A 51,679-nucleotide genomic window follows, 5' to 3' on the forward strand; every position below is an offset into this window, starting at 1 on the left:
ATTTTCTTGAATATTATTAGATATACGAAGGACTGGATATGTACACTTTTCACATGTAAGTAGCTGGAATAGTCATCTGGAGCTACATCTGGCTTTAATCACTATTTTTGTTTAATTTGGCTGTTTACAGTCCTCTGTTATAATCCCACATATTTCTCCAACATAAGGCCAATATCTTAAATGTTTCCACATGCAGTCTGTCTGGTTTAGGGGCATTGTAGTAGAAAGTTTTGTTCAAACAGTCTCATACTTGACTATAAAAACAATCGTCATTGGAAGTTTGAACACCATTAGAGATCATCCTCTTCCAGAGACGGTTGTGTTCCCTCCAGCAGCAGCATCATCTGGTGGGACTTTTTTTGCTCCAACAACGAAACTCCCCCCCAAGTGTTTATCGATTTCCACTGAGTACATTCCTCCCCGTCAAACAGCTCGCTCCTTTTAGAGCTCGTGTCTGACAGCTGAGGCCGGCTCGTAGCCCGTGGCGATCGTCTGTGGAGTGGACATACACATGGAGCAGACAAAGACTCGCCTCAAAGCAGCGGCAGATGTCCAAGTGATCGCTGCAGATGCTGCCTTTCATTAGACAGATGACAGCGCCGCTAACTGCGGCTTTCACTGATTGGAGGAAAAATATCTAAAAGGAATAAAGACGAAGAGGGCTGCTCTTTTTGGAGTTGCAGTTAGAACAATGTGGGCTGTTGTAGATGAGAAAATGTTGGTACCAATTGGTTGGAAAGGAAGCATGAGAAGGCCTGTGTGTGGCCATCAGGGACCCTGAGACTGAACTGATGAATCGATTTGAACTTTCCTAACGAGGAGATATTTGTAGTACTCCAGTTTTAGATTTCCAGCATTCCGATTATGAAATAAAGCTTCCCCCTGTTAGGTCAAACCTCTGCCAGTCTGAACAGAAGGTCTCTGTGAGTATTATTGAAATTTATGGGAACTGTATGACTTAGAATACAAATGTGTGGCCTGAGTGCATGATCTGAGAAATAATAAGCCTTATTGTCTCATTTATTAGTAATAGTTTGAGTTCCTTTTTGTTGTTGTAAACAATGAAAGACTTGTCATAACTTTCAAAAACCTTGGAATAAAAAAGCTCAAGGTTTTTAGAATGTCTTTTGTAATCTTCTTTTCTCCTAATCTTATCTCCCTCTTTCCATTTACATTTTTTTGAAACACCTTTCTCATTTTCTTTTTCTCTTTTTCTTTTCATTTACATCTCCAGTAAATCTGTTATGCTTCTCTTTGGCCTTCAGATATTTCTGAATGCTACACTGTCAGACAGGATGTGCTAAAAGTCAACTGTTATTTGAGAAACGTTACCTAATAATCAACAGTAACTTCAATTCCCACCAGAACGATTGAGCCCACAGAGGTCAGAAAATGTAAAAGTGCATTTAGTCAGTTTATTATATTTAATATATTTCTGCCTGCTTTCTTAGTTTTTGAATCCTTTGAGAGAATCTTTCCAACATCCGTTCTTGTGTTTTCAAATCTCTGAGCATGAATGCACCAAACCAATAGAGCAGCTTTTTGCATAGTGTTTCTTAACCCCTCCAGTTATGTTGGTTTGTAGGGTACAGCAAAAATGTTTGTGGGTCAATTTGACCCGTGGAGTGTCTAATCATGCAATAGTGCCAGAAACTAAAAAAAATCCTTCAAAGCATTTCTGCATCTGATTATTAACTCCAATACTAACCATTTCAATCAATATTTGTGCAATGATGTTTTTTTTATTTCTCAGAAATTAAGGATCAATGATGACAACCTACTCATTTGGACATAAAAAATGGAACTGAAAAAAAATTGGACACGAAAAACAATAATTTCCTTAAAATTGATCTTTGGTGAATTTTTTTTTATTGCACTTTATTTGATTTTTTTTTTCAATGGTTGATCTTTATAATTGAACTTGTGACACACATACTGTTCAGGGTCAAACTGACCCGCTGATTAAAATCAAGATAAATGAGTCATGCAGAGAGTATTACTGTTTTCCTCCACTTCTACTGAGTGTCACTCAGTGTGGGTGGAGTTTATCCACAGGAACAGAAAATGTTCCCATCAAAAGTTGTATGAACATCTGCTTTCTCGCAGTTTCCTTGGGAAGTAAAGAAAACAGTGAGAAATTGGGCTTGTATGTGTCCACATGTGCATGTGTGTGTGTGGTTGTGGGCGTGTGTTTGTGTGTGTGTGGTGAAATATGGTTCATAGCTGCAAGAAAACATATAGAATTGGACATTTTTAAATCTTTTATTGCATTTAACTTTCAAATTGACCCTAACAGTATCTATGTAAAAAGTAGACCCAGGGGGTGGTGCAAAACTGTAAAATGAATAAACTTTGTAGAGTGCACTTATTAAGACAAAGTTTCATGCAAAAAAAATACTTCCAACTATTTAAAAAAAACATTTAAACTTTGTCAATTTGAATTAAGACAAAGTTTCATGCAAAAAAAATACTTCCAACTATTTAAAAAAAACATTTAAACTTTAAAACCAGTCAATTTGACCCGGAACATAACAGGAGGGTTAAAGAAAATATATGTATGAAACAAATCTGAATCTGTTCCTTTTTCACTTTTAAATACTCTTCTACTTTAACAATGCTTAGCTGAGTATGAGTGCAGTTTTGCAATCAAAGAAACGTTACCTATCACATTACTGAAGCAAATTTAAGGCTGGACATTCACAGAAAGTTTATTTATCTCTTCAGGTTTTTGTCTGTTGTTACATACATGTCCACTGTCTCCTGCCATAGAGTCTTGAACCAAAACCTGACGTCCATGCTCCAGGCTTCCTACCGATAGCTACAAACCTTCATGGATTAGCAACTTTGAGGACTCGAGGCAGGTGCTGCTCAGATTTTAGTGAAGGTCCAAGTTGAGGGCGTCCATCTCTCACCCAAGAAACAGAAAAAGTGTCCGAGATGATCCCGACGCAGTGACAGATTTGCTAGGGTTCTTGGTGATGTGCTGCTTCAGCTTCTTCTTCTACAGCTCGTTATTATTCACCTCTGACAGAAATGCGGAGGCCCACACTCATCTGTCTGGTGCTTAAAGAAGGTCACAGCATGTCACATATTTTGCTGACAACAACATAAAAAAGTTAAGTGAAGGAAATCACTCTTTGTCTACCCAGACTTTCCCTACAATAATAGCAGGAAAATTCAGGCCTGCAGGTCTTATCAAATGTTGCGGGACTGCTCACCTGAAGTCTGATTTGCTATACCAGAGACCCACCACTTTTTTCTTTGTATTCTTCAAATTGTCTCAAAAATAATTAAAAGTTGAGTAAATAGTATTTAATATTGTAATCATTCTCCCAAAAGCATTTTAGCTACCATCCAATTTTAATCCATTGTAAACATAGAAGTTACCATGTAGGTTGCATACACCCAGGATACGTTGTTAGTCCATAACAATATCAAAAGGCAAATGACTCCAATTTACCTTCACAAAACAAGGGAGAACTGGGGAGAAGATCCAAACCTCTTTCATACGGATCATATACATATTCTCACTTATGACTTCAGCATTTTTAGACTTACTGTTAACCATATCTGATGATTTGGTTTACTGATTTCACTCACTCCCAGAGTTAATCCGATCTTCAGACAAGGGGAAGCATCAAGCACACAGCAAATAAAGAAAACAGAGAATCAGATCTAGAACAGAAAAAAAATAACAAGAAAAAGAAATAGATTTTGAAAACAAAATGTGTGAATGTCCATTCTCCCATCTGCATTATTTATCTCTTGAATGTCAGTATTCTTTGCTCTTAGTTCATTTGTGCATGGTTATCATATTATGCATGTTTAGTCTGAGGGATTGTGTGAAGTTGAGAAAAAAAATCAAAAATGTACTGCACTGTTTTATAACTATGGTTGTATTAGGATGTATGTTAATAATTTGAATCTATCTATGACTGGATTGTTCTGTTCCTCTCTGAATATGAATGGCTCCTTTGTCATTTAGGCATCCGTATGGATTTGACGTCTTGGAAGATCAGATAATTTTTGAAACCACTCTCCATTTCAGCACTCCGCTTTCTTCATGTGGCCATACGAGTTGTGTCTTTTTTTTAAACAGTGATGTCAAATGTCCATCTCTCTCTGTCTATCCTGCATGTGCTTCAGTCTCACAAACACCAAACGTGGCACCATTCTGTGATTTTTGCGTTGTTCTCTGGAGGAGTTAAAGCACTGCATCCAGCTTCCCTTTTACAGCGTTTTCTGTGGTGCTGCATCCCGCCATGTGGAATCACATTTTGTCTTATTCATTCACAAAAATATGCTGTGCTTATCTCTGTATATACAGGGCCAAGGACATTACTGCTCCCTAGATCAGTACTAACATGGTTGGCATACCTGTATACTTTAGTTGTGTAATTATATGTGAGTTTTGACCTGGAGAGCTTGCAGCCTTGAGGAAACTATGATAAGAATTGAAGCCACAGTGACTTGATATATTTATTCCTGTTAAATTGGGTTGTTTTTTTTTGTGTTTTTGAAAAGTTACTCAATTTTGGCATGCCAGAATCTCCCTGCTTTTTTTTTTTTTTTTATGTAATTAAAATGTTGTAAATATTATCACAGTCTACTACACAATTCAGCTCTAAGGAGGCTGAGCAATTTAGTAACTCAATGTGAATTTTTGGTATAGATTTAGTCACTGAATCTGATTTTATTGGACTATGTGTTGATATATTTGTTAACAGAAATTTATTTGACTTGGGCAAGAAGAATTTAACAGTAGGCTAAATTGTTTTCAATCAGTTAAAAAATAAATTGCTTTTCTGCAATAATTTTGCTGGTTTCTTAAGACTATGTAAAACAAAATCCCATTTATAGAAGAAACTAATAGAAAAAAATCCATATTTTTCTGGAATACCTGGTAGCTTTAAAGAGCTATAAATTCTGCTTTGAGTCAGCAGAACCACAACTCACCAGAGACTTCGTTTACCTTGCACTTTTCATTGATGTTAAATGTTTCCTTTTAATTCATTACACAATAATGAATTGTCTGTCTTCAGATTTTGTTGTATTTATTTATTTTATTTTTTTTGCTGGCTTCTGTGCTCACAAATTGTAAATTACTGCTAACTAAAACAGCAGAGTTACAAAAATGTTAGCTTGTAAACTGATGAAAAGCGTTTGGAGCAAGATAAAAATCGAACGACTTCACTTTAATATGAGACAGCAGAAGAGTTGTTACAGCAGCGACGGCTCATAAAAACACGTCTGCTCACACAAACACACTCAGCATCTTCGGATTAAACCGAAGTGATTGCAGACCCGCCGAGGTTATTTGAGCCTTTATTACTTTTCCCCATGTGAGTCTCTTGTCAGAACTGGTTAGTTTCCACTCCCACCAACATTTGGAGGATTTGAATAATTCATGCCATCTCTGTTATTTATGTATTTGCTTATTTGTGGAGGCGCAAACGTGTATATGCGCCGGGATCGCTGCTTGGGAGGGTAAATGAAGACATCCGCTCAGAGTTCAGAGCAGGCGAGGAGAAGCTTTTAAATTCCTTTTTATCGTAATAGCGTCATGGAATTTGCTTCTGCCCGGATCGTTATGGACCTTGTGTGTTGTGTGGCGAACGAGCGGACAGAGAAAGACTTGTTCTGCCTTTTGTCTTTGTCCCTGGCCGTCTGGATGTCAGCCTCACTTCGTCACTTCAGCCGAACAACAGAAAAAAGGGGACTGGAACACCCGAAGAGCCTCGGGCCAGGGCTTCCCTCAACCACCATCACTAATCTCATTTACTGCCTTGTCCTCTGACAGCAGCCACAAACAGATTAATGTGGAAAAAAAATGAGGGGATGTAGGAGAAAGGGACGAGGAGAGTCAGAAGATAAGAGGACGATCGGAAAGCTCTGCCTGATATCAACAGATATAGGCTTTGGATAGGATCTCAAGCTCCATAGTTTACACTGATTTGGAGATGAGGATGTCGTTTTATCTTTTCTTTTTACAAGACACAATAAAATTTTACTTCTGCTTCACTCATATAACAGCTACTTTTGGGGATTTTATTTTATTAGCTCTTCTTTGCAATGTTTCAAGTCAACTATTTTGCAGGTCTTAAAACTAATTTCGAAGACAGCAAGATTCATTCCTGTAGGTGACTCATTAAGAAGGTTTCAGCTAAGCAGCTTTGAAATGCAAAGATTCTACAAATCCACAAAACAATGACTTCATCAGAGGGAAAAAACAGTCTGGTATGATTCAGCCAGAACTAAATTGAACACAATTCAAGTCAGTAACTCAAGATGTGGGTCACTGACAGACTCGTACGAAACAGGAATGAATGCTGAAATAAAATCAAAAGTATCTGTATGTAGTTTAAGGAAGAGTACACACTTATACAGTAAGGTTTAAGTATTTATTTTCTTTTGTTTTTTGGAACATTTTAACCTCTAACATATTCATTTGTATTTCAGTTCAGTTGTATAAGATAAACAGAAGTGCCTTCCTGTGTAGTTCTGCTCAGAGAAAAAACTGTAACTGTAACTGGCAGCACAGTCTGGGCTTTCTCCACTTCACATAGATTGTGTCCAGTAGTTTTTTGTTTTTTTTTACAGGACCAATCAGTGAACAGAAGAAGAAGTTGTGAGCAATGATGTTGATTTTCTGGCAGCAAAGGAAGTGAACCAAGTTGTTCTGGCCGCATTGGTCACACTTCCAAATGTTGAATTAACTTATTCAGAGCGGCACTTCCCTCAGTGGAGGATGGTTGTTTACAGTGCAGGCGATTTACTGCAAGAGTCAAACTGGTGCATTATTTCCATCTTGCCCAAATATTAGTAATCAGGTAACATTTAAAATCTCGACAGAATTGCCACACTTCCAGGAAGCAAATCTTTGTCAATAGCTGAGAGTGCAGACCCTCTGCATGAAGCAAGGCGCCTAGTACAAGGTGCTGGTTTTTACCAAGCTATGGTTGTATGGACTTTTTTAGAGCCACTCCGTTAAAAATGAGAACTCTGCCATCGGGGATAAAATATTCCAACTCTCAGTTTGTGGTCTGAAGGTTCAGCGAGCACAGCGGAGCATCGGGACTCGTTCCCCTGAAGCTGTAATCTGATTCGTTGCTGTCGTAATATTTTCTTGCCTCATCCAAAGAGGGAAAAGCTGCGGGGAAATCCAGCGGTGTGACTGATGGAATTAACAACAGGGAATGTCTTAGGGAAACATTTGTCTAAATGATGTCTCAGTCATCAGTGATGGAGGACAATTACACCGAGGATAGAAGAGAGACTGACGGTGGAGAGAGGAGATGCTCGGCTGAGCCCGTGGCAGAAATTTTAAAGATGAGAGTCTCCACCTGAAGCAAGGACCAGTTGGCAATATTATATAAATATGTTTTACTTTTCTGTACTAGCATGTGGTGCATGGTCATATTTCTTTAAACAGCCCAAAAATACATTTGCTGACTGGGGGTGGACCCTAAAATGAACTGGTGACCAAGCTGGACTACTGTGAGGACGTTTCTTGTTCACTTCTCTCTTGAGAGGTTCTCTTAGGTTTAGTTCTGAACTCTGCATACATCAGTTTTTCAGCATTCTTGAAAAGTGTGGAAGTAGATTTTGTTCTAATTGATAAATGAAAATTAAGTGTGTAAAAAAAAATCTGACATTTTCTTATTCCTTTATTTAATATCTTAAAATTTAAAAAGTCTATTTCCCTTTTTCATTGACACATTAAAACTATGTTTTTGTAAAACTTGATTATCATCCATTGTTTTCTTTTAGTTATTAGATCAAATAATATATATACATATATATTCTTTGATGGGTTTTTGCTTAAATACCAAACAAAGCACTGGTATTTCTATGCCTTGGTATTTTATTAAATGAACTCATCACAAATAGAAGGTCAGTCAAGATTTTGGAAGTATCATAACCATAACATAACCATAATGCAGATCAAAACTAAAGCCAAAGTTGTCATTGGATTGCAAGTGACAAAAAAAACAACAGTGAAATAGTTTTGTACTACACAGCAGAAATGGAGCAAACCTGTGTGTTTTAACATAATGAAGGAAAACAAAGCGGTGAATATTTGGTGCACTAATCTCCATGAAAATGTAATTTTTAAGTTTAGAAACAAATGTGGGATCCTGACAGAGATCTATCACTTCAACAGCAGCCTTCATTCCATCTGAAAAAGAAGAAGCCTCTGATTCTGATGCCACCACAATATTTCTCTATTTTTGTGATGTTCTTTCAGTGCTCTGCAGTATTTACCTTTGGGCATTGTGACCATTCACATTTGGTTTTGTGAAACTATTATGTATCATTTCATCAGAGAAAAACATATTAACAGAGGCGTGTAAACTAATGAATGTCTAATACGTCTAAATCAAAACCTTTTTGGAGCAGGATCCAGTTACTAATGAAGGCATAAAAGTCAAATTAATATTGATATTAACGTTGACCTTGAAGGTATTATTGGGAGCAAAGTTCACTCAGCACATTGACCCAAGTGGAGCCTGCTGAGAAGAGCAAAAGTTTTTCCCGGCAGGCATTTTTTGTAACATCATAAAGAGAACTATTTAATACCTCAAGTACAGTATATTATAAGTAATGAAGAATCCCCAGCACAGTAAATAGGATTTGTATACTTTTGGTACATGAAGGTTTTGTTCTTAAGTCATATTTCATGCAGTTTTCCTCAATTAATTCTGCCAGGGCTCTTAATTCTGATTCCGCTGGCTCTTTTCTGCAAATGTTTGATGCAGTTTATGCCTAAGGACAGAATGTGTCACAATAAATCACTTGGATTTTTATTTTTATTTTTTATTTAAACCTCTCTCTGTCATTTTGTTTTCTAAATTAATTGGGATTTGGTGGTTAGATGTTAAGTCAGGAATTTTAATTCTTTCAGTTTTGTGTTTTTACTCCAATTAATGTCTGTTCGCTTTTTCATTATTTTGAAATATTCTGTCTTTGTTCATAAATATTCTGACATATTTTGCCTCGAGCTTGTGCTCAATTAGCTAATTATCCCACATTCGTGTTTTATAACAATCTCTCATAGGTTTGGCAGATTGTTTAAATCTTTTTGTTTTCCACTTTTGTGTGGCAGTCCATTTACTGATCTGTGATGTGTTTTGATCTAAGTTTGTTTTTTTAAGTTTTTCTCCCAGACTGATTTCTTAATTACTTAACTTGGACTCCTAATTTAGGACTGACCATGTTGTACATTGGTTATTAATGTTGCAAATCCAACACTAACTCTGGCTGTTGACACATAGCATGACTGGTCTCAATTGCGATCTCACCATCTGGATATTGCAGCTGAGATTAAGACTCACTGGATAATGCAACATTTTTCTCAATCTGTTATTGTTCAATTTTGGTTACCCTGCATGAATTATCATCTTAGCTTACATCATTCATCCACCATCCATCACCTTTAACAAGTCTGGACACTTTCCTCTGACGTTTGACAGCAACAAATTATTTTTATCCACACAACTTCTGCCTAATGGATATTTTCTCTTTTGTTGACCATATATATATATATATATATATTTTTTTTTTTTATTCTGATGCTGAGTTTGAACATCAGGTTATCTTAACATCTAAATGCCTAAATGCATTGAGTTCCTACCATGTGATTGGGTGATTCACTATCTGATGTGTGTTAAGAAACAACTTTACCAGTGCACACAATAAAGTGGCTCGTCTGTGTGTATTTATAAATTACAGATCTCTATCTTCATCCCTGGAGTTTACAGATGACCCTTAAGATTGAGAGACTTTTTTTCTTTTAGAAAAGAGATTAAATGAAACCCACCTTCCTTCAGTTCAAACACTTAACAAGGCCATGTCCTTGATGAATGAAAATGAACACCAACAGATACGCTGGTATCTGTCTTCTCAGGTCATGCACTACCAGTCAACTCAATAAACCACTGCTGAAGCTCTTGACGATCATCGCCGACAATAATATACATACATTGCCAACAGAGTCAGAGTCATAGAGCCCAGGTGAAGATAAATCCATTTCACCTTTGTGGAGAACAAACAGACTGATGTTTTGTCAGGAACTAACAAAGTAATAGAAGAGAGGGCCTTTAGAAATAGGACAGTTTATTAGACCAGGGTAGTCAGTGACCACTTCAAGAATTCAAATACTTCAACATCATTTTGTTAGAAGACCAATTGGTGTCGTTTGTGCCTGGTAGTAATACAATAATGCAACCAGAGGATGACAATATTGTGCCAAGTTGTTAGCCAACTGCAATAAAGATTCTATTACTTGTGAAGCAATGAACAAAGCAAATAAATGATAATACACAAATGTGTTGTTGTTTTTTTAATTATAATAATAACTGAAGGACAAAAATTGTGTTTTAATTTGCATAGCAGAAATAAAATCATGAAGTGATTTACTGCAATATAGACTGTAAAATAAAAATAGCTTAAAAAGTGACATAATACACACTGCAAGTCTAAATGACAAGGATTTTGTCATTTAGACTTGCAGGTGAACACCAGTAATGCCAGAACCAACTTTGTGCAAATTTAAGCATAGCTGTCTTAATCTGGGATGTAAAGTTGTCCACAAAATTATGCTTTAGGTAAACTTTATCAATCAGTTTTCAAAATAAACCCTTTAAATTATCTGAGGGGCTGCACAGTGGCGCAGTTGGTAGAGCTGTTGCCTTGCAGCAAGTAGGTCCTGGGTTCGATTCCCGGCCCGGGGTCTTTCTGCATGGAGTTTGCATGTTCTCCCTGTGCATGGTGGGTTCTCTCCGGGTTCTCCGGCTTCCTCCCACAGTCCAAAAACATGACTGTCAGGTTAATTGGTCTCTCTAAATTCTCCCTAGGTGTGAGTGTGTGTGTGAATGGTTGTGTGTCCTGTGTGTCTCTGTGTTGCCCTGCGACAGACTGGCGACCTGTCCAGGGTGAACCTCGCCTCTCGCCCGGAACGTAGCTGGAGATAGGCACCAGCAACCCTCCCGAACCCTCAAGGGACACTCTTAGGTGTCCCTTGTTCACCTAAGGGACAAAGGTGAACAGAAAATGGATGGATGGATTTATCTGAGTTAAATTGATATTTAAGATAAACATTATGAGTTGGATAGTTCTGTATTTGTGCAGCTGGGATCGATGCATGAGTTTGTTCCTTACAGAAATATATACATATATATATATATATATATATATATATATATATATATATATATATGGAGAAGCTTTTAAACTTTCACAACACAGAAATAGTCTGTCTAGTTTACTTTAAGCATTTAAGACTTTTACTTTAAGTCTTAAATGCCAACAATTGATTACTATAAAACATTTAAAAGACAACAGAAACAAATCTGAGGTAAAATGAAGACCTCATGATTTGCAATAAATTAATGATTTTTAATACCTGCTATTTGGAAAGCCACTTTGGTGTACAGTGTCCAAGAAAAAGAGAATTATTAGAAGATGAGAGGCGGACGCAAGGGCTTTGTTTTGTCCCATTATTTAGAGGCATATCAGCTTCCTAACACAGCAGATAGTCCGTGCCAAGTCTTTTCAGGAGGCAGAGGCTAAGTAAGCTCATCGCTGCTGCCAGCAGTTTGTTGGCAAACGCTCACCGCCACCTGCTGCTGCTGTCGAGGTGGCGTCGCCGCGACCTGGCAGAGCATCTGGCAACCAGCGGGCTGCAAATGTCCCCCGAAGGGCCCGGCTCAGTCACCGTTCATCTTAGACTGTAGGGACACGCACAGCATCCACTGGAGGTGCGGAATGTGAAAGGCAAGACAAAAAAATAATAGCAATAATATTGAAATAAATAATTTAATCACAACTCAGTTGTCAGCAGGATTAATTATAGAGACTTTGATAATGAGATAAAAGAAAAACTGGATTTTAAAAGTGGACACAAAGACAGAAATTAATAGTTTCAAAAGCACTCACTGTCTCTGTCTGATCCTGATGAACAATTATAATCCCCATGGTTAACACTTCTGAAGGAGAGATAATTAAAATGCAGCTGAAGGAATGCTTTAAAAAATCCATATAACTTAAATTGTTTTGGAGTTTATTAGCCGCTTTTCTTTACATTTCATTTTTTTTTGACATTTCATTTCAGAACAAAAGATGAGCTTCACTTTACCTGCATTATCTCTTGCGTACAGAAATAGTGTTGCTCAGAGATTTTGAGCGCTTGAATCAGAAAAAAAACACCAGAATAGATAGACACAGGATGTCAAATTGATTTCTACTCTTTTTTTAAAAATCTTCTTACGTTCTTTTTCCTTGCTGAGTGATATTCACCTGGGTTTACCTTTCTCGCAATGGTCTTTTTTAGTTTTTGCATTTGAAGGTTAAAGATTTTTGTAATATTACAAAAATCTTTAACAAATGAAGCCAAAATATACATTTGTTTTCCAATAGTTAAGATCTTCTCACAGCGCAGACTGCAGTCTGCTGAGACTTCTCTTGTTGAACAGTCAGATGAAGCCGATCCTCTTTCACTCTGTTCCCTTTTTCCAAAATGTTGGTAAAAAAGACACGAGACCATTTTTACTCTCATCTAGATATGGCTAGAAAATCTCAAAAATGTAATAATCCATCTGAGTTAAAACCTGTGAAAACCTTCAATTCTTTTAACGGTTAAAATATGCTTATTCAAATCGTTTTCTGGATTAAAAGAGATTATTTTTTTTTGGAAAGTGTGGTAATTTTGAACATGAAATCTAGAATGGGGACATCATTCTAGAAAGTGTGAAATGTTTTTGATGAATTTGTCAAAGCAACACAGATTAAAACCAGAAAGATTTTAATTTTAGACCGAACAATATGTTTAAGCTGAAAAGATAAGACGAATGAGACAGTAAATGAACTCAAAAGTTACACTACACATCAACTGCAATTATGCACAAATGCAGATCTCATTATTTAAGATTTCAAAGCTAGACAGCTGGCTTAGAGAGTGATGTTCTCAAAATATATATTTTTTTCATCCAAATGTCTCATGGATATCAAATTTTGGCACAGTCCAGTTCAATAAAAAAATTGGCTCATTGGAATGGACATATTTCAGCTGGGAAGCGCAACAATAAAAGCAAAATTGCTGTCAATTTTCCCAATGTGTGATATGAAAAATGGAAAGAAATTACACTTTCTTCCATTCTGCCAGTCAGATATTCAGGAGAAGTTTTGAGATATTTTAGTTAAATTATATTCTTTAATGAACAGAGGGCCAGAACTGAGTGGGCCAGCTCTGCAGGCAAACAACTTAATTCTAATCCAGCTTTTTCACACTCCCACTCTATTTTTTTGCTTTACTGTGGAGTGTCCGGCCCTTAAGTGGCATTTTCAACCGAGCACCGCTTGAACGTAAGTGCGTTTTAGAGCCCCCAAATACAAATGAGGCAGCTGTTATGGGTCAGGTACTAATCTGAGTTTTGCAAGTTATTTCAGTAGAACTGTCTCGGCAGTAAATAAAATGAAAAGACTACATTACATTAAAAAAACAGTTGGGTTTTATAGTTGTATTGACAGACACGACAACTACAGTAATGTTTTATTAAATGAAAGAAGGAAATTGCTACTTCTTTATCGAAGCAAACAGTCTATTCTACCTGTTGCTATTTAGCAAATTTCTACATTATAATTATTATTAGCTTAGTAAAAAAAAAAAAAAGTCTTACCTTTATTTCTCAAACTGACTTGCTTTTTACATAGACATCTTACAAACCAGATGACTTTTCTTTAATTCTCTTTAATTTTACATTTATAAAGTCTGTAGGAGGTTCAACAGTTTTTTTCTGCCTTTGTACAATTTTAAGTATAACTGCAAGGAATGAATGGGTTTTCTCAAAGTACCTGGGCTTAGACTCAGAGTCAAACAACATATGTTAGGTTAATCAGTAAGTCTAAATATAAGGCTCAGAAAATCTGGTCTTAAAAAAAAAATCTTATTATTCTGAAAAAAAAAAGAAAATAATTGTTAATAAGTGCGAGTGCTAAAAATAAAATAAAACCACTGAAATCAGGTATCAATATTTTTATTATAAAAGTACTGCAAGGTTCTGCTCAGCGTATGCATTTTCCATTATTTATCCAATCTGAAACCACCCAGAGAAAGTATTATTTAAAATATGGGTTAAAATTTTTATCATGTTGAGTGGACTTGAGTTTTTCTGAGGTACTTTGTTTCCTTTTAGTCTATAAACATGCATATCAGGGTGGTTAAAAATTGTGTTAAATGAGTTTGAGCTGAGAAGAAATGAGAATTAAAATAAAACATTTTTGCAACAATAACTATAAATATAAATAAAGGCATCTAAATACACCCTGATTGTTTTGGCGTTGATCAATTACAGTGTGGCTTACCTTGAAATGAAGTTCTAATGATCATTTAGAGCACTGAAAAAAATATGATTAATATGAAGTTCAAAGTAGGAAAAAAATGAAAGATGAAAGCCATAAAATATTCTCCTTTCTGTTTACTTTCAAGAGAATGCTGTCATTTTTTATTTATTTATGTTTTGCCAAGAACGTGTAAAGATTTTCATTTTTACTGGATAATGAAGATGTCTAGACGAGATGTATTGAACCAAAACAGTCTGCATTTCTTCTCTTTTGTGCTCATCTTTGTAATTTCTGTCTACATAACTAGTAGTATTTACACCAAATGAGCTAATAAAAAGTAAAACAAGACTATGTAAACACGTTACTGCTACACTTTCCTGCAGTGTTTCAGGCAGTCGTAGACTTTACACTCAGAAATAAAGCATTACCTCGGAGCATCCACCCTCAGTTCTGTCAGGATAACAGCGTGAAGCGGTGGGATGTTCTGACCTTTGACACCCGCTTAGTGTTTTTACTCCTACGGCATCTCTCCGTCCGTCCTCCCACTCATCACTCTTCTATCCATCATACAGCTCACCAAAAAGCCCGTTATCATCTGGGTGCCGTTTAATTTCATGGAGCGATACGATCATTAGTCACTCTGGACTCTGTGAGAGAGGTGCTGGCTGTTTGCAGAAGCCCTCTGCCGCACACAATGCTGATAGTGCTAAGAAGTAATGCAGTGTGAAGAGGGGCATGATTATTTTATTTCTTCCCGTGTAAGAACCGGTGTCATATTTACAGAAAATAGTAAACAAAGCACAAAAAAAGACCATTTTAATGGCAGATCTTCCAGACGCTGACAGGAAACCGTTTTTTATGAGCTGAAACAACCAAATGAAAACTGCTTTTATTCAGCTTTTGCTTGATTCCCCATGAATCTTTATTATTTTTTTTTTATTCACTGGTCATTACAGTTGCAAAGGACATTGTGACCACATTGTAACCAATTTAAGATTATTCAGCAGAAAGTGTTCTGTTCAAAACTCAGTCTGTCTCACAGGTTGTAAAAGAAGTCAAATCAGCTTCATGTATCATCATTTCAATTAAAAGGCCTACAAAGGTCACCTTTCAGCTGGTTACAATCTTAACTTTCAGATTTCAGTCTTTCTTGGTACGTGTCAATCAGGACCCTGGTATTGGCAACATTTGCCCTCTACCTGTCCTGGAAAAAAAGAGATTATGAGAACGGATTTAAGGGTCATTTACCTTCTAAAAAGGTTGAAAAACGGCTTCATCAAACCATAGCACATTTTCCCATAAAGTTTTTGGGAGATTTTAGACAAAACTGGACATATTAGGCATGAAGGTTTGTTTTTCAAACATAACCTTCAGCCTATGATGGATTTTGTGACTCTGGGGCTTTGGGACAGAGGTTCTCAGAGCTGTAAACTGACTCCTTTTTGCATTTTTGCTCATTTGCTCTGTTCACTACTTCACTTGTTTCATAAACCTAAAATGACAATTTATTGTTCTATATTAAGGTGATGGTAAGTGCATATTCCTGTGCCATATTGAAAAAAAAAACATTTCCTCTCTTTAACAGACGTGTATTACCAAAATAATCAATATGTCAGAGTTAATCATGCTGATCCTTTTTCATAGCTTCCTCAAACCAAACATTCTGAAACTGAATTTACTGTTTGTGTTTGTGTTAGTCTCCTTCTCTGTCTTACTTTCACAACTAACCACATGTTCTCAGTGCGGTTAAGATTTAAAGGCCTCATGTCCAAAATTTAAGTGTAGTGATATTTTAGCCACTCTATGACATTTGCAGTGTAACAAAGCGCTCCATCATGCTGAAACAAATTATGATCAAATTGTTACCAGAGAAGGTACTATATTCATTCAAAATGTTTTTGAGCAATGTTGGGGAAAAAAAATACAAATGAATTATACCAAAATGCTTTGCTGATGGCACTACATAGAACTCAAAGTAGCTTTCAGCCTTTCTTCTAAAGATATTTCTCTTAAAAGTGGGACTCACAAGACAAGACATGTTTTTATTAATATTCTGATGTCTATCCTACTACATCCTGAAGAATGACATGTGTGCATTTTGCTGGCATTTTAGTACAAAAAATATAATCTTTACCAGCAATTAATCTTAATCCTGATGCATTTCCTGGTGATATTGCACAAGCTCTGCACTGGTGGTATCATTATTCTTTACCACATGTTTGTGTCACTCCTAAAATTTTTCCCGAACGGCTAAATACTTTGCAGTTGTGTGGTCATCCGCATTAGTGTGAACAAATCACACCAGTAAGTTCAGACTGCAGAATGACTCAGTAACCTAAATTAGAAGTGGCAAACATTACAAATTTTGTCTAATTTATATCAAATGCATGCTACTATTGCAAATACACACAAATTGTTTTTTTGTTGTTTTTTTTGCTGATATTAGACCTGCATGTGAATAGCTATAACAAATAGAGGACAAGAAACACTTGAAATCTTTCTGGTTATACATTTGGACAGAAGGTCTTTTTCGTATCCTAAAAGCTTTGAATATTTATAAATACAGGCCTGGTAACTGTGGTAAGAAATTATAAAAATGTAAAAGGAGTACATCTTCGTAGATGAACTTGCAGATTCAGCAAAGTAAATTTTTTATAATGTATATTAATAATGTATCATCAGTATGAGCCAGGAATTCATCCTGGGGACTCCTATACTTTAAGCTAACACACACTTATGCAGAGGTTTTACCTTCACACTAGGTTTCATGAAGTATTTATCACAAATGAATAATAGGCAGAGCAATAATCATAGTAATGAGTATTTTTCTGTTTGGATCACACTGCAGCTTCTTCTGATGCTGCCTTGTCAGTCAGTCACATGTTTATGTTGTGAACGCTGCTCTGACAGCCAGCGTTTTGGTGAAACATGTCAACTGTCAACTGAGACATGTCCATGGTTTTATTTCCGTCAGGCGAAGCGGTCACAGTCTTTACACAAGCGCTAACATCTCTCTTTCTGTCTGTCAGAATGACTGATTGGACAGAGGGGAGATAAATGCAACCAGCTAATGGAAGTTAACAGTCCAACCTGAGCGGTAGCATTATGATCCTCCATGAAGTAAGTACCTCAGATAGATATAATTAATCTAAAGCTGACAGCTAAATGAAGCTGATGAGAAGGTACCAGCACATAGTTATGCTAATGACAATACCTGGATTATTTGACACCAAGAGAGAGTTAATGGATCTGCTCTTTGTATGAATAAAAATGCAGTTTATGCCAAGACAGCTACCAACAGCTGTTTGTTACAAACATGACATTTATAGCAAATGAGAGGATAAAATTAAAATTATAACTTTAAAGTCATTGTGCAAAAAATATATATCTCCAACCTTGATGCTTCCATTGGATTTGGAAAGAAAGCAAGTAACCTGGACCTTGATTAATGATGATCATTATCATTGTCATGATCAGTGTGACCACCTCTAAAAAGAAAGACTTTATCTAATTTGTAATGAGCAGTGCAGAGGACTTATAAAACAATGCAGAGATGGAAAGAAACCAATAACCACCTTTGAGCAAACCATTTTTTTCTGAGAAATCAAATTAATTTCCTATAAAACACATTAATCAATATGCATTTCAGATTGTTTATTGCTGTTGTTTTGCATCATGAAATGTACAAGAATTCATTTTCCTGACTTGGAGACTTCATAGTTGGGTTTGGTCTGCAGAACAGAAGATTTCTAATCACAGCGAATGTTGGATGTTCTTCAATGGGTTTTACTTTTCTATAGTCACTGATAAACACCTGAACCACATGTTGACAAATTAAACACAAAAATCCATGGAAACAGGTTGCAAAGAAAACCAACATGTACTGAAATTAACATTTTATTTTTAGGTGGCTAGTTGTAAGACATGTTTAATAAATTTGAATAATTAGACTTGTTTGTCAAATAAAAAAAATAAAATAAAAAAAACTTTTGAAAACAACAACCAATGTCACATTATATAACAAGCATCATAACAGCTAAAAATAACCATGGAAGAATTACGCTTGTCAGTTGGAATCCTGATTGGTGCCGTTCTCTCTCATTACCATTTACCATGATCTGTCTGTTATATTTTGACGTTTTCTGTGACTTGTCCCACCACCTACTTTTCCACTTCATGGCAACCATAATTTAATTTTTTTTGTCTGACAACCATTTGCTTCCGCTGCATTGTTTTCTCTGTGTGGAGCCATTACACAACAAACTCCCACCAATAACTCCTTATGGCAGTTTTCACTCCTTCTTCATTTGGCTGCCGAGGCAAAAACTAGAAGTGATAGGGTTTCACTAAGAAGCTGGCTGGCCTATACCAACATGTAGATTAAACATATCTTGCATCTGCAAAGCTGTTTGTTGGGTTCAGTGAGTCAGGGTCAGGTTACACTTCCACATGCAGTTATAACAAACAGAATAATTAGTATTTTTTTGCTTTGAGATAATCTGGTTATGCTGAACCTAGGCTTCACAAAAGTAATACTTTTAATACTGCTGTTTAAACAGAGAACTGTTTTGTGCCCTAGCAGAAACATTTGGAGAGCTGCCACTTGTTAAAAAAATAAAACAGATTTAACCTTGTGGAGCTGTGTCAGCTGGCTTATTTACATTACTCAAAACAATCTGCTCTGCAGAAAATATAGCTAATATTGGAGCAAAATGCAGATTCATGCTTTGTCTTTCATCAAGCTAAATTTACTGTGCAATTAAAAAAAATGCAAACAATGAGAGATAAAATAGAAACTAATGAAGTTTAATCAGAGCTGGTTCGTTCACTTGGATCCCTATTTCCCATTGCTGTTCTGTCTGTCAGTACTGGCCCAGCTGGGTGGTCCATCTTCAGCTTACCAGCCTTTAAGCTGCCTTACCAGAGAACACCAAATATATATAAATAATAAAAAAGAAAGTATACTTGCAGTTCAATGATGGGTCAGACAGATATGGAAAATGAACTGTATGAGTAATAGATGTGTTGTTTGAAGTCAACTGCAGAACTGCTGAAAGACAGTTTAGGTATTCCCTTTTCTCTTCGGTAATGAACATCACAGAGGTATGAAGTCACTCATGTAAAGAGGTTTTGTGTGTTTACATCCATCCATCCATCTGTCCATCTGTGAATCCATCCATCCGTCTGAATTATATTACTTTTACTCACAGCAAATCAGACCATCAAAGCTCTATACCTCCTCCCAGAAGTCTTACTAAGTCCAGAAATTATTACGTTTCAGTTGCAAAACTGCTAAAAGTTTCTATAATACCAATTCTGCAGTTCATTCACTTTATTATTATTTTTTAATAAGACACTAGTTCAAGTGCCTAACTGTGGTCAGAGTGACATTCTCTGTCAATATCCAACATATTTCCCTTTTTCACAAGGAAAAGAGTAAGATGTCTAGAAAATAGTTGTATTAAAATTCAATGTGTACTGTTAATTTGAAACAAGTAATAATCTACATATTTTGATTTAATGCTTAATCAAGATTAAATCAAGATGATTATCTTACATTGTGAGCCCCTCAGTTTGAGGTTTATTTTCACTCTGTCCTTATAAAACAGCAGTTTTGCATTCTGTGTACAAGTTTTGTTTCAATTTCAGTATATTGCAGCACATCCACAATCAGAAGTAAGCAATAATGGTGTCTCTAACACAGTATGACAGGCCTGCAGTGCATTGTGCTGCAGTCAGCAGTGCAGAGTATTTCAGTCTTAAATAGCAAAAATGAGGCACAGAGGAAGAAAAAATGTAGGAAAATACCAATTAAATATTTCAGAGGTGTTTTGACCTCTCTGGTTTCCTTCTCCTGCAGTGCTTCATCACTCCGGCAGTTTTAATATGACCAGAGATTCCCCCCTCAACGCTAATAAAGCTGCTTGGTCTGCTAGATCTGCTGAAAGGCGTTTCTTTCACTGCAGACATTCAAACGTCCCAGTAAACGAATGTTTGCAAAGATATTTTAGAAAAGTGGCTATTCAAATATAAAAAAATAATAGGGCAGATCAGATGATAGTTTAAAATTATTTATGACATTTAACCCGATAATGGTTGTCAAAAGCAAGATTTGGATGTGCTTAAGTGCCACTATGATGTTACAAATATAAAGGCCACTAATACGTAATGAAAAAATATATTGAGGTGTTATACAGTCTGCATCAATGCTCCAGCTAAGACTGCAGTTATTTTTAATTTTTTTTTTATCTTGTTTTCGTTTTGTTTTTATTTTCAACTCTCACTGCTGGTTGTTGATGATTCTTTTACTGGTCCAGTCACGAAAAATACTTCAGATTTATGACTGACTTCAATCACGAGTGTTTTGTTGGGGTTATTGAGTCTTGACACCCTGACCCGAGCTCCCCAGTCTTATTTTTTCCCTGACTGAAGTCCATAAATAGTCCAATAGCCTGTTTCTCTTTATAACAGAAGTTGTGGAGTTTGTGGGCAGAGCAAAGATGCACCAATGGAAGCACATCTGGAAAACGTAGCTTTTGTGGCTACGTGGAGTTTACATGGTGTCTGTGTGTATTTAGTTGTCAAGTGTTTTTATTTTTCTACATAAAGTTGCAACATGAAACGCAGTTATCTTCAATGACCAAATGAAAAAAACTACCTAAAATATAGACCTGATTTGTACAGAATTTGTTATATGCTGACCAGTCTTGAGAATGTAGAAAGGGTTCTTGTATAAAAAGTGCTAACATGTCTGGAACAACCACCAGAGGTCATCTAGAATCTAGTAGGATCCAAATAGGATCCTACTGAGTCCAAGTCGGACACAGTAGGATCTTCCAAGAGGTTAATAAAAGCAAATGCACGTCATCTGAAGGGGTTCTGAAATGGATAAAACACGGTTACATTAAGAGTCTAGAATTGCCTTCGCAAAGCATACATCTTGAACATTTGTGAACTATGTATTAAAACTTGGGTAATGGTTGGAAACCATGCAAGTTAAACATAATTATATTCTTCAAATGGTCCTCAAAAAGGCTACCAGAATCATACAACATGTTGTAGATGCCTACAAAAAACTGAATTCATTAAGAAATGTTTAACTTTCAAATGTTAGTCAAGTATGTGTATACATTTAATGTTGGCCTAGTGTGAAAACTGCAAAATGTAAAGATAAGCTACAGAGGTTCCAAACTAGACTCTCTCCTCTCCACCACCACGCCTTGAGATCTGGTCCATAAGATTCAGCTTTGACTCAACTTTGAGGCATGAATATTGACACAGCTCTTAATTTCTGCAGACATGGATAACCAAAAGCCTTTAAAAGTCAACCAGTTACTGCATTCTCCCACAAAATTCTATGTGGGATGGGGTTCTCCAGATCCACAAAGTATACACCAGGAAAGAATACTTTGTTTACTTCTTCTGCAAATATGTGAGTTAAGGTCTAGACTACTGTTCCAGGACAAAAGCCACATTATTCCTATTTAATCTAAAGTCTGTCAGACAGTTAGAACCTTCACTCCAGGACCCTAAATTAGGAGACTTCAAATGGCCTTGAGATCCAGCATCCTGTGGCTTTTAGATGTGTCCCTGTTTCAACACACCTGAGTCAAATAAGCAGGTCATTATCAGACTTTGGAAAACTTGACTGCAATGAGGAGGGGATTCAGTCATGTGATTCAGGTGTGTTGGAACAGGGACAGAGCTAAAACTTGCAGGACACAGAGGCCTGAATTGGAAAACTCCTGTCCAAGAGAAAGCTAAGGCTGAGAAGAGTGATCCCTTAACAATTGGAAAACACTTTCTATTCCCCTCTCCTTAAAATGGAAACCACCACCCCAGACTGCCACTCCAGTGGTGTTGCAACAATGAAGATGCCTGTCAACCATGACAGCCTCACAGTGTCCAGAAGCGTCAGTATCTCAGGCCGACTCTCATCCACACCTTGGCACTCTGCTGCTGGGATGCCTTTGTACCTCGCTGGTGACGTCTGCTAATGGGATCGAGTTGCCTTCTCCTGAGTCCTCTGGCTTCATCTCAATCACAGGGGGCATGGAGACCCCACTGAGGACATCCTCAAAGTGTTCCTTCCACCGCAATCACTTTTTGTTTTTACCATATCATTGCTTTCCTTTAGAATCTTCTTTTAATATTCCACAGTATATGTCTACAAAAATAAAAAGTGAGTTGCATCTTAGAAGACAATGATCAAGTTTCATGCCCTGTTCATGTAAGTGCTTACAACTTGCGGCGGGTGTTTCTTTTTAGGAGTTTCATCAGTTTGCATCAGAAAGGCGGATTTGAAAGAGTTGTGTCACACAGTCGAGTCCAACTGTGATCTGAGCTGAGGATTATCTCAGGCTGCTTTTAAATCCTTTCAGTCATTAGGAAGAACGTGAAACTGATTCTGACTTTTTCCATGTCACAAAGAAATTCACACAAGGACTCGAAAAAACCTACAGGTGCAATTTTAAGGTTTCATTTGTCTGTTTTTTCTGCTTATCTGTGATCTGGGTTCTGTTGTGAAGTGTGAAGTTGCCAAAAGTAAGTTTCTGCTTGATAGGAGATTACAGACTGTTTCATATAAAACTAAAGGCTCACTCCATGCAGGACTCCGTCCCTGGCTCATTTATTGCACCACAGCACTGCACAAAGGTGACATTTCAAGGATTTGGCTCCTCATCAGACTTCATTGCGTAACATTTAGTTTTCCAACAAAGTTTAATGAATTAGGAAGACACTACATATTGTATATATCTCTTTCTCTTCCCCTCTCTTGCTCTTTCTCCTCCTCTCTCTCCTTCTCTTTCTCCCCAAATATATATAAAATATTATTCATACTGATGAATATAAATGGGAAATTTTCAAAAAATAGCAGAACCAAGTACTGTTGCATTTGTTCCCTTTATCTTAATTGCACACAGAACGTCACCTTTGATTCTGAGTGCCACTTTCAGAAAAAAGTAAACTTTTGTTTGAACTTCCAAACTTTGCTCTCAGACATCTGAGAGAATTCTTGGAACATCAGAGGACATTCTGAGGACATCTCCGGACATCTTTTGAGACGTCTCGTGACAGTTTTTGGGCCTGAGCTGATGTGGTGGTATGAAGATAAAGGAGCGCGTCCTGAGAGATCAGGCGGCTCCGGTTGGACCTCAGCTGGGGCTCATGGCAGCAGAACACAGGCCAGGGTTGGCATTAATATGGATGTCCACCAGGCGCCTTGTCCTCTGCCTCTCTTTGTGCGCTGCCACAGTCCACTGTGTGCCAGTGAATCACATTAGCAGCATGGCTGCCACCTCCAGCCATGCCAAGGTCATTAATAAACATCCTCAGATGGCTCATAATGATTCCCTACAGTCGGACGTGGCGAGTGAAAAGTGTCAAGACGAGTTGTGGCAGTGCACAGCTCTGTTTGCCTCACAGTTTACAGCGCGACTCCTACAAAACTAAGTTCTTCACTTTCATAACTCTAGAGACGTTTTAGGAACACGCACAGTTTGGCTGCTCTCGAATATAAGGAATTTTGTTTTGATGTCTGACATCTGAAAACATTTTGCCTTTTATCCCTTCAGCAAGTGAATTGGGATTTCAATTAATATGAGGGGTTTACAACTGAGGATCGAGTGGGGAGTCAAGAAGTCACAGAAAAATAATTTTACCTCATTATTATTTTAATTAGCCCTCATAGTTCCCTTGACGTTTTTATTATTGTAGTTTGGTTTAGATTTTACTGTAACTGGACACTCTCCCATTCAAAATCAGTTTCTAATACACAATATTTCTGAAATTTTTCATTTACATGATGTTTTAATTCTTTGGTCTTAAAATCCCTTCAAAATATCATGTTTTATTTATTTCCACAAAGTGAAAATATGGTTTCAATTAGTGTAAGTTCATTTTATTTTTGTTGTTGTTGTTATGTATATTAAGGTTTGTTTACTCTGATCCACTGTAGTTGCTAAAACTAACATTTAAAAAGTTCAAAATTCAGAAGTCCAGTGACAATAAAGCACTTGATTTCTCCTGTGTGCTGGTTTTGAGTCAGGTTCTTCTTGTCCTCCTCCTCTCTACTTTGTGTTCCCTCATTTCACTCTGCGTAACAGCACAGAGCAGCTAAGATTTTATACGAATTAAATTTCTGAAACTTAGCAAGGCAACTGATGAAAGTTGGTTTTAATCACACTTTAGACAATTTATTTGAATAGAGAATTATTTGTGAAAGCATCGGGCAGACCTCAGTGAAAGACAGAAGCAATTTCCCAATTAGTTTATTGATGCCAGCAGAATAATGTGTTGCTTTCTTTTCCATCTTTTGCACCAAAAATAACACCAGCTTTCTTTTGTGTCTTATTTTTCTTTTGACACAGTCTGCCTAAAAGTAAACAGTTTTGGTTTTGGAGGAACATAAATTATTTGCTGTGTATTTGATTAACATAAACATCCATAAATTTGGGCTGTTTGTCCCTTAAATGCATGCAATGCATCATTTAAATATGGGCACACTGTGACACAGCAGAGAGAGAAGCTGTTTGCCTGGAAGAGCTGTTTTTGGAGCAGATCTGCCATTTTCTGCCCGGGGAGGACGTGCAAGCTCAGTTTTGCAAACAATTAACATTGGTTAATACGTTTCTGCAGATGTCACTAAAACATGCAAACTATGAACTCATCTTAATTACACTTCTTTGCAGGGAGAAAAAAAGACCAGAATGTCACAATAAAACTAATACGATTCTTAAGATTGCTAAAAAATCAGATGTGTGTTTTTTGTTTATTTTATTATACACAATAATATCTTGATATAGCTGAAGTAGATATGATAGGACTGTGAACTATATACCTGCATTTGTTGTTCCACTTTCACCTCTTTCTACATGCCAGAAGCAATCATTCTTTTCGCATTTTCTTTTAGTTTCATGATCCTTTTGTAATTTAACTTTTAATGTGAATGTCCTTTTTGTCAAGTTTTACATGTTAGGAGTAAAACAGCTCTTGTCCTATTACCTAATCACATTTCAAACCCCTAAATTGCAACTAATTGTGTAGTAATTAGATTATTTGCCTATATTCTTGTAATTAAACATTTTGTAGAACAAGATGCTCTAAAAGCATTCTGCAGCTAATGTCTATTTAATTCCAACGCCGTGATGAACTGTTTGGCTGAAGTTTACTGTGCTCTCTGTTAAAACAATAAAATCAGATGTCGGCTGAATTTTCAGCCCCGATCTTTATCCTCATCCGGGGACTCCCTGTGTGTGTCCATCAATCATCCTCCTCCCCTCTGTGTCCATCCTCCATTCAGAGCATTATTGAGCGGTGGCCGCGATAAGACAACAAGAAACACAGATTGATCTCCACCTCCAGACTCTACGCTCAGTGTGTTTATCTCATACTAAACAATATTAACCACCTCACAATCAGATGTCATAATACTGTTCCTTAGAGGAAACGATCCATGCGATCGATCAGCGGGACGAGTGGACGCCACAGCTGTCCGTCACCCTGATTGATGGAGCTGTCCACCAGTGTCGGTAAAGGTTAGGAAGGGTGGAGCTGCTGGGAGGGTTGAGGCTCTCTGGCTCGCTGATCGATCGGCTGTCTGGCGTCATCAGCGGCTCTCTCTGTCTCCTGTCATTAGTTTACAGTTTCTGGAGATTTTTAAATATCAGCTGTCGATTAGTGGAAACAAATGGAAGCAAAGTTCAATACTCCAGGGAGCACAGGCCTGATTGTTTAACTGAAAATATATTATTTAAAAAAAATAAATAAATAAAAAAAACACTGGGCAGCTCTGAATCACAAGTGCATCTTTGCTCAGGTCGCTTTCTTCGGGTGGAAGGTAGGACCAATGCTGGAAATAATCCTCAGATTATTCAAAGAAATATTTAGGGCAATGCCCAAAAATATTCAAATAAACAATGTCAGTGCTGAAAAGGTTGAAGACTAAGAAAATATCAACATTTCTCTGGCCAGGGTGCATCTCAGCACATTATCTTTTGGCTGTTCAACAGCATGAGATTACAGTTCTGGTCACAGCTTCGCATTCAGCCAACATGAGCATGAATCTGTCTTTTTAACTTGTTCTGAGAATTGCTGTATCTCACCTTGTGATGAATTTGGTGGAATGTCTCTCTAATTATTACTTTATAACACTAAAATCCTCAACACTAAACGCCATATGGTTCTTTCATACCCTGTCCAGAAATGTTGCATTTATAGGTTTGTTTTCATCGTGCATTAAGTAGTAAGTTAGAGAATAACCTGAAATCAGCCAGCATGTCCTTTTTTTCTTCATAAATTAACTTGAAAACACAAAACTCCATCACAGAAGAAGTTACGTGTTTTGACTAGCAAAGAGCAAGTGATATTGAACCACTGCTTTGAAGTAACGCTGTTCAATACATAAAACTACCATGAAAATTATTCATATTCTTGGCAAATTTGGAATCTGGAGTCTAAGGTGAAATTACATGTAATGATTTTTACCATTCTCAGTAATAAATAGAAACAACTTTATTGGCATGACAGTAATCAAAACCTTCCTATAACTGCTGACAAGTATTTTGGATGTTTCTGCAGGACCTTTACACTGTAAGTATCTAGAGAACTATACCACCATAATGAGATCTTCTATTTCAACCTTAAATAGGGACTAAATAACTGGGAAACTCTAGGAACCTAAACATTGGTTTCATATTGGGTTGTAGCTTTTAAACATTGTTGGAATTTTTTTTTTTTGTCTGTGGTTAGTCCATGAGCTTAAAAAAATGTGAGTATTCAGAGGGAAAAAAAAAAAAAACCTTTGGTGGGTTGGAAGGTGTGAAGATTCAGCTCCTCCAGCATTAACAAGGGGAGTATAGCCAACTGGCAACACTTGTTGCACCTGCAAACTCGACATTTTTGTTTACACAAGCTCAGAGCCACCTGTTCATATGCACAGAAACCCTAAAATACCCTCAGCACTGCCTCGTAGCGAACCTCCTAACTGCCAATACCAAGATGAAAACTTGAAATCTATCAAATGTCTGCTGCTGTTGTTCCAGTAGAAACCTGATGCTGAAAGACACACACATAAAAAAAAATAAACAAATAAATAAATAAATAAAGCATGAATCTCTGTAAAAGAAAAGTTTTGATTTATTTTTATTACATGGGTTTCAGCTGGTGCAGACTAATTTAGGAAATTTTGGTGAATGTTGATGGTGTGGTAGTCGGAGTTCCAGATGGTTTCATGTGGTTTATCTCCTCTCTCTGAATGTGAGGTCTGCAATTATAGAACAAGCGGAATGTGATTCATTTACTTTCTATTTCCAGCTGCTGCTCGCACGCCGACACCTTCCACACACTGACATTTCTGCTTTTCCCCGTTTGCTTAACACTCCCCCCATCCTCTTTCCAGAGACACCTCGGATATCAGGCTCTCCAAACCACAAATTTACTTCCATAGAGAAGTCCTGGAACATGACAAATTAGACCAAAATTAGCAGGAAAATGATTGTTTCATGCAATAGCACAAAACCAGGAATTTGCCCCTCCTGTGAAGTGCAGAGAAGAATAAAAGCCCTGCAGGCTAACAATAACTGATGATTCACAGCCAAGGAGCTATGCTAATGCAGACAAGGCTAATTGTTGTCACCTGGTCACGATTCTGAGGAATTTCTTTGGCAGAAAAAAGAACTTTATTTTTAAATTACGGGCCCCTCTGTGGCGAACGTGGCTGTCCTATTATATGCTAATTAGGAGACACTTGGGATGCTTTAGCTAACGAGCTAATAATTTTAACCCTCCACATGGCTGCAAAGCAATGCACAGCCACGTGTGGTCAGAATATGAACATATGGTTGAGCTTACATAAAAAACAAACACACACACACATATCTGTTCTTGTTCATACGCAGGCTCCCTGCAGCATGCATCAGCTTAGCTGCCGCTGTGCTAATTGGCTTGATGTGGTTCTGAAAATAGTATCCGTGCAATCCCCCGCCTGCCTTCGCAAAAGATCATGCCCTTTCAATTCAGCGTCCCAGCAGGCTGTCAATAGGAAACGGCTATGGATGAAAAGGCAGGGCAGTTTTAAGGTGTATTTCCCTGCTCTTAACAGAACAGTACTTTATGATCCCTATCATGGTTATTAATACCAGATCACAGAAATATCCACATGCATCGTTTGTACCATTATTTGATGATGACTAATAAACAAGTTGAACTTGTGCAGTCAATGTAGATTTTACAATAAGCACATCATTGTATTTTCAAATTAGAAATATCTAAAGTTATTCATTCTTCATATTGGTTGATTTTCAAAGCAAATAAATATTGTCTTTAGCAAGAAGAGCCTTTAGAGACACTTCCTCCAAAAGAGGAAGGCACTGTTTAATACAGATGCCAACGTGTTGTCTAATGACCAAATTAAAAAAGTTGGAAGGAAAAAAGGAAGGAAGGAAGTAAAGAAGGAAGGAAGGAGATGAACTTATGGTTTATAAACAATAATATTACTTGTTATTAATTTGGTGTTAAGAGATGAGTGTTTCTTTCTGGTAAAGAACCTGTATAAAGTATAAATTAGATTTTTTAGTTTTGAGTTGAATGTCTGTTATATATTTTCCACCAATGAAAAAGAACGGCAGAATTCTTAGTATAAGATAAGTAGCATTTCAAAAGAGCAGAGGAAATCTTATGGTTTTTTTTTTTTAACAATAACAATATTTGTTGTTAAACTGTTGCTAAGAGATGAGCTCACAATCTGGTAACCAAGTGCCACAAAGTATAAATCTGATTTTTACTGTTATGTTGAATGTCTGTATATTTACCGCCAATAAAAAATAAAAATTAATAAATCAAACATTTTTACTTTTCTACAAGATTCACAAACTGCAGAATTCTTATATATTACACGATAAGTAGTATTTCAAAAGAGCAGAGGAAATCTTAAGTTTTTTTAAACAATAACAATATTTGTTGTTAATCTGTTGCTAAGAGATGAGCTCACATTCTGGTAACCAAGTGTCACAAAGTAAACATCAGATTTTTACTTTTGCAAAATTCACCAACTGTAAATTTGGTCTGTCTGAGCAGATAAGTATTTCAAATGAACTTATGTTTTATAAACAATAATATTACTTGTTATTAATTTAATGTTAAGAGATGAGCGTTTTTTTCTGGTAACCACTTGCCACGTAGTGTGAATCTGATTTTTACTTTTTTTCTTTGTTGTTGTTGAATGTCTAGTTTATAATATACTTACCACTGATGAAAAAAAAAAAAAAAGCTTTTTCACTTTTGTACAAGAATCTTGTACTACTTATCTTAGATAATATAAGATAAGTAGTATTTCAAAAGAGCAGAGGAAACCTTTTGAACAATAACAATAATTGTTGCTAATCTGTTGCTAAGACACGAACATGTTTTCTGGTAACTTATGCATCTGATTTTTATTTATGCAAAATTTACCAACTGTAAATTTGTTCTAAGCAGATAAGCAGTATTTCAAAGAGCTTATGTTTTATAAACAATAACATAAAATGTTAAGTTGGTTTTAAGAGATGAGTGTGTTTTTTGTTTTTTTCTGGTAGCGAACTGCCACGAAGTATAAATCAGGTTTTTATTGTTGTGTTGAATGTCTGTATATTTACCACCAATGAAAAACAAAACATTTTCACTTTTCTGCAAGATTCACAAACTGCAGAGTTCTTCAATATTATAGGATATAGGGTTAGGGTTAAGAGCAGAGGAAATCTTGCATTTTTTTAAACAATAACAATATTTGTTGTGAATCTGTTGCTAAGATATGAGCTCACATTCTGGTAACCAAGTGTCACAAAGTAAACATCAAATTTTTACTCTTGCAAAATTCACCAACTGTAAATTTGGTCTGTCTGAGCAGATAAGTATTTCAAATGAACTTATGTTGTATAAACAATAATATTACTTGTTATTAATTTAATGTTAAGAGATGAGCGTTTTTTTTCTGGTAACGACTTTGTATGTAGTATAAATCTGATTTTTACTTCTTTTTTTCGTTGAATGTCTAGTTTATAATATACTTACCACTAATGAAAAAAAAACAAACTTTTTCACTTTTCTACAAGATTCACAAACTGCAGAATTCTTATATATTACACGATAAGTAGTATTTCAAAATAGCAGAGGAAATCTTAAATTTTTTTGAACAATAATATTTGTTGTTAATCTGCTACTAAGAGATGAGCTCACATTCTGGTAACCAAGTGTCACAAAGTAAACATCAGATTTTTACTTTTGCAAAGTTTACCAACTGTAAATTTGGTCTGTCTGAGCAGATAAGTATTTCAAATGAACTTATGTTGTATAAACAATAATATTACTTGTTATTAATTTAATGTTAAGAGATGAGCGGTTTTTTTCTGGTAAGGACTTTCTATGTAGTATAAATCTGATTTTTAGTTCTTTTTTTTGTTGAATGTCTGGTTTATAATATACTTACCACTAATTTAAAAAAAAGACTTTTTCACTTTTCTGCAAGATTTACCAAGTGCAGAATTCTTAGATAGTATAAGATAAGTAGTATTTCAAAAGAGCAGAGGAAACCTTTTGAACAATAACAATAATTGTTGCTAATCTGTTGCTAAGACACGAACATGTTTTCTGGTAACCTATGCATCTGATTTTTATTTATGCAAAATTTACCAACTGTAAATTTGTTCTAAGCAGATCAGCAGTATTTCAAAGAGCTTATGTTTCATAAACAATAGCATAACTTATTAACATGATGTTAAGAGATGAGTGTTTTTTTTTTGTTTTTTTTTTGGTAACGAACTGCCACGAAGTATAAATCAGGGTTTTACTGTTATGTAGAATGTCTGTATATTTACCACCAATGAAAAAGAAAAAACATTTTCACTTTTCTGCAAGATTCACCAACTGCAGAATTCTTATATATTACACGATAAGTAGTATTTCAAAAGAGCAGAGGAAATCTTACGTTTTTTTAAACAATAACAATATTTGTTGTTAATCTGTTGCTAAGAGATGAGCTCACATTCTGGTAACCAAGTGTCACAAAGTAAACATCAGATTTTTACTTTTGCAAAATTCACCAACTGTAAATTTGGTCTGTCTGAGCAGATAAGTATTTCAAATGAACTTATGTTTTATAAACAATAATATTACTTGTTATTAATTTGATGTTAAGAGATGAGTGGTTTTTCTGGTAGCGAATTGCCACGTAGTGTATAAATCTGATTTTTACTGTTGTTGTTGAATGTCTATAATATACTTACCACTAATGAAAAAACAAAACATTTTCACTTTTCTGCAAGATTCACAAACTGAATCTTGATGAATTAGATAAGTAGTATTTCAAAAGAGCAGAGGAAACCTTTTGAACAATAACAATAATTGTTGCTAATCTGTTGCTAAGAGATGAACACGTTTTCTGGTAACTTATGCATTTGATTTTTATTTATGCAAAATTTACCAACTGTAAATTTGTTCTAAGCAGATAAGCAGTATTTCAAAGAGCTTATGTTTTATAAACAATAACATAAAATGTTATTAAGTTGGTTTTAAGAGATGAGTGTTTTGTTTTGTTTTTTCTGGTAGCGAACTGCCACGAAGTATAAATCAGGTTTTTACTGTTGTGTTGAATGTCTGTATATTTACCATCAATGAAAAAGAAAAAACATTTTCACTCTTCTGCAAGATTCACCAACTGCAGAATTCTTATATATTACACGATAAGTAGTATTTCAAAAGAGCAGAGGAAATCTTACGTTTTTTTGAACAATAACAATATTTGTTGTTAATCTGCTGCTAAGAGATGAGCTCACATTCTGGTAACCAAGGGTCACAAAGTAAACATCAGATTTTTACTTTTGCAAAATTCACCAACTGTAAATTTGGTCTGTCTGAGCAGATAAGTATTTCAAATGAACTTATGTTTTATAAACAATAATATTACTTGTTATTAATTTGATGTTAAGAGATGAGCGTTTTTTTCTGGCAACGAATTGCCACGTAGTGTAAATCTGATTTTTACTTTTTTGTTGCTGTTGAATGTCTATAATATACTTACCACTAATGAAAAAAAAGCTTTTTCACTTAATCTTGATGAAACTTGTACTACTTATCGTTGATAGTATAAGATAAGTAGTATTTCAAAAGAGCAGAGGAAACCTTTTGAACAATAACAATAATTGTTGCTAATCTGTTGCTAAGAGATGAACACGTTTTCTGGTAACTTATGCATTTGATTTTTATTTATGCAAAATTTACCAACTGTAAATTTGTTCTAAGCAGATAAGCAGTATTTCAAAGAGCTTATGTTTTATAAACAATAACATAACATGTTATTAAGTTGGTTTTAAGAGATGAGTGTTTTTTTGTTTTTTTTTCTGGTAGCGAACTGCCACGAAGTATAAATCAGGTTTTTACTGTTGTGTTGAATGTCTGTATATTTACCACCAATGAAAAACAAAACATTTTCACTTTTCTGCAAGATTCACAAACTGCAGATATTTTAGGATATGGGTTAGGGTAAGGGTAAAGAGCACAGGAAATCTTACGTTTTTTTGAACAATAACAATATTTGTTGTTAATCTGTTGCTAAGAGATGAGCACATTTTCTAGTTACCCTGTGCCACAAAGTAAACACTGATTGTTACTTGAATAAAAGTTAAAATCAGAAAATTGTGCATTAACATTAGCACTAACATTAGTAGACAGTGTCTTTTTTCTAAAATAAGTTTTTTTTTGTTATTATTTATTAACCATGTTTAGCATACTGACAGAGGAATGTCAATGTAAGACAACATGTTAGTGATGCCCCACATGCCACTTGAAGCATTCATTAATTTTAGCTTATACTCTAATTTTAACATACTGAATGGAGTAAAGCCCTTTTTGCACTTCAGCTTGGCCCCGTTCGGCCCAGTTCTATTGGTCTTACAGCCCTGATCAGTTCAATTGGAGAAATTTTATGGTTATTTACATTTACCATTAATATCTTTGGTGAAGATTTTAAATGGTATATTAAAATACCATTGTAATAGACTGTAATCCCAGTGCAGGGTAAAAATAAATTATGACGGGAATTTATCGATGCATTATATTGAAATGACAGACAATGAGAAAGTCTAGTGCTCCTCTGACCCACAGATCTGGTCTTTGTCCCGCCCCCGCAGCCAATGAACCAATCAAGACTCCAAACCAGCCCCGTCTGGCGGCCCGATTGGAACAGCAGTTCTCTGGGTTCCAGGGAGCCATGTGGCACCGGGCTGGAAGTGCTAATGCAAAAACGATCAGCCCTGCTTTTAAGCCAGACCGGTCTGGCTGTGCAGTGCAAAAGGGGCTTAAGTCCATGTTACTCAACATGCCTCTGACTCTCCACACGCTATTGAGTACATTATAGCCTACTTTAGAATTGATGCTAAGTATTAGCGTCAGAACGCTGGGTTGCAACCGACAGCCACACTTTGGTATGCGCTGTTGAAATTCTTTAGAAAATTTCTAGTTTTTATATAGTACCTTCTGTGTGGAACGTGTTTTAACAAGAGCAGCGGCTTGTCACCCAGAGAGTCAGAGTCACACCAGAGCAAAACATCAAGAGGTTCTTGTGTGATGAATAGACTGATTTTTTAATGAAGCGATTAAACATTGGCTGCTTTGAGATCAGAAGGTCACTGGATGCCTTTGAATCAAAGACCATACTTGTCGACTCTTTTGTAGATGACCTCTGACCCTTCTCCACTGCTACTTGTTAAGTCGATAACTTAACAAGTATCTATATTTACACCACTGTACATTAGTGTTGACTTTACTTAAAAGTAGGTTTGATTGCTAAAAGCTAATTGAACTGAACACAGTTCCCACAATAATCAATGTATTCGATGACCATATATAATACAAAATACCTGTAGGGTAAACCGTATGCTCTGACTTTGTGACACCAAGAGCTTCCTAAAATGTAGTAATATTGTATAAAGTATTAACAGCATCCATACCAGTAATGACCATACATACTTTAGAACTTCATGTAAAAAATAATTGTTTTCATTATAGAGATTTGTTGCCCCATACGTTATAAATATGTCCAATTAAGTTTCCCACTTTTTATTTGTCATATTACAGAAAAGCAACAATAGGTTCAAGGTTTTTATACAGCTTTACGTAGTGAGTGTCAATAATTTTATAAATACACCTGGTTTGTAAGAACTGTAGCAATTCTTGTTTTAGTGCCGCTTGTTATTCTTTGCCACTGGTCTCATCCCATCCTGTTGGACTTCCAGTCCGCTGAGCCTTTTCCCTGATCTGCAGCGAGCAGCTTGACAACCTTTTGCTCATCTGGGGGAAATCCCATTATAGGCTGTTAGAACATGAGTAATGGCAGCTGTACGGTTAACCGGTTCGGATGGAAGTAGACTAATGCTCAGCCATCACGTAGCTTTTCTCGCAGACAGATATTCGGCCCGTGTTTGCTGCAGTTCTCCTCTGGTTTGTCTTTGAAGAGAAATCAAGGAGTGTTTGCTCCGTCAAATCTTCTCATCACCCTGAAAAACAGTGATCAGTTTTGACTGGCCAGTTTGTTGTTCTGAAAACACTGCTTAACCCTGGAGGCTTTCAGGTCATGTTTTATGGATTTTTCTGCTCTGACTTAGTTTGGTTTGTTTAAACAAATTGATTAGGGAACCAAGGAGTTTTCAGTTCTTAACCAGGGATTGTGCTGGAGGCACTTCTTAACTGATGCTCTGAAAGAACATTTTTGGTTTTCAACCACCCAAGACTCTAATCAAAGCCACTTCACTATGCATGCCTCATTTATTTTTTATTTTTTTGATCCTTTCCCTGTTTTCAGTGAACGATTATGGAAACAATTTAGCAAAACAACTAATATTACTCATCCCAGTATTTCTGCAATAACTGCCTTTAATAGCCACCAACTTATTTTAGTAAAGGTGTTTTTAAACATCCAGGTGTGTTTCACAATCCTCATAGGCTGACTTAATCACACCAGGAGCTCCAAAACAGAGTGCCGTAACCTCACTGTTACAGCACTCTGACCCTTTTGCTGCTTGCCTTTGTTGTTATCAGACACTGTCTGCTGGTCTTATGTTGAATCAGCAGTCCCATGATTAATTAAGGGTTTTATCTATATTTACCAAGAAATTAATTAAGCCATCACATGGTCATTATATATGATATTTGCATTGAAGTTATTGTAATTGGTTGTATGTAACATTCCTCATTTTAAAAAAAAAATAGAATTTTGGGTTTCCATTACCTGTACACCATAATCATCTAAATGAATGGGATAACTGCTTAAATCTGTTACTTAATGTGATTAATTTAAATTATAAGTGAACTTTTCCAACTCAAGCAAGCATAGTCTAATAGTGGAGATAAACCATCTCCCTTGACTTACAGGAGAAGGCTAGAAAAAAATATACCAATGCAAAAGCTTTGAGACAGGATTTTTACTGAAACAAACATGGAACAAGAACACAAAACAGGAAATTAAAAATAATGCAAAAAAAAAAAAAAGGAAAAGGGAGTAACTGTGAAGTCGACAGCAGTTACTGTGAAGTGTTCTGTCAGGTAAATATAAAATGTTATTTAATGTTACAAATTAGAGCATTGCTTTTAAGGAAAATCTGTTTTCTCAGCTTGATGTTATTTTAAATAGCTATTGGTCTGTGTTAAAATAAGAATGTGAAGGCCTGAGGTCAACAGAAAGAGTCCAAACATAAAAGTTAGCGTAAACGGAAGGAAGTGGTTGTCAAAGGTGTTTGAGCGGAAACTTACAGCCTTTAAATCAATCTCCCCCTCTGCCTTCCTGCTGTGTCTTTTTGTAGTTTGATTCCTCTGAAACAATTTGATTAAAGTGGTTGGCTGACTTAATTCAGAACGAAAGCTCGGCTACATTTGCTTATCATTCTCTTTGATGTCACTTCCCCGCCCAGCAACGCTCCTTCCTGGAGTCATGCCTTTTTTTTCATCATCCTTTCATTATTTGAAAGTACGAGTAAAAAAAAATATATACAAGAAAAACCTGCCACTATCTCATTACATTCACAATTACTCCCGTGGCTGTCAGAAAAATAAGGCCTAATCACAATCAAAAACATGGAAAAATGTTATTGTTTGATCAGATTTTGATCTGCCAGCGCTTCGTAGTCGTTTTTATATGCTGGCTGAAAGACTTGATTTCCTTCTTCCCTCTTCTGCTTTCAAAGGAGTCTTTCATCTTTTAGTATTTTTTGACATAATTCAAAAGTCAATCTGACTGGTTGCACGGTGCAGCGTCGAGGAAGGTAAAGCACATTAGAGGAAGAGAAAAGTCATCATTTACTACAAAAAATATCCATCAGGAGGGAGTCATTTAATCCTGCAATGAGTCATGAAAGCTTCTTTATCCAGGAAAAAATAAGTGAATAGTCACCAAAGGAAGCTGCTCTTGTTCATACTGCTCAAAAGATGAGTAATTAGTCCCTCTTTAATTGGCATTAAGATGAAAGTTGTAGAATAAACTGACACAAGGATAGAAAAAAATAAAATAAAAAACAACAGACGCTATACATAACATTTATTTATTTTCAAGTTTTTTTTCTGGTTGTTTCTATTTGCTCTTACCACACTGAAGTTCGCACTGCATACCCTGCTAAATATTTGGTTCATCCTGACTCCCTGCTGGATTTTGGGGAATTCTGGGCCTGCGTTGGTCTGCTATTCTGGGGTCAAAGTTGTGCCTCTGTCTGGTCTGTGGAAATTCTTTCCTACTGTTTGCTGAAAATACGTTCAACTTGTTTTGGCACATGTGCCTGGGAAATGTCCCAATATCAAGATGGCAGATGGCAAGCTTGTTTTTTTTCTAAAATGTGTATGTTCTAGTCTGACCTTCTCAAAAGTTTCTCATATATTGTTTAGAAATGACAGAGTACTTCTTTTCTTCTTTTTGATCCAAATTTGGGTCATGTTTATGACCTGAGGTTGCAATAGAGTTTTACAAATTTCAGAGGACGTTTTCTAAATCTACAAGTTAAGACCTTTGAGAAAAACAGCCATAAGATCTCCATAGTGAAGGTACTTTATGTTCCTAATAACTATGTGCCATCGTTTATCGTCAGGATTCTTTGTTCTCTTGTACTATTTTACAAATATAAACAATGGACACACAAACTCGTCAAATTGTTCCCCAGATAAGGTTTCCAGTTCAATTTTCGTGTCTACACACATTTTCTTGTTTGTTGATCTTGGTTGAAAGAGTTGATGTGTCTGCTAAGAAAATGAAAACATTCCATTCTGCTGGTTGTAGAAAATTTATTATTTTTCTTTAAACACTGTCTAAATCTAGCAGTGCAGAGCACACCGGCTGTATTTTTGCACCCTTAATCGCCACCCAGCTTTCTCCATGACCTTTTGTGATGTGAAATCCATAGACTAAAATTTGTTTTAAACACTCTGATATTTGAGAGAAAAAATTTGAACTGGACTCAAAATTTTGGAGCAAAATTGTAAAACTGCACTCATGCAACAGTAAATACCGTCCACATTCAATCATTTTCACTCAGGTGTTGTATTGTGTTTTCTATTATGCATATATTATATCGGACTCTATTAAAGGAAAGCATAATTAAGGGAGGTTCAGTTTATCTTTGTCTAAAATTGAAAAACACATTTTGAAGCTGAAGATTTTCCACGTTGATGACAACCCCAGATGAGGTTTACAGCAACTCCTGAGATCTATGTCAGATTGTCGACTCTTTAATCTGGATAACTCAGTTATCTGTGTGAGGTCCTCGCACTGATCTGACAACAGCAACAACTACAGAAACTTCCAAATGAAGGAGTTAGAATGTTGCTGCTGCCTGTACTTAATAAACCATGAAACCAAACACAGTTTTTTGACACTAATGACCCCGACTTCTCAGCTTTAAAGATGTATGCGTGTTGACAATGACACATAGCAGGGCTGAATTATTTACATATATTACATGCACAGATACATTATTCATTTACTGTGTGCAGGGAAATAGGTTCAGCAGAGTAATGAATCCCATTAAGTGGTAGTGTTGGTGAAGTCAGGGGGTTTTTTGGCCTCGTCACCTCGTTACCGATCACCGCAAATTGCTGCTTAATTATTCCTTGCCATAGGGCCAAATGTTCATTTGCCACAACTAATTATGGCTACACTGCTGTAATTCTTTCCAGCCAAACGGTCAGACACAACAGAGTGTGTATGTGTGCCTACACAACCGAGAATTACCTGGTGAATGAGAAAGATATGTTCTGAATTTCAAAGAAATTATGTTATGATTAAAATTGTGCAGTTTGGAAGAGCACTTCACATTTCTTCTTTGATTTTCAGAATGATTAAAGTTTGAACTTACTTTTCTTAAAATCAAAAAGGTTCCATAAAACAGGAAACGACTGAAGCTTATATTCAGATTTAGTGAGTATAGTGAGTCAGATTTGGTTAGCAAACTGTGTCTCCAATAATAAGGCGGTGTAACGGTGATGTTTTTTTTCTAGAAAGTGGTTTTATTTCCAGTACCAGTAGGAATATCAGAAGGTATCACCACATAAACATAAACAACACAGTACAGTTGGGGAACCGCTCACTTTCGAGAGGACATTCTACGCACTTATAGGATGTTTTAAAGTTATCACCAGGTAATTCATTGGGTAACATCTTAGTCACTGATGTGTGTATTCTGTCTTTTGTAGTATTTACAGTACTCCTTCAGCATATAGTGTGCTTTTGGAATACTTACAGAGTCAGGTACAGCATATTTTGTGTGTACTTTTGGAGTAATTATTACCGTAGTCATGCAGTACTTCTGGGCTACACGGAAAGTGTTTTAGAAATACTTATTGGGACCAGATTCTATTAGGACTTGGAATTTAGAATTATGGGAAAGTTTTAGAGTACATTATACTCTAACTGTATTTGGGGCACCTTTGTGGTACTGATGATACAAGAACCTTTGGTACCAGGGATTTATCTGGTTACCATAAAGATGGTTACGGAGTTCTTTCAAGAAATGCCCAGAAACATTTCCAAAAGAAAAAATAACAAACAAACAAAAACATGTTATTTTTTTTTTTTTTCTTTTTCTTGGAACTTTCAAAGTGTAACAAACTGATCACTAAAATTTCAATAAGTAAACTCAAACTTACTTCTCTCACTTCAATTTTTAGTGTGGTTTTAAATTTAGAACCCAAATGGTTTAAGTATCCTGAAATAGATTTTAAATGATTTCATAAAGAAATTGTTAAGTTGAGAAATATGCCCTGTCTGGTATTCATAGTTATGTATTTCAGCAGTAATGCAGTCAACACATGAGGTCATGTTTGTAAAATAAATCAAAGTACAAATAAATAATAAATACATAATTATTTTGTTAATACATGTTTGCTTATTAGTGTTCCTTCAGTCGTTACTGAATTCTCAATTTTTACAAACAATTTGTTAAATAAAATTTCTTAAGCATGTTTTTTGTATTTTTTTCAGCTGAGGTGTTACAAAGTGTCTCCATCCCTTGATTTGTCATTATTCTCCTCCTTGTGACAAGGCTGAGAGTGTGCAGAACTGCAGGACAAGGCCATTGTGTTAGTGTCTGTCATTAGCTGCTGAACTGAGGTGAGAAAAATTGAGCTTTTGTCTCTAAGTAGCTTACCTTTTCTCATTACTGCAGGATTTCTATACAGCTAACTTTAAGTGCAGTGTCCTCACCCCTTCAGGTAATTACACATTCTTTACTTTTTCCATCTCTGCAGAAAGAAAAAAAGTCTTTAAAAAATGTCTACACTGAAACAGTTTGACAAAGAGGTAATAATGAAGCCCGTTCACTGGGGGATAACGTGTAAAATTGCAGTTAGACTCTGAAGTAGCATCAGTTTTTCTGAAGAAGATGGGAACTCCTGAAGTATTTTAAATAGCTGCACTAAACAAATAAATACACCAAATTACTGTTTTCTTCTCAGACTGATTTGGAAAAGGTTATGTAAATATAAAATAAACACAAAGAACTACATGTGCATTAATGTGTAATAAAAGCTTAATCAATGTAAGACCTGCTAAAACAGTGCAACTGATACCATTGCTCTTATAAAGGGAAAAAAGGGGAAAAAAACATTTCACCTTTTAATTTAGTCTGCACAAACTTTGTCTTAAACATTTTACATAGCACTTGGTAAATTATTGCTACCTTGTTGTCATGTCCAGCATGTTACTGCCTTAAGACAAACAAAGAAAAAACAAGATGGCCATCAATCAATGGAAAAGCATTTGACTATTCAAATCTGAATATATTTCATGTCTCTTCTAATTCATACAAATATGAGTTAGAAGATGTTTAGATACCAATTCTACTGAATACCATGACTTAAGAACTGTGATTTAAACAATAATAATTAAAAACATAATCAAAACCTGGTTTTGAAGTTGCTTTTCCGAGTCCTAGTCTTTTTATGCACCTTTTTAAGAACAACCTCACTAGGATTGTAAAAATCTAATCACTTGCCAGCTCTGTTGTCCAAGTAGTTTTCCGAGGATATAAAGGAAGTGCTCATAACTTCTCAGAAATTTAAACTGTTTCAGTAACATTTATATTTCTTGATATTTACATTTTACTGGACTCCACTTGCTTTATTTTTACTCATGTTTACCACCAGCAGCACATTGAGAATAATATTTTTTTCCTGCAAACTTTCCATTATAATTTTGTTTACTTTAAAAGGCCTAATAAATAAGTCACAGTCATTATTTAAAAAAAGAATCATTGGAAAATGCCTCCGTCATCAGTAAATACGTAACTCTGTCTCATGTTTACGTACTTCTGTGGGATCTGACTGCTGTCAGGAGAATCACTTTTTATCTGCCAAATGTCAACTTGCCATTTCTTTCCATGTTTCCAATGCCGGTCTGAAGCTGACATTAGGACAATGATTAGAATTTATTGATCTGATGATTTATTGATCTGCTGTTGTCCTCAGCAGAAAAAAAAACACACACACACAAAGAAAAAACAGAGACGATAATGTTCACAGGTGGTCTCCCTGATCCTGTAGAAACAGGGACTCCAGAATTTTACTGATGGTAAAGGTGGGTGATTACTTTTATATACATGGTCAGGTTGGTTTGGATAGTTTTTTTCACCTCAACGTAAATGATAAAGTGAAATGGATTTTACTTTTATTAAGGTTACCTTTGGTGTCAATTTTTCATGTGACAAAAAAATCAAACACAGCAGAAATCTGCAAAGAGGTCAATTTGTTTCACAAACCTGCAGATATTGATGGTCATGCAACTTCGGTTTGCAGTATAAATCTAACTCTAAGTCTACATATCTTAAACAAAACTGATTAAGAAATGCATGTATTTTTATTTGTACATCAGATTTCCATCATAAATCCAAATCTTAATGAAAAGGGAGACATTACATTTTTCTGATCACCATTTTGCAACAAAAGTATCGCTGAACTGTGCGTGGGCATCACTCTGAATAGCCGGAGACCTCTTAACATCGGTGGTCTATCACCGTGGAGCCACAGCTCCTTCTCCATGCCTCTGGCTGATCTGTCAGAGGATCCATATGAGGCCCTGTGGGAATTAACCCGCGGTGCTCCGATTTCTTTCCAGTCCGATGTCTGAGGTCAGCTGCCCACTGGTCATGGCTAACGGAGAACTTTAAAGGGGTCAAACATTTTAACATACAGGTCTAAACTCATCTCAGTAGATATGAGTAAAAATACACAATTTATTTTTGAAAAAGAACTACATGAGGGCATGGAAGGAAAGGAAAGTCTGGAATATAATTTCAACAAAAAAACAAGACTAAACACATTATCATCAACATTTTGTACCAATATTTGAGAATCTTACTGTGCATAAAATGTTTACAGCACAGTCTGGTAGAACAGCCATTTATAAGACAACAAATAAAAAAACTGTATAGTGTTTTATTAAATAAACTTACAAATAAAATGTTTTTATTTAAATAATTTTTTTAACATACATCTAAGATTAATTTTAAACTTCTGATACAATTTTATTACAGATAGTAATTTTAAAAAAATATTGTGTGTATGGATTCATCATTTACATTTTATTTTGGATGTTTGAATGTTGATGGCACTTTAATCACTGCAGAACAGATGCTACAAAATTTTACCTCATTGTTTTTGGAACGTTGACAATTAGGTTTTTGTTATGTTCAAAGAAATATTGAAAATACCATATAATATTAGCCAGTTTCAATTAAGCAAACTTAAGAAGATGATTATTCAACGCGTTATTTTACATCTTGGCACATTTCAGCTTTAAACCCCATTGTTGCTAATTTAATAGCTTTACTGTATCTGCTGTCAAACGTGATACTTTTTTCTGTTACCTTAATTCTTTCTGTTTGCTATCCAGTTCTCCTGTCCCGTCACCTTGGCAGCTTCTTTGATTTGTTTCTGTCCTGATTGCCGCCTCCTTGTGAAGAGTTTTTTTTCTGTGCAGCTCTTAAAGAAACTATCATCAAGTGAGGATCCTTCTGAAACTTTTGATTTATCCTCTGGTATTTAGACGTGGCTGAGTCTGGGATCGAACAGACGCATTCTGCTGTTGCTTCCTCTCCTTCTTCAGAGCAGCCATGTCCAGCTGTGAAGACAAACAGCTGGATTGTTATCCGGCCAGAGATCCAGGAAGCCAGAGCCTAAATTTTCATTGATATCAGGTGGGAAAATTGTTTGTCATTCTGCTTATTTGGAAACTGGATTCCTTCATTTATGAGCAAATGGCCATAGATAATAAAGCAACAACTTAAATAGAGATCTTTTCAAACGGTTCTATAAAAGTGTGATAAACTGATTAACCAACTGACAACCCTAATTATTGATTTAACTTGCTGAATAAAAAGAAAATTAATGATTTATTGATTGTACACTAGTACAAGTTAATACATTGTCAATGTACCCCATACCACAGGGAATTGTACTCTCACCATTGCTTTTCCATAGGTCCAGTTTATAAAACTTAATTCACAGTAGATTCAAAAATAACAGTCCCTTACAGTAGATATTTACAAATAGATATGAATATCTAGGTCTTTGTTGATCATTTTTAAAGTAAATAAGATTTTTAAAATAGATTAAAAAAAACTTTATTTTGTACTTTAACTTAATTGCATATGACCACAGAGAGAATTTTGCCTTTAAACATAGACACAGACAATCTTTATTCACTTGTAGATGCCATTACCATGTTGATTTGACTGTCTGAGTGCTTTCACACCTGTGTGTTAATTAAAACTTCACCCATTAGCTGCAAAAACCGAACGACAGTTTGTTCAGTGTCAACAGGCTGAAAAGTGTGAATTTCTACAAAAGGTAGGAAAAAAATCATAAATGTGTGAATTATTTTAATAAATTGATATTCAAATCTCCAAGTAAATTTGATAAATTCTAGCTCGTATTTAATTTTTAGACATGAATCACACAGAAATGCAGCACTGGTTTGATGGAAGATCAGTTTATCCATTAGATGCAAAGTTCTGCCCTACCAGATGATGGAGACACAAAACAAATGATTGACATTCTCACTAAATGTTGCATTAACTCAGGTATTATTATAAAAATCTAATTAATGTTGTACAATTTTGGTTTATTTTATTCAGATTTATTTTCCTGTTTTAAGTCTCAAAGTGAAATGAGCTTTCAGGGAAAGTTTCAGACAATAAAGTCCTTAAATTGTTGTCATTCTTACATTCATCAAAAATATAATTTGAAGTGTAATATTTCATGTGTACGCTGCGTGTCTGTCTGGCCATGTGGATAGTTAAGTATGAATAAACAAAATGTACTTATGTCTCATGTTTAATTTAGGTTTTTTTTATATGAATTAAGTCACACATCCTCAGGTTTCCCAAAATGTTGGGAACTAAAATATAAAATGTTCAGAAACAGTCATGAGGTTGTTGTCTAACATTTGATTTTATGAACAAATTTTATTAAATATTTTAAGAAAAGGGCATTATTATAATCTACCTTTGACCAGCAGGTGATAGGTTTTGTGTGAAATGTGTTGAAGTAAAAAAAAATACAGATTTGACGTCTACATCTATTTTTTTTCCCTTTCGAGAAGAAATACTTTAAAAAAAGGTTTGACCACAGTCACTCTTGTCATTGTATACAATAAGGATGCTGTTATGGACACAAAATATTAAAAAACATTAAAACTGTTTTTATTTGTGCTGATTCTAGCCAGTAAAATTGGAAACGTAAATCTTTAACCAGTGGCTTTGGTAAAGAAAATTATAGCAAGATATTCAAACATGTCCTCTGTCTGTCATTTAAAGTGGTAGAATTAAAATAAAATAAATAATTTTTACCCTTTTCACATTCATGGCAATCATATGGAGCCAATCAGCAAAAAAAAAAAAAAAAATATTTATGGAAATTATTGGACACTTTTAGTAAAGTACACTATTCAAATGTAAGATTATCTATTGATTACATGTTCAGATATAATATGTTGATGCCCTGATTGCATTATGAATTCCTGCAACTCCTCATTAAAAAAAAAAAAAATAAATCACCAGTCACACACAAGTTTGAACATTTAAGGCATTAACTGAGAGGATATGAGTGAGACATTGTAAAGCAGAGAGGCATGGTGCCAGGCGTACTTTCTATGTGAAAGAAAAACAAGGAGCGTATACACAGTTATTAGCAGTAGTTCTGTCTAGAAAAGAGACACAGCTAATAATAACTAATAATACCTAGATTAATGCAACATTTAGTGAGAATATCAATCATTTGTTTTGTGTCTCCATCATCTGACAGGGCAGAACTTTGCATATAGTGGATAAACTGATAAATAGGAACATGTGTAGTGTGTAAAAAGAGAGTTAACACAAAGTGAATGGAGCAATAACTGCAAATACCATAGAAAGGAATAAGAAGAGAAGATGGTAAATTTTTTTTTCTTTTTTTTAATATAATGCACTGTACAAAAGTTTAATTGAATTTTAGATAAATAAGTAAATCCCTTGTAACACTGCCAAATCAACCCTACATTTCTGAATTTTGAAAAGGTAGGTTTTGGTTCAAGTCATGAACCAAAACCTAACATCCCAAGTCACAGAAAAAGACCAGTCTTTCTTTTTGCCTCTGGAAATAGTCAGGGCCAACTACCTGACAGTCATTTATTCATGTTTGTCTTGATACCAATCAACAACTGGAGACGACACAGGCAATGAGAAGCAACCGAGCAACAAACTTCAGCAGCACAAATCCAGTCTGAAAGGGGAAATGAGATACTTCAATTTATTTTTAATTGAACTTTCAATTTGTTTGTTTTCATCATCTATCCTCTCCTGGTAAGGTTGAATTCCTCTCTCCCTCTCCCTCTCGTCTCGGTAAATATTACCTTGAGGTGAATAACTTCACCTGCTGCTAGCTGCTCTGCCCCTGAGCCTTTTTTCAGGCACAAATGAAAGTGTGTCTGCTCCGCGCGCCGTGTCCATTTACAAGGTTGATGAGAGAAAGCGAGGCCCACACGGTCCCTGCACTATAATTTTATTCACTTGTCCACAAAGCAATCATTTTCACAGATTCTCAAATGGATTCAAATGCACCACAGAGTTTTTTTAGTCTGCGATAATGTAAGTTTTAACTAGAATCTCTTTTCATCGTCACCCCTTAATCTTTTCACGTCTGAATGAGCGACTCCAAAAGGATTTTAAAGCCCTAATTTAATCCGCTGCCTAATTTCAAAGTGGATGTCACATTAATGCTCACAGAGAGTAGCAGAGTAGTCTGGGAACCAACCAGAGAACAACTGGGAGGTTTTGTTTGACATTTAACTGCTCTGACCTCTAAGAGGAAACAACTTTTATGAAACTTGACCTGAAGACCTCTTCGATTTGTTCATAAAGTCAAGAAACAGAGGCATAATTGCTCTTTTGCATTTTTATATGACGATCTCAAAACTGAAAAATATCCTTTAACCTGAAACAGTCTTAGAAATAGTAAAACCAGTGAATATTTGGGGAACTTCTGATAAAGTCCACTCAAGTAGATTACAATAAATTCAGGCCGTAAGGAAATATGAGGAAATGAAGATGAGAATCAGAAGTTTATCATTTTAGTGTATATTTATACTTTAATTAAAATGTTTATTTTAACTAAAAGCTTGTTTTTAGCTTTTAAGATGTAAAATTTTTGCAGAGCTGAAAAGTGCATTTTGAGTTATTCTAATGTGACAAAACCAGATAACTTGTTAAAGTATCTAGATGAAAACTGCCTTAATATCTAACCAACCTCCAATTCAATCTGTAGAGACTCAGACAGACAAAGGGAAACCATTAGAAAAGTTTAATGACAATATGATTTAAATCTTTGGCACTCGGGCCCCGGCTAAGGACATTGATCATCGCAAACTTTGCGATGGGCTTGGATGAGCATTCCGTATGCTGAGAGGAACGTCATCCCCCGGGACCCGGCACTGGTGGTGGAGGCGATGAAGGATGTGGCCTGATGCTGAGCGAGTGAAGGTGAAGGGGTGGAGGTGGATTGAGCTCTGCTGGAAAGCGCAAGACGCCATGGATGGCGGTCCTTATCAGCTGGGGCTTGGACGGTGATTGGACGTGACGAGTCTTTGACCGGCGTTGAGCAATCAACGGTGATGAGCCGGAAGTTCCGGCTGGATGATGCAGGACGGGCTAAAAGAGTCTTCCAGATTGAATTTGCGCCTAGGCTTCATATCAACTTATTTCCTGACGAACTGTCTAAATATGTTATCTAGGGCAGTGGTCTCCAACCTTTTTAGTACAGCGGACCGGGCCAAGCCTTCGTAAATTCCTGCGGACCGGGGGGGGGTGTTCGTGCGTGCGTTGTGAAGATCGACCGGGGGGGGTTTGTGTGCGTTGTGAGGGGGTGCGCGTTGTGAGCTGGCGCATGACTCAAACCTCGGCATCCGGTGTACGACTTTCAAAATAAAAGCTCCTCCATACTCAATACATAGAATGGACATATTTAATTATTTCTTGCGCGGCCCGGTACCAATTGGTCCACGGACCGGTACCGGTCCGCGGCCCGGTGGTTGGGGACCACTGATCTAGGGCACCATTGTTATGTTTGCGTACAAATTTCAACGTTTTTGTTTAAATTTGTTTAGTTCTGCAATCCTTTGCTTAAAACCAGTGCTGGCCTCTTTGGTTGAAGCAGTTTGGTTTTCTCATTATTTAAAACCGTGCAGCTATTCAGTCATCACTGTTTTGAGTACAAAGGCATCTTACTCAGACGCGCCCCCCAGTGGCCATCAACACTTTGCGTGACCAGTGTTATGGAAATGGTTTAATAAAAAGGGCAGAAAAAACTGCTAAGTTTTTAAGATGACTGATTCTGGAAGTTTGAGAAGCAGAGCCCCCAAAATTAAGTTGCACACAATCCTTTATATGTTTCACAGTTAACCACATCCTGTCTTTACACACAAACATGTACATATGCTTATAGGAAAGAAAGAAACAAAGGGGAAAACGTCAAGCCCTGTCAGTAACAGAAATAGCAACTTGGTGCATGGAAACACATAAACACATGTCACTTGCTTGATCCCTTCTTGCTCTCTGTGCTTCTCACCCACGTTCCCTGACCTTTCAAATGCACCTCCTTCTTGCATTATGTGTTAAAATTCTGCTTGGGTTGGGGAGGAATGGCTAAATACAGCAAGAATACATGAGTTCTACCTGATGGTGTTACAGTGTGACTATGTGTTACATTCATTCCTGATTTTCACAAATTTATTGGTTTGGAGAAATGGTTAATCAGAAGTGTTGTCAAACCGGACTCCGCCTACTTTGAGCCATGACCTGGAGAAAGAGGTGACTGGAGCTTTTAGAAAACTCGAGCACACTTATGCCAAAAATTAAGGCAGTAGTTTTCCTTTTGTTCCCCTTCTATGAGATATTTAAAGATCCTTGTAAGTACAAGAAAGAAAAAAAAAACTCTTAAAAAATTTAAATGAAGGAAAAAAAACCTATTTTCACATTACAATAATTAATGAAACAGTGTTTAATAGCATTTTATAGTATTCATTAGAAGAACAGATGACTATGAAGTGTAAAAGTGAAGCAGATGATTTAAAGCTGAAACCTAAAACAGTAAAACAGTATTTCACTTTAAATGAAAAATCACAAACAGCTTTTGGACTGAAAACTTTCCTGACACGTAATAACTAAAATAAATCAACTTGTGGTCTGTTGTGTGAAAGCAGTTTAAAGCAGTAAATAAAGGATTAACACCGGCTGGTTTATCAAGGATTAAAGTGACATGACGGCTGCTATCTGTCTTTGCGCTAATATTGACAGACGCTGTTGTAGTTTTAATTGTGTGAACCATATTGTTGTGGAAAGATTATGTTTCGTACCTGAAGCCCCCCCTCCCACCCTTCCAGGCCCATCTGTACACACACTCTAGTTTTCCTGCTGCGTCCCATTAAATCCCAGTGTCTTTTTTTTTTTTTTTTTTTTTCATAGCTGAGGTCTGAGGTAGCTGTTGTTCATGTCGACGGTGGACCGCGACATTCTGACAGCGAGAAGAAGCTTAAAGCTCTCATTTAATCCCGTGACGGCCATTACAGCAGAATGGCCATGTTTCAGGCAGGGAGAAAAGAGAGTGGTGGTATCTAAAGTGGTGGATTAGGGGGGGATTAGCGGCTCATCTGCCTGCCGAGGGGCTGATTAATCCAGCTGCTTGGGTTGTTCAGGTTCAGGGGTTGGAGGAGATGAGGGGGGATTCAAGGATAACAAACAGGTTAGAAAAATATTGGTTAGAGATTAGCAGGATGGGAAATAAAGCTTGTCATTATCAACATCTACACAGGAGTGTCAGGATGCTGATTTTGACACAATTTATCCAGTTTTTCTGCCTCATGAGGGAATATTTACTTTTAAATTACTGAACGTGCCAAATAAATGGTTAAACGTGGAAGAAAGAAGGGTCATCTTTAAACTGAAAAATTGCTGGCTAATTCTTTTACAGAGTCTATTAATTTTAAAATCTTCCCCATTTTGAGGAAACAAATAAAGACTGCACTGGACTGAAATATGCTGCTAACTACATGGACAGACCAAATAATTTAAAAATAAAACAACAATAATATTAGTCACTGGCCCCAATGGCAGGAAGGTTGTTTGAGGAAGCCAACTATAGGATTTAAAATTTTGGAGTGATGGCTCAGTTGTCAAACGAGGTAGTGGCAGCATCATGCTTTGGGGATGTATTGCTGCAGTGGATAAGTTCATTATTTCTGGCAGAGTGGTCAAATGTTGAACCACAATTATGACAGGAGCTTGTCAATTTCTACTAAAATGTTGTTTAAAGTTAATAAGATTCCTTATACAAAGATGAAAGCAGATTAGTACATTGGTACCAAAACATGCATTCAGAATACAATGCTGCAGTCTGCTCATCTTCTTTACTAAGAAACTATTTCAAAAAATGTCTTTATATTGAGGTATAACTTTTAAGTGTGTTAGCTTTGACAACTTTGGTTTCAAATAACCAATTGAAACAGTGTGAAACATATCGCATCCTTCTTCACAAAAGAAAAAAAATATTTCTAGTTACTCCTTAGCTTTATTGGTGTGTGATCCTTTAAGCCATCAGACTGACCCACATTACACTTTATTACTCGGTAAACCACAGCAGCACAATCTGTCCAACACCAAACAAGTGTAAACCCTACTTGATCCATCCCTCAACGTCATCCGTTCATCCTCAAATCCAACTGTCCATTCAGAAACACTCCTCCCTCTTTGTCTGGGCTAGCACCTCCTTTTCTCTGTTTTTTTTTTTTTTTTTTTTTATCCAGTCACCCCTCTTGCACACAGTCAATCGCTGAAATCAGATTATTACTGACGTATGCCAACATGAAGACCTCCCACTGTTTATCCACATCCAGCATCATTCTTTATCTTTCGAATTGGGAAGGAGCATCTGGTGCCTTCTATATATCTCTGAACTACAATGTTACAGCAGTCAGCGGGGAAATTGTTGGTGGTTACTTGTTAGACATTGGTTGAATATGATGTCAGTTGACATTGACTAATACCATCTCATAGAGTTACTTGTTTAACAAATCATTTGTAATTGTATATATTTCAAAATGAAAAAAACGAAGGTTTGCAGGAATACAATATTTTATTAAAATGTACACGTTTTCTTTTTTTCACAATGATAAATACTTTGTTAGAATATCGTAATAATACTTTCTAAAAACCTGCAGGCAAACGTTGAGGAAAAGTTTTTTTTTTTTTTCCAGTCTCAAAGAAGGCCAGTGGAGTGGAGACCCATTCGATTTGGCAATACTGTGTCTGAGAGAGATGTTTGCATATCCAGACTGTCTGTGTGATGTGATTGTACCAAGCTGTACTGTTGTGTAGCCAGTAGGAAAATTCAACTGCAGCAGTCATTAGCACTGACTTACTTGTTTTTTTATTTGCAATATTTTAAATAAAATATTGCAGAACTAATATCACTGGCTAAATATTAGAAAATTGCACCGAAAGATAGCACCCTTAAAACCCATGTATCTGAACAAATATGATGGACATGAGGTTAGTTATGCTTAAAATATTTTGGGGTTTGCATACATAAAGAAAATAAATCATTGTCCAACAACATGAAGCACAATTTAAGATCTTGATTTATTATACTGTAGTGCAATGTGTATTTTATTTAATTTTTTTCTGATAAATCATCAGTAAGAAACGATTTCTGCCTGGAGAAAGAATCACTGGATGAATACCAAAAACAAACAACAAAAACAAAATCAAGCTCAACTTCAGATGAAGTTGAAGCTTTGATAGCAAAGTTCAGGTTTGTCTTTGACGGCAGGGATTCTCTAGCTGCACCAGAACATATTTCACTGAGCTCTGTCCTGACTCACAACACATAATTCTCAGGTCTGAGCCCATCAGAGACTGCCGGTATGCTTCAGGTCAGTTTTTTTTGCCTTCAGCACTGAAACACCGTTTTCTCTGCGGACCCACCGCTGGCTGCACACAAGCTGCATCCGAAATGTCTTTTTAGATTCAAGAAACATCTCAAAGTTTCCAACCCCTTAAGAGAGATTCAAAGTGAAACCTTCAGAGTAAATGTGGAGGATTTTTTAACGGTCAGTGATTGGAACACACTGCAGACCCAACATATTTTAATTATCAACACATTGTGTTCCCTTTATATAACGGATGTTAATAGTCACAGCAAGACACCTCAGAATGTAGCCTACCCTTAATTTTAAGGTACTGGATTGATAAATTTGTCCTCACCACGTTTGTTATTTTGTCAAATCCATTTAAGCCTGTACTCCGGGTGA

The 51,679-nt window shown here is 36.1% G+C and overlaps 2 long non-coding RNA genes across 2 annotated transcripts; one reads left to right on the forward strand and one right to left on the reverse strand.

The window, feature by feature from the left end:
* Positions 1-27,159: 27,159 nt before the first annotated feature.
* On the reverse strand, positions 27,160-27,779 carry LOC122837107. The gene is made up of 3 exons (XR_006371688.1): positions 27,691-27,779; positions 27,491-27,604; positions 27,160-27,396 (listed from the first exon to the last, which is right to left on the reverse strand). It is a non-coding gene; the product is annotated as an uncharacterized LOC122837107 (long non-coding RNA).
* Positions 27,780-32,806: 5,027 nt separating this feature from the next.
* LOC122837122 lies at positions 32,807-43,132 on the forward strand. Its single transcript, XR_006371693.1, has 4 exons — positions 32,807-39,924; positions 40,011-40,056; positions 42,734-42,842; positions 42,947-43,132. It is a non-coding gene; the product is annotated as an uncharacterized LOC122837122 (long non-coding RNA).
* Positions 43,133-51,679: the final 8,547 nt, after the last annotated feature.

This window comes from Gambusia affinis, linkage group LG09 (genome assembly GCF_019740435.1).
Source record: "Gambusia affinis linkage group LG09, SWU_Gaff_1.0, whole genome shotgun sequence".
NCBI lineage: Eukaryota > Metazoa > Chordata > Actinopteri > Cyprinodontiformes > Poeciliidae > Gambusia > Gambusia affinis.